Source organism: Dendrobates tinctorius, unplaced genomic scaffold (assembly GCF_039654945.1).
Source record: "Dendrobates tinctorius isolate UK_male_01 unplaced genomic scaffold, ASM3965494v1 ptg000049l, whole genome shotgun sequence".
Taxonomy (NCBI): Eukaryota; Metazoa; Chordata; class Amphibia; order Anura; family Dendrobatidae; genus Dendrobates; species Dendrobates tinctorius.
The window spans coordinates 2,836,234-2,908,322 of NW_027361717.1; positions in this window are offsets into that span (position 1 = coordinate 2,836,234).

Here is a 72,089-nt window from a genome sequence, read left to right on the forward strand (position 1 = left end):
GGTATCTTTTAGCACTGCTTCTGTACTCAGGACACGCGCACTGGCTCTATGAGCAAGTGCAGTGCGGTGTCTCTGACATAGACTATACTGCTATGTGTGAATGGTGACAGATGTATGATTCTGGTGACTGACTTATTATGAAACCCCTTCCCTCTGATATTAGGCATTTGGTTAGGGAATTAGTTCAGTAGTCTGCACCAGTCTGTGGCAAGCCTTAGGCCACTGTGCACACCGCACCTCTGCGCTAGCGTCTGACATAGCGCCTGCTTTGTAGCTGTGTCATCCAGCGGCAGTGTCCTGCACCACGCTGCAGTTGCAGCCCTTCTTGGCGTTCGCAGTAGCAACGCCGCACACACGGTAGGTCTAGATGGACGCAGCCCCTCTGTCTTAGTTCCTGCTCCTGTGACCTTATACCGTGTGTGCATTTACCTGAGGCCTGTAACTCTAACAGGCTCAGCCTTTTGTATGTTTTTGTTGCGGCGCCTCTGTGTGTGAACAGAGCCCGCTCTGCGCACTTCGGATGAAGTTGAACCCATGCGCATTATATCGCCATATTGCTCGTCTGCCATTACTCAACAGCGGTTGTAACACCTACTGCACGGTGGACCCCGAGCGGCGAACGCACTTTATTATTATTTTTATTTAGTGCGTTCTGCCGTTCCTAACATGTTTTTAAGCTCATGCACTTACTGCATGGGCATTACAAGTCTAAGATACCCACTGCTTAATAATGGCAAAAAAAAGTTTTATGAGGCCCTCCACTATGAAATAAGTATTATTATTTCTAATTTTTGGCATCCCTTGCACTTAGTGCATACACTTTACCAGTGTAGGAGACACACACCTTAGTAATGGGAAAAAATGCTTTTCTGAGGCTACACCTTCTAGTTGAGGGAATATTTTTGAAACCAAAATAGCCAGTGGGTTTTATTAGTATATGATCCAGTGCCTAGTTGTGGGTTGTCAAGTGGTCATCACATAGGGAGCTCACACTGCATACAAGATTTCACAGCTGGGACAGAAGAGTTTGTACAGTAAGTAAAGAAAATCCTGGTCTCTTCCATATAATGCTCAGTAAATGCGAAATGCTCCACTATATTCCCCAGCAAGGTTACAAAAATAACAGTCCTTGATGCTGCCACATTAAACTAATCCCTTTTTTCATTGCTAATTCAAATAGATTCTATTCTGTTATAATAATATCGCGCACTGTGACAGTAGGGATAGCCTATGACAGTCATCTAGTAATGGAATATTACTTAATAAATCCTAAGCCTTGCAGCTGCTTTTTCCATGGACTCATTGACCGATTCATGTTTTTACAGTGATTTGTATTTATAAATCCAGAGCTGTCATTGTTACTTGCATTCCTCCAGAGTATGTTGTTGCCATGTAAAACAAAAAATCTTTTTAGGGTCAGTTCAAATCCCTTCTGTATTTTACAAAAATACAGCTTTTATCTGCAATTCGCGTAGGGTGAGGTGTGGCACTAGGTATAGCGTATGACAGGCAGCTAGTCAGGGATTATTGCGTTATAAATCCTAATTCTGTACTCAGAAATCCATTAAAGCAGGCAAAATTAACTCAATGTCTGCAGAATAGGAGACCGATTCACCTTGTAATAGCGGGACTGGTGGCCACGCCCTCTCACCCTGATGCAGGTTTCGCCACTCGCTTCTTCCTGGGGGTCATGCATCAGGGCAAGAGGATGTTGCCACCAGCCCAGGTGAATCGGTCTTCTATTGTGCGGACAGTGTCCCTTATATACCAAGAGCATAAGCATTGTGATACATACGATCTCCCTTACTGTGGACACAGTCCTATATATCTTAAGGGTATGAGTATTGCAATATTTTGTTTCCCATATTTTGGATACTATCCTTTATATATTATGGGCATTGTGATACATATGTGCTCCTTTATTGCGGACACTGTCCTCTACTTGTCATGGGCCTAAATATTGCAATACTTTGATACCCATACTGTAGACACTATCTTGCTTATACTATGGGCAGAAGTACAATAATATATATGGTCAACTGATAATGTAATCATCATTATTATTTGCTTTAACTCAGAATTATAGGTACCATTCTTTCCTGTTAGCTTACTATAGCATAGACTAATTTTAATGTTAGACATTTGGAATATTTTCATCCGGTTTGTGCCTTAATTGTATCTATAACATCATACTCTTATTAGTCACATTATATTTATTGTTGTGTCTAGCCATAATTGAGTTCTTCCATGACTGAATTGATTCTTTAAAATTATATTATTTTGGTTTTGATATATTTTTGCCTACATTATGGGGAGTTGGCATGTTCCTTTATGTGAGGCATTTTTTACTTTTTGTTTTTAATTGCATATTTAAATAAAATTGTATTTTAGTATGGATCTCTTTGTTTCCCCTCTTTTATTGTAAGTAGGGTGTGAGTAATTTATCTTGAGGTGAAGTGTCATATTTCACTGTGTATTTGGACACTATATATTGTTGCCTCTAAAATTAGAGTAAAGGCCCCGTCACACTAAGCGACTTACCAGCGATCCCGACACCGATATCAAGGTGTCAGGATCGCTAGTAAGTCGCTATGTGATCGCTGGTGAGCTGTCACACAGACAGCTTCACCAGCGATCAGCACAGCGATGCCGAGCGCCCGGCATCGCTGGCCATCCCTGTAAAAAATAGAATCAAAATAAAAAATATAGTTATGCTCACCTTCCGAGATCCCGTTCAGCCATCCTGCCTCTCTCCACGCTCCGGTCCCAGTGATCCTTTGCGAGAATGACCGCGAGATGTCATGGTCTCGAGGGATAACAAAGTCTCGCGGTCATTTGTGCAAAGGATCACTGGGACCGGAGCGTGGAAAGAGGCAGGATGGCTGAACGGGACGTCGGAAGGTGAGAATAACTATATTTTTTATTTTTTTTATTATTTTTTACACCTGATCGCTGGTCTCCCGCCTGTCACACACAGCGATGCGTGCTGGCCAGCGGGAGACCAGTGACCAAAGAAATGTCCAGAGGTTTCTTCCAGCGATCAGCGATACCGGCAGGGGGGCCGGTCGCTGATCGTTGTCACACACAGTGATCTCGCTGGTGAGATCGCTGTTACGTCACAAAAGTTGTGACTCAGCAGCGATCTCGCTACCGAGATCGCTTAGTGTGACGGGGCCTTAAGAGCCACATGATGGCCCTCTGAGAATAATGAGGACCACCTGCTAGTCCTCTAACAATGGTATGGGCCGCCTGATGGCCCTCTACAAATAGTGATGGCAGCCTAATGGCCCTGAAAAAAAAAATTGTGATTTTCAGTGTCCCTCCTTCATAAATTAAACAGGATGTGTCTGATCATGTCTCACACACCACATGGACACATAAGGTATTAAAATGATAAAATTACATTTTCTGTAGAATGTTTTTTTACCATTGAAAGCAATGCAAATGTGCAAAAACACAGCAAAAACACTACGCGTTTTCACTGGAAAAACACTACGTGCTCTCAAACACCTCAATTTACAATCACTCTCTGAATCCCTTCTCCCTCTTAAGCCCCCGTTACACACTGCGATATCGCTAGCAATATCACTGTAAAGTCACCGATTTTGTGACGTTGCAGCGATATTGCTAGCGATATCGCTGTGTGTGATACTTACTTCCGACCGGCTCCCCCGTTGGTTATCGCTGATTGCGCGAGAAGCTCCTGGACCATTCCTCGTCAGCCACTTCCTGCGGCGCTTCCTGTGGCGCCGACGAGCGATGCGTGGACGCGGGCGGGAGGACATCGGGATCGCCTCGTCTGACAGGTAAGTAGCGATCCCCGTCCCCAGCGATGTCGCTGGTGATATCTGCCTGTGTGGCAGCTCACTAGCGACCACCTAGCGTTGCACCAGCGATCCTGACAGCGTCATATCGTGGTCGGGATCGCCGGTGCATCGCTAGGTGTAACGGTACCCTAACAGACATAGCTTCCCTTCATGACACAGATGCTGCTGCCACCTTTTATAACACCACAATAACAGCAATGCTCGATTCGGCTGCCCCCCTCACGCAGAGCAAATCTCGAACAATCAACAGGCAGCCCTGGCTCACCAGCCTGACCAAAGAACTGAGACGGGTTTCCAGGGTCGCTGAGCGGAGATGGAAGAGAAACCATTCTACTGAGCACTTCAACGCATACAAGCAGTCCCTTGCCAGCTTTAAGTCCATGCTCTCTGCCGCAAAACAAACTTACTTCGCATCTCTCATATCCTCCCTGTCTCACAATCCTAAACAGCTCTTCAACCCTTTCAATTCTCTACTCCGTCCCACAGCACCTCCTCCCCCTCCTCTCATTTCTGCCGAAGACTTTGCCTCCTTCTTTAAGAAGATGATCGACATGATCAGACAAAACTTTGGCCTGCAGCCCTCAATGCCCCTCTTAGCCGCTCAGCCCTGTTCTGCAAAAGCCAGCTTCTCCACCATGACAGAAGATCAGCTCTCCACCCTTCTGTCAAGATCATACCTCACCACTTGTGCCCTCGACCCACTCCCGTCTCACCTCATCCCTAACTTGGCCACTGTCCTCATCCCATCTCTAACACACCTTTTCAACCTTTCACTTACAAATGGTGTCTTTCCCTCAACCTTCAAACATGCCTCAATCACACCCATCCTCAAAAAGCCCTCCTGTTATGAATGAGTCACCATAGGAGGCAAAAGCAGAAATACAAGCTAAGTTCAGAAAACCAGAGAAGTTGGCAACTATCAGATTGCAGACCCCTGAACCTAACAACACAACTAGCAGTAGCCGTGGGGGGTTCCTACGATGCCCTAGACCCCTCGATCACAGCCGGAGAAATACATAGGCCTAAAGAAAGAAAGGGGAAATCTAAACTGCCCCAGAGCAGACCCCAAAGCAATAGGCAGCCCCCAACATATAATGACGGTGAAGCAAGATGAAAATACTAACACAGACAGAAAGATAGACTAAGCAAAGAGGGGCCCCAAAACTACCTAGATAGGAAAGGGACAGGAAGGCTGCTGTCTGCAATCTGCCAAAACCCTATCAAAGAAATAAGCCAACCAGCTGATATGAAAAAGGCCCTGAAGCAGCTAGGCTTCAAAAACTGAATCAGCACTCAGGTATTTTCAGAAGACAGAGCTAAATGAATTCAGCACACCCCAGCAGGGAATGGCAGAAATCCAGAAAAGCAAAGCAAAAACAAAGTCAAAGCACAAAAGCAAAAGGCCGAGCAGTAAACTTAGCTTTGGAGGAGCAGGAATTCAGACTGGTCTCCAAGGATCCCACAGAGAAATCACCCGCAGGGCAGAAGGGCCTCAGCAGCATTATATCCAGTCCGTAACTCCACTCAGCCAGTCACAATCATCAGCCTCAGGTGTTTGACAATCAGGCTCACTACCTTCTTTTACCAGAAGAGGGAGTTCCTCGGGCCTCAGTAATGAAGGGGAAAATGAACTCACAACAGTACCTCCCCCTTGAGGAGGGGTCACCGAACCCTCAACCATGCCACCAGGGCGATCAGGGTGAGCCCGATGAAAGGCACGCACCAATCGTTTGGCATGAATATCAGAGGCGGAGACCCAGGAATTATCCTCCTGACCATAACCCTTCCACTTAACCAAACACTGAAGTCTCCGTCTAGCCAGACGGGAATCCAGTACTTTTTCTACCTCATACTCCACGTTACCTTCAACCAACACAGGGTCTGGAGGTGCCACCCCCGGAACAACAGGTTCAACAAACCTCTGCAACAAAGATTTATGGAACACATTATGGATTTTAAATGTGACAGGAAGAGCCAAACGAAAGGAGACCGGATTAATAATCTCCACAATCTTGTAAGGTCCAATAAATCTAGGCTTAAACTTAGGAGAAGCCACCTTCATAGCAATATTTTTTGATGACAACCACACCATATCACCAACCTTAAACTGGGGACCAATGGTCCTATGTCGGTTGGAAAACCGCTGGGCCTTCTCCTGAGAGAGAGATAACTTATCCACCACTTGGTCCCAGATCTGGTGCATTCTCTCCACCACAGTGTCAACACCTGGGCAGGCAGAGGGCTCCACCTGCCCTGAAGAAAATCGAAGATGAAACCCAAAGTTACAAAAAAATGGTGACATCAAAGTGGTAGAACTAGCTCTATTATTTAAAGCAAATTCGGCCAAGGGCAAAAATGAAACCCAATCATCCTGATCAGCAGAAATAAAACATCTCAAATATGACTCCAAGGTCTGGTTTGTTCTCTCTGTCTGCCCATTGGTCTGAGGGTGAAAAGCAGAGGAGAAGGACAACTGAATTCCCAGCCTGGAACAGAAAGTTCTCCAAAATCTAGACACAAACTGCACTCCTCTGTCAGATACAATGTTCTCAGGAATCCCGTGCAAACGAACCACCTGTTGTAAAAACAGGGGCACCAACTCAGAGGAAGACGGCAACTTAGGGAGTGGTACAAGATGAACCATCTTAGAGAACCTATCACAAATCACCCAAATAACAGTCATCCTCTGAGAGACAGGCATATCAGAGATGAAATCCATTGAAATATGGGTCCATGGCCTCTTGGGGACAGGCAAAGGCATCAACAACCCACTAGAGCGAGAACACGATTTAGACCGGGAGCACGTCCCACAGGACTGCACAAAATTCCTGACATCACGAGACAAGGAGGGCCACCAAAAAAACCGACTCACCAGATCTCTAGTACCAAAAATACCTGGATGACCAGCCAAAGCAGAGCAATGAACTTCAGACATCACTCTCTTCTTCCACTGGTCAGGAACATACAACTTTCCACTGGGACAACGCTCAGGTTTGTCCTCCTGGAACTCTTCCAGAGCACATCTCAAATCGGGTGAGATGGCAGAAAGAACTACCCCTTCGCCTGGTAGCAGGCTTGGTCACCACAGGAGTATCAGCAAGGAAGCTCCTAGAGAGGGCGTCTGCCTTGACATTCTTTGTTCCAGGAAGAAAAGAAACCACAAAATCAAAACGTGTAAAAAACAAGGCCCACCTAGCCTGTCTAGGGTTCAAGCGCTTAGCCGACTCTAGGTAAATCAAATTCTTGTGGTCAGTGAGGACCACGACTTGATGCTTAGCTCCCTCCAACCAATGTCTCCACTCCTCAAATGCCCATTTCATGGCCAACAGTTCCCTATTCCCCACATCATAGTTACGTTCAGATGGAGAGAACTTTCGGGAAAAGAAAGCACAGGGATTCATTTTAGATGTTACAGGATCCTTTTGCGACAAAACAGCTCCTGCACCAATCTCAGAAGCATCCACCTCTACCTGGAATGGAAGTGAGACATCAGGTTGCCGCAAAACCGGGGCGGAGGTGAATCTTCGCTTCAACTCCTGAAAGGAAGAAACAGCCTCCGGAGACGAATTTAACACATCAGCACCCTTTTTAGTCAAATCAGTCAATGGCTTGGCAATACTAGAAAATTTTGCTATAAATTTCCGATAAAAATTAGCAAAACCCAAAAACTTCTGGAGGGCCTTCAAAGAAGTGGGCTGAACCCAATCGTGAATGGCCTGTACCTTGGCCAGACTCTCTACTTTGTCCTTCTTTTGGCTACCATTGCAACGATTTATTTATTTCAGTAAACGAGATTTTTCTGATGAAGGTCCTATGCTGGACCGAAAACGTTTAAACCTTTCTGTCTGGATGCACAAAATAAAAGTGTCTGAATATTTCACATATTGAGTGCCAAGATTTTTGTCATTTTTGTATGTTTTATTGTCAGGCTGTAAAAGTGGTGTACTACTCTGATAACATTGCTTCCGGTAGTGACCTGGGATGCAGAGATGCTTCCAGAGAGTTTCCCTATGCCATTTCAGTGCTGTTTCCCTCATTTTTAGCAATTTTTAGACTCCCTCCAAACCTCAGGGTGGGCCGCCGGAAAAATGTTCGAGTTTCCCATTGATCTCCATTATGCTTATTACTCGGGTCGAGCACCACAGCATTATGATTTGCTTGACTCGAGTAACAAGTACCCGAGCATTTTAGTGCTCGCTCATTACTAATGACTACTCACACCACTTAATCTTTGTTTAAGAGGGGTGCCAAACTGAATTCTTGTCCCGGGTGCAGGAAAACCTAGATTTGCCTCTCCTTAAACTGTTGAATTAAACAACACAACATCTGTAGTTTAAGATGTCTTCACGACGAACAATGAAGATCTTTATGCTTTAAGGTATTTTTCATTGGGGATACAATACTTTAGGAAGGTTTCTTTCAAGCTCTGAAAATGGAAATTCTCATTGATTATAGAAAGGTTGTATTATACATAAAAAAATTTTTTTGTAAAATTGCAATGCATCATTCTGCAGTTATATTATGCAAAGTGTGTTCAAGTGGCAATCAGCCCTTAAAGTACTGTCTTCAATAAACAACAAGAGTACATAATAAAAATTACTTTTTATTTAATGGTGTTAATATTTTAGCTTAAAAGAATTCTTCTCGTGAAAGAATAAGTCATGTACAAAGTTTTCCATGAGATGAGCTCTAATCATTTCTGATTCTCTTTAAGTAACCTTCACCTTCTCTTAGTCCTTAAAATGAATTAGCGTAATCAGTGCAATTTGGTGCGTCTGCACTTTACAAAATGGGGCTTAGATACAATAAAGGAAACAAATGCTAGACAGAAACAAATTTCAGACATGAGAGATGCAAAAACATGAGGTCACGTGCAATTACACATCTCTCTTCCCAAGGGCACAAACAACCATTTACTACACCACATTAATGATTAATTTGTACAAACTGTGGTCATCTGGGAGTGAGATAACCACTTACTCTGACAAGTATTTTCAAACATGTTGACGCTGGTCCTTTTCAATTCTAGAATTTTGCCAGTTTGTATTGTGATATTGAGCTGGTTGCCCTTTATCAGCTTCAATATTTTGCCTTCTTTAAATAATTTTACACTGTTTTATACTTGAGATCCTGCATATGAACTTATATTTTATGGATTCACATTGCAGCCACATATGCCTCCGATTTCAAACAGGGTCACATGGGAGGTTTTTTTTTCAGTCAGAATAAAAGAGGGTATGCAAATATGAGGAAGAAGTGGTACAGGCACTCACCGTCCCATTTATGTCCTTTATTTGGAAATCACATAAAAAACAGGAAGGAAGTGTGAAGAGGAGACGCCGACTGTTTTGCGCCAGTGTGCCCTTCTACGGGCCCATTACGGACCGTTATATTTAAAATTTAAAATACCTAATATAACAGACTTAGCAGATACTCACTCAACCTGGATCCAGTGTGGGTTCCCTGCCAGTTCTCGAGTCCCCTTTTCCATGTGCTTCAGCATTGCAGTAGTACACCACAATCAGATTTTTTATCCCCAAGATGAAATAGCTATGTGCTCTTACCTCCTATCTCTACATTGCATGTGGAATACTGTAAAAAATCTGAATCAAAAAACTTTTCCAAATTTATTTTTAAATATTAGAGATGAGCGAGCAGTAAAGTGCTCGGGTGCTCGTTGCTCGAACCGAGAAATTCCTAATGCTCGAATGCTCGTTTCGAGTAATGAGTATAATGGGAGTCAAAGGAAAATGATATCCTAAACATTTTTCCGGCAGACCGTACAAAAGAGGACTAGGGGGCAGTGAAAATGTTGAAAAGGGTGGAAAAAGTACTGAATGGAAGGAGAACAGCATGGAAAAGACCACTGGAAGCATCTCTGACTCTCAGATCGCTGCTGAGAGCAGTGGTGTCACACTTTTACTCCCCTTTAAGAAATGACAAAACATTCCAAATTGAAGAGAAATTGCAATTTACAGGAAAATAAAAATGTTAGGAAACTTTTTTTCCTGTATAATGACTTGTTTTCAAAAGGAAAAAGGATTTAAACAAAAATATAATTTAAGTAAAAAAATGAATTTTTTAATAAAAAAATTGACATTTCAGTGCAATTTATGAAAGAAGCAAAATCTGCCAAAAATCATTAGTGATGGGCAAGTAGCATCATTGCTTGGGTCTCCCCGAGCATGCTCGGGTGATCTCCAAGTATTTTGGCGTGTTCGGAGATTTAGTTTTCATCGTCTCAGCTGCATGATTTGTGGCTGATAGACAAGCTGAATACATGTGGGAATTCCCTAACAAACAGGCATTCTACACATGTAATCAGCCTGTCTAGCAGTCGCAAATCATGCAGCTGAGACGGCAAAAACTAAATCTCCACGCATGCCAAAATACTCGGAGACCACCCGAGCGAGTATACTCACTCATCACTAAAGATTAGGGACTCAGAGGGACTCAAATACAACCTGTATTAGACATACATACACATTTTGTTCAAATTTTCATGTATTGGTACTCCTAGACTCATAAAGGCTATGCACTAAGTACAACAAAAACTTGTTCAAAAATTTGTCAGTATTATATTGTTCAACTATACAGTATTACATGTTCCTGGGTACATTTTGTTGGTATATAACCCCCCAAAAACTTGTTTAAAAATGTATTGGTACTATGTTGCTCATCCATAGAGTTTTAAATATTTTTGGATAGATTTTGGTGGTATATAAGCCCCAAAAAACTTGTTCAAAAGTTTATTGGTATTTTATTGCTCATTCATAAGGTATTACATAATCTTTGACACATTTAACTACTATATAACTCTGCAAAAACTTGTCGAAAAATATATTGATATTATTTTGCTCATCCACATGATATTATGTCTTCTTGGGTTCATTTCGTTGTTCAAAAATTTATCGGTATTATATTGCTCATGCATAGGGTATTACGTCTTCTTGGGTACACTTTGTTGCTTTGTTGTTACAAAAATTTATCAGCACTATGTCTTCTTGAGTACATACGATATTATGTTGCTCATCCATAGAGTTTTATATATTCTTAGGTAGATTTTGGTGGTATACAACACTCAAAACACTTGTTCAAAAATGTATTGGTATTATATTGCTCATCCATAGAGTATAACATCTTCTTGGGTAAATTTTGTTGATATATAACTCTCCAAAAAGTCCTACAAGGGGTATTATGTTGTTTTGGGTACACTTCTTTGCTATGTAAGCCTCAAAAAACTTTTTATAAAATTTATCTGTATTATATTACTAATCCATACATTTTTTGAGGGTTACAGTGGGGAAAAAAAGTATTTAGTCAGCCACCAAGTGTGCAAGTTCTTCCAATTAAAAATATGAGAGAGGCCTGTAACTGACATAATAGGTAGACCACAACTATGAGAGAAAAAATGAGAAAACAAATCCAGAAAATCAACTTGTCTGATTTGGCAAGATTTATTTAGAAAATTTGAATTTTCCCCAAAAATTTGATTCACAATGAATAAATTCTCACAAATTCCAAAACCAGTAAGCTTGCAATTGCTCAGAAAATACATATAGAGGAGAAATAAAACCTGCTGACCATAACAGCTTATACGCTACAAAAGAGTGAGGACTATGCTGAACTTACAAAGCTTACAGTATGCAGAAGAAACAGGACTCTACACTTTACAGCAAAGAGAGAGAGGACACTGCTTACCATAAGAGCTACACTGTACAGAAGAGAGAGGCTCTCGCTGACCATAATAGCTTACACTCTACAGGAGACAGAGAAAACTGCTATTCAAAAGAGAATACACTATATAGTAGAGACAGAGAGGACCCTGCTGACCAAAAGTGCTTTCACTCCACAAGACAGAGACACTTACCCAGAGAAAAAACTGTGAAATCCGTATCTGTGCTGATTACCACTGTACAGGGTATGATAATCCATAAGATGATATAGCTTCAGGGCATTATGGGGAGGTCCACATGGCAACACAAAAGACATTAGCCCATTCTGTGATGCTTCAGCAGTGTGAGAAATGTTGTTGTGCACGGCTTTTTGTTTTGCAAACCACGAAATGGATGTTAAAATGTTTACATTTTCGTGAAAACAGGAATGTAAGGAAATGCCATATGAACTTGATCCTCCATGGATTGATCCGCTCATCTCTAAAAACTATATCTTGTCATGAAAAAATAGCCCTCTGATAGCTCTCTTGAAGGAAAAGTGTTAAACTTATGGGTCTCAGAAGAAAAAGAAGTGGCAAAATTTAAAAAAACAAAAACCTTTATTCTGCTCTGCATCCATTATTCCACTTTATGTTCAGTTCAATATGAAACGTTTGGTGAAACATCTTTATTGTGTAACAGCACAGTGTTTTCCCTGCAATTTAAAATAAAACTGTAGCAGAAAAATGCACCGTGGTCACAATGTTTAAACGTTTCTAAAAGGGGTGATCTAGAAGTATAATCATTTTTTACTGAGGATCTAAGAAATAACAGGCTGATAGTTCCCAACTACCTGCCTGTTCTGCCCAGTGCAGATTTCTGCTGGCACACATTGACCACTCCTGCTGGCGATACTGCAGCTTTCTCTGACATCAAGTCTACAGAGCAGCGACTTCTGTCCCGCTTTGCTCTGTTGATGGGTTGTCATTGCAGACATCTCTGTTGTGAGTTCATTTTCCCCTTCGTCACTGAGGTCTGGTGAACTCCCTATTCTGGTAAAGGAAGGTAATGAGCCTGATTATCAGGCACCTGAGTCTAATGATGATGACTGGCTGAGTGGAGTCACGGACTGGATATAAGGCTGCCGACGCCCTTCTGCCCTGCGGGTGATTTCTCTGTGGACTTCTAGGAAACCAGTCTGATTCCTGCTCCTCTAAAGCTAAGTTTTCTGCTTTGCCTTTTAGCATTTGTGTTTTGTTTTTTTTTGCCTTGCTTTTCTGGATTCTGCCATTCCCTGCTGGGATGAGCTGATTCTTCTTTTGCCTGTTGCTCTGTCATCAGAATATTCCTGAGTACTGACATAGTCTTTTTGAAGCCTAGCGTCTTCAGGGCCTTTTTCACTGCCAGTCTGTTGGCTCTTATTTTCATAGGGTTTTTCACGGATTGCAGACAGCAGCCTTCCTGTCCTTTCCTATCTAGTTAGCTTGGGCCCCATCTTTGCTCAGTCTATCTTTCTGTCTGTGTTGTGTTGTTTCTTCTTGCTTCACCGTCATTATATGTGGGGGGCTGCCTTTTGCTTTGGGGTCTGCTCTGGGGCAGTTTAGATTTCCCTTTCTGTCTTTAGGCTATTTAATTCTCCGGCTGTGATCGAGGGGTCTAGGGCATCGTAGGAACCCCCCACGGCTACTGCTAGTTGTGTTGATAGGTTCAGGGGTCTGCAATCCGATAGCTGCCAACCACTCTGATTTTCTGGACTTACAGTAGCTAGCATTTCTGTTTTTGCCTCCTACGGTGACTCAATCATAACAGAATCACCCACCATACCGCAGATCCTAGGGTACTCAATAGCAGGAAAGAATTGTGTTTTAAAAAAAAAAAAAAGACTGTGTATATTCTTTCCTCTATATCTCTGAGGCCATGGGGGGAATTTTTTTTTCTCTCAATGGAGATAAAGCAATTGTCTGATCGTGTGGAGCAGCTTGCTGCGGAAGTGCGGGGAATTTCTGCCTACCTTGCTCGTTCGCATGCTGTTGAACCAAAGATCCCTACACCTGATGTATTTTTTGGGGATCGATCTAAATTTTTGAGTTTCAAAAATAATTGTAAATTATTTTTTGCCTTGAAGCCTAACTCGTCAGGGAGCTCTGCGCAGCAGGTTAAAATTGTCACCTCTTTGCTGCGTGGCGATCCCCAGGATTGGGCGTTTTCTTTGAAACCAGATGATCCTATTCTGACTAATGTGAACGCATTCTTTCAAGTCTTGGGGTTGTTGTATGACGAACCTAATGCTATTGATCAGGCTGAAAAGACCCTGTTGGCATTGAACCAGGGTCGAGATTCTGCAGAGTTGTACTGTCAAAAGTTCCGAAAGTGGGCGGTCCTTACTACCTGGAATGATAATGCCTTGGCTGCTCTCTTTCAGAAGGGTTTGTCAGAAGCCGTAAAAGATACTATGGTGGGATTTCCTGTTCCCTCTGGTCTGGACGATTCTATGTCATTAGCCATTCAGGTTGATCGGTGTTTACGTGAACGCAGGATTGCACGAGAGGTGTTGCCACCGGTAGAACAGACGTCGGAACCTATGCAATGTGATAGAGTATTGTCTAAGGCGCAATGTCAGGAGTTCAGAAGGCGTAATAAGCTGTGTTTTTTCTGTGGAGATGCCTCGCATATTATTTCTGTTTGTCCTAAATGAGAGAAACGCTTTGCACACACGTTTTCTGTTGGTGGTGTTCAACCTAAGTTTCTTCTGGCAATTACTCTGATCTGCTCCCTGTCCACATTTTCCGCCAAGGCTTTTGTGGATTCGGGAGCAGTGCTAAATCTAATGGACTTGGATTTTGCTAAACGTTGTGGATTTCCTATGACACCTCTGCAGACGCCTATCCCTTTGAGGGGGATTGATGCTACTCCTTTGGCGAAAAATAAACCTCAGTTTTGGACCCAGGTGGTCATGCGGGTCACCCCAGACCATCAAGAAAATTGCAGTTTTTGGTGTTACATGGTCTGCATGATGCCGTTGTTCTGGGGTTTCCCTGGTTGCAAATTCATAATCCAGTCTTGGATTGGAAATCTGTGTCTGTGGTGAGTTGGGGTTGTCGGTGTGCCTGTAGTGAGGCTCCGTTTTTTTCCACCTCTCCTCAGTCGCATGATGTTCCTGACTATTTGGCGGACTTTTATGATGTATTTAGTGAGAATGAGTCTGTGTCATTGCCTCCTCATAGGAGTTATGACTGTGCAATTGAACTGAGCCTGGGGTGTAAATTTCCCAAGGGTCGGCTCTTCAATTTATCTGTACCCGAGCACGAAGCTATGCGGTCCTATATTAAGGAGGCATTGGAGAAGGTTCATATTAGACCATCCTCTTCACCCTTAGGTGCCGTTTTTTTTTTTGTGGCCAAAAAGGATGGTTCTTTAAGGCCTTGTATTGATTATCGTGCCCTCAACAAAATTACTATTAAATATCAGTATCCGTTACCCCTGATTTCGGATCTATTCTCTAGAGTTAGAGGTGCTTGCTGGTTTACCAAGCTTGACCTCAGGGGGGCGTATAATCTTATCCGCATTAAGCAGGGGGATGGATGGAAGACGGCGTTTAATACTCCGGAGGGACATTTTGAGTACCTGGTGATGCCTTTTGGGCTCACTAATGCCCCTTCTGTCTTCCGGTGCTTCATGAACGATATTTTCCGAGACTTTGTCGATAAATTTTTGATTATCTATCTGGATGATATTTTGATCTTCTCCAAGGATTGGGATTCTCATGTGGATCATATTCGGATTGTGTTCCAGATCTTGAGGGAGAATTCCCTGTATGTCAAAGGATCGAAATGCCTTTTTGGAGTACAGAGGATTTCATTTTTGGGATTTATTTTGTCTCCATTAACTATTGAAATGGACCCGGCCAAGGTACAGGCCATTTATGATTGGGTTCAGCCCACTTCTTTGAAGGCCCTCCAGAAGTTTTTGGGTTTTGCTAATTTTTATCAGAAATTTATAGCAAAATTTTCTAGTATTGCCAAGCCATTGACTGATCTGACTAAGAAGGGTGCTGATGTGTTGAATTGGTCTCCGGAGGCTGTTGCTTCCTTTCAGGAGCTGAAGCGAAGATTTACCTCCGCCCCAGTTTTGCGGCAACCTGATGTCTCACTCCCGTTCCAGGTAGAGGTGGATGCTTCTGAGATTGGTGCAGGAGCTGTTTTGTCCCAAAAGGATCCTGTAACATCTAAAATGAATCCCTGTGCTTTCTTTTCCCGAAAGTTCTCTCCATCTGAACGTAACTATGATGTGGGGAATCGGGAACTGTTGGCCATGAAATGGGCATTTGAGGAGTGGAGACATTGGTTGGAGGGAGCTAAACATCAAGTTGTGGTCCTCACTGACCACAAGAATTTGATTTACCTAGAGTCGGCTAAACGCTTGAACCCTAGACAGGCTAGGTGGGCCTTGTTTTTTACATGTTTTGATTTTGTGGTCTCTTTTCTTCCTGGAACTAAGAATGTCAAGGCAGACGCCCTCTCTAGGAGCTTCTTTGCTGATTCTCCTGTGGTGACCAAGCCTGCTACCATCTTAGGCGAAGGGGTAGTTCTTTCTGCCATCTCGCCTGATTTGAGACTTGCTCTGCAAGAGTTCCAGGAGGACAAACCTGAGCGTTGTCCCAGTGGAAAGTTGTATGTTCCTGACCAGTGGAAGAAGAGAGTGATGTCTGAAGTTCATTGCTCTGCATTGGCTGGTCATCCAGGTATTTTTGGTACTAGAGATCTGGTGAGTAGCTCTTTTTGGTGGCCCACCTTGTCTCATGATGTCAGGAATTTTATGCAGTCCTGTGGGACTTGCTCCCGGCCTAAATCTTGTTCTCGCTCAAGTGGGTTGTTGATGCCTTTGCCGGTCCCAGGAGGCCATGGACCCATATTTCAATGGATTTCATCTCTGATATGCCGGTCTCTCAAAGAATGACTGTTATTTGGGTGATTTGTGATAGGTTCTCTAAGATGGTTCATCTTGTACCACTCCCTAAGTTGCCATCTTCCTCTGAGTTGGTGCCCCTGTTTTTGCAACAGGTGGTTCGCTTACACGGGATTCCTGAGAACATTGTATCTGACAGAGGAGTTCAGTTTGTGTCTAGATTTTGGAGGACCTTCTGTCCCAAGCTGGGAATTCAGTTGTCCTTCTCCTCTGCTTTTCACCCTCAGACCAATGGGCAGACAGAGAGAACAAACCAGACCTTGGAGTCGTATTTGAGATGTTTTATTTCCGCTGATCAGGATGATTGGGTTTCATTTTTGCCCTTGGCCGAATTTGCTTTAAATAATAGAGCTAGTTCTGCCACTTTGATGTCACCTTTTTTTTGTAACTTTGGGTTTCATCCTCGATTTTCTTCAGGGCAGGTGGAGCCTTCTGCCTGCCCAGGTGTTGACATTGTGGTGGAGAGAATGCACCAAATCTGGGACCAAGTGGTGGATAAGTTATCTCTCTCCCAGGAAAAGGCCCATCGGCTTTCCAATCGACATAGGACCATTGGTCCCCAATTTAAGATTGGTGATATGGTGTGGTTATCATCAAAAAATATTGCTATGAAGGTGGCTTCTCCTAAGTTTAAGCCTAGATTTATTGGACCATACAAGATTTTGGAGATTATTAATCCGGTCTCTTTTCGTTTGGCTCTCCCTGTCACATTTAAAATCAATAATGTGTTCCATAAGTCCTTGTTGAAGAGGTTTGTTGAACCAGTTGTTCCTGGGGTGGCACCTCCGGACCCTGTATTGGTGGAAGGTAACATGGAATATGAGGTAGAGAAAATACTGGAGACTCCAGTATTTGGTTAAGTGGAAGGGTTATGGTCAGGAGGATAATTCCTGGGTCTCTGCCTCTGATATTCATGCCAAAAGATTGGTGCGTGCCTTTCATCGGGCTCACCCTGATCGCCCTGGTGGCGTGGTTGAGGGTTCGGTGACCACTCCTCAAGGGGGAGGTACTGTTGTGAGTTCATTTTCCCCTTCGTCCCTGAGGTCTGGTGAACTCCCCATTCTGGTAAAGGAAGGTAATGAGCCTGATTATCAGGCACCTGAGTCTAATGATGATGACTGGCTGAGTGGAGTCACGGACTGGATATAAGGCTGCCGACGCCCTTCTGCCCTGCGGGTGATTTCTCTGTGGACTTCTAGGAAACCAGTCTGATTCCTGCTCCTCTAAAGCTAAGTTTTCTGCTTTGCCTTTTAGCATTTGTGTTTTGTTTTTTTTTGCCTTGCTTTTCTGGATTCTGCCATTCCCTGCTGGGGTGACATGATTCTTCTTTTGCCTGTTGCTCTGTCTTCAGAATATTCCTGAGTACTGACAGTCTTTTTGAAGCCTAGCGTCTTCAGGGCATTTTTCACTGCCAGTCTGTTGGCTCTTATTTTCATAGGGTTTTTCACAGATTGCAGACAGCAGCCTTCCTGTCCTTTCCTATCTAGTTAGCTTGGGCCCCATCTTTGCTCAGTCTATCTTTCTGTCTGTGTTGTGTTCTTTCTTTTTGCTTCACTGTCATTATATGTGGGGGGCTGCCTTTTGCTTTGGGGTCTGCTCTGGGGCAGTTTAGATTTCCCTTTCTGTCTTTAGGCTATTTAATTCTTTGGCTGTGATCGAGGGGTCTAGGGCATCGTAGGAACCCCCCACGGCTACTGCTAGTTGTGTTGATAGGTTCAGGGGTCTGCAATCCGATAGCTGCCAACCTCTCTGGTTTTCTGGACTTAGCTAGCATTTCTGTTTTTGCCTCCTACGGTGACTCAATCATAACACATCACGCTTAGCTACAGGGAACCGGCTGTCAATCTGCATGATGTCTGCAGTCATGTCCCACCAGCAGAGAAAAGAGGAAGAAGAAGAGCTGCTCTTCTATCGTTGAGAAGCTGAATCACTGGCAGGAGCAGTCAGTAACTGCTGTGTGTCGGCGCTGGATGGAACAGGCAGTTAGTTGCTAACTAGTTAAAAACTACCTGCTTGATAGTTTTTTGGCTCGTAGTAAAAAATAATTTAGTCCTGGATAAATCTTTTAAATTTCCCGCCACTCCTTTGGTCCCTGGAAATCAGCAAGTCATATACACCATACATGTAACCACAGCTGCCAATCCCTAGTCTGATTGGTCACATGCTGTACATCCAAGCATTACATTCACAGTGTTTAGCCGTAGTGATCTTATGAATTATATGCGTACAATTATGACTGCAGAATTTGCCCCGAGCATGGATCAGATAAGGATGCAACTGAAAGTTAATTTTTATTTTTATCAATTCTTGATCTTGGCCAAATTTATAAAATTCCAACCTCTTTAGGCTCTTCGCAAAACATTGTATATAAAAAAAAATCAATACAAATGCTTCCTTGCAAAAGACAATCTATTGGCTTAATTTGATTTCCTGTTCAGAATTTGGCGAGACTCTGAAGATAAAAGGCACTAATACAACCTAACTAATCAAAGCGCACGCTATAAGAGGAGAAACACCTGATTTTATCACCATAAATTCAGACTATAGTGGTGGAGCTGAAAAACATGATGTTCATTGCATATATTATTTTCAGCTTGCTCATTACCCTTTAGGTTTTCTAATATCATCCTTGTGCTCAATGAAGTGTGCTTTTAATTATCTTGTAATCTAACCAACACAGAGGTTTTCTCAGGTTCATTTTAAAATGGACTTAATTGCCCGCCTGGCCAGCGAATCACTGTTTAATATTGACTTGGGAAGTACATTACTTTTTGACTCATCGATTTTTACTAAGCAAACCGGCAAACTTTTTTTTTCTTTACTCTTCTGAAAGGTTAAAAAGTGGCGGCAAACATTTATTTACCTATTAAAGTTTGCGCTTTTTGTACTGTTAAACGTGGTTTGTCCTTGATGTACCCTTTTAGCTCGGAACTTGATGAACACATGCATCAAATTGGATCATCAAACTCCTTCTATTGAAAACCTGTTTTTTTGTCCTCTGTCGCCTGACTACACATTTTCAGCTCGTCATCATCAAGTCTCATCAAAACTCAGAGGAACTGAATAAAAATTCAGATTTGTTAATTGACGGTTTTGAAGGATGATTAATAGCATGTAAAATTATGGGGGGATGGGGGTTATTATCACCGTTGGCCTGATAGGTAACAAGCATTCTTTTTTTTTACATTACTTTGCAATGATAAAGTTACCCTTTCAATTGCAGTTTATTTTGCCAAAGGGAAATTAACATATAAATACACTTTACTAGGCAGCTACATTGTTATTCCTAACAATCGTGCTCTCAGCGGAGTTATGCTATTATTTTTCTATGTTCAGGGCTATAAAATATATGGAGGCCAATAATTTTGCATAATTTTATAGGAGTCACTTGTGGACCAACAGAACACCTTTAAAAGTTACATGAAGTTCATTGACATTTCCAACACAACATGCAGAATGAAATAATGAGCTAGGTGACTGTGTGCAAATTGTGAATTTAACTTAATGTCTACTTATCATTTCAGAAAACTACTGATATGTCATAGTTATATGTTGGAATTTTTGATGTGTGGGGGTTCTGTGTGCTGAGATTGTGATGAATGCTGAAAAGGAGCAGTTATAAGTCTATGAATCATTTCAAAAGCAAAGTCAGGGACAAAGGGGCAAGCTAAGTTGAATGATCCTGCCCTTCTGTTTCAGAAAAGTCCAAATCATGAGAGCCAGACCCACCTATTCAAAACTTCTGACATGTCACTATGACCCATTCTCTTCAACAGGAGGTGATCTGTAGTGGCCTGTGTTTTAAGTGTATTAAAGAAAGCTTATCAACATAAAAGTAGTGGACATCCCAATTAAAGAGAATTTGTCAACACCTTGATATCTGTTATCCAATGTCTTATTTTAAAAAAAAAATCTATGGGCCGGACACAGATTTCCCTGAGAATCTGCCTCCAGAGCTTATTTTTTTTATCGAATGGAGGCATTACCAGGGTGAGACATTTAATGACTGTCAGTTTGCTCTTGATCTCAGAGCTGTTTAGAGTGGAACAGATCGGATCTTTTGAAATTAAAATTTGCCCAGTTCGGCAAATTTTAAAAAAAATGTAATTTATGTCACATAAATTTGTTGTGAATCATGAATAGCATCCAAACACATTCAATATCTTTATTGCAAACATAGCCTTAACAATGTCATTGTGACTTCACCATAGAAATTCATCATAATGAAAATCCCATTTAATGACAGTGTACTGACAGTCTTTTCATTTTTTTAGTTAAAAAATGCTTTATAAATTATTCTCTTTAGTCATTTTTGATCAGACAGCTCATTCTGTGCAGAACACTAACTCAAACTGATGGTGTCACTGTCAGAGGCAACATCATCCTATTGTGCCATATATTCTATAATGACATCCACTTCTTCCCCACGAATACGCTGGCCAGAGAAAAAGGATGGTCTGCATTTGGTAATATTAGTGCCCAGTCAGCTGGTGTCAGTGATGGTGGTGGGGCTTCTACTGCTGCTGCTAGTGGTTCCTACATTGTTAGCTGTGGTTATTTTTTTTTCTTTTATACTACCATGTCCATTGTCATAGCAACTTTTTGTGCAGTCTGGAGCGTATGATTTTTTTTCTCTGAAGACCCTCAACTCACATCAGAACTACAAGAGTCCAGGTACTTATAGCTGCATCACATCTAATGTGGTGTGCTTAATTATTTGTACTAAATGTCCCACTAGGGGTCTGTATGTAGGGGTGACCGGGCAAAAGTTTAGAACAAGGATAAATTCTCATCGCCACACAATAAGAAAAAATAATAGATTTACCTGTGGCAAAACATTTTTGTATCCCAGATCACAGCACCATGGACATGAAATTACTTAGCGAGACATAAGGATCTGGGAGTATAAACTTATGACACACTCAGGAATGAATGTGTTGCATGCATTTATATCTTTCTATATCAACTAATACAGGAAAGGTATATATCTTTGTACCGTGTTAGCCAGTAGATAGAAAAATATTTAGAATTGAGAGTCCTCAGTGGTTGATACCTTATAATGACTAACTGAAAAGATGTTAACAAATTGTGAACTTTCGAGACTACTCAGGTCTCTTCATCAGGCATAGAATGACACAAAATCTAAAGAATCAAATATATATATACACAACACAGCACAGAAATAATGCAATAGATAAGACAAGTGATGTGAAGAAGAATTATCATTATGGGAGACGGATCAAATAATGATGTATATAAACACCAATTCTAAGGCCAACCCTAACAGCCCTTATCCCAATACACGCCTAACCCTAATCCCCCAACTCCAACACCACCCTAACCCCTACACCATGACCCTAACCCCAACACAACCCTAGCCCCAACCCTAACCCTAGCCCCAACCCTAACCCTAGCCCTAACCCCAACCATAGCTCAACTCTAACCTTTGCCCCAACCCTAACCTTAGCCCCAACCCTAACCCAGGCTTTAACTCTAACCCTAGCTAAAACCCCAACCATAACCCTAACCCTAGCCCTAACCCTAGCTCTAACCCTAACCATAACCCTAACCCTAGCCCTAACCCTAATGGAAAGATGGAAAAAAATACACTTTTTTATTTCATAATTTTTACCTAAGGGGGTGATAAAGGGGGGTTTGATTTACTATCTTTTTTATTTTCATTACTGTGATAGGTTCTATCACAGTGAACAAAATGAACCAATAGGAGAAATCTCCTATTGTTGCCGGGTGCCCGCTGGTAGATCTCGGCGGGTGCACTACGCATGCGCCCACCATTTCCTTGCCAGAAGAAGATGCCAATGGCTGGGGGACAGGACCGGGGGATGCAGGAGGGTCTAGGGACACTGGATGTACTGGGGGGTCTCAGGGGACCCCATTTCTCTCTCTTCTGTTGTGCCAGATTATATCATAGGAGAGAGAATTTAAATGGGAAATCAGACTTTCTTGCGTTCGCTGTTATTCCATGAATAACAGTGATTGCAACACTAGGGTCAGTCAAAACCGACCCAAATCATGTTCTCTGGGGTTTCGGCTACCCCTGGTATCCAGGACCCCGGAGAATTTCCGACACTTGGGAAGGTGATAGCCTTATTTCTCAGCACCGTTAAATAGCGCTGAGGAAAAAGTACCTTAACTGCCACTGTGAAAAGGCATGTCAGCAGTCGTTAAGGGGTTAAAAGGGTTTTCCACTACTCTGACATCAATATCAGATCAGTGAGGTCTGAAAACCAGCCGCAACCTCTACCAATCTCCTATGGATGTTTGTACACATATTAAAGGGAATCTTTCAGCAATTTTTTTGCTATTTAATCGGAGAGAAATAAAATGTACGGAAAGAGACCCTGATTCCAGCAATGTGTCATTAATTAGGCTGTGTTTTAGTTTCAATACAATCAGCGTTTTATCAGCATCAGATTTTCACTGCATGAGTAAGTCTCATTTCCTGGGGAGTCAGGCTAACCTATTTAACCCTGCCTCCACCACTGACGGGCAGCTTTTTGCTTATGCAAGTGTACACAGGAAGCACCCAAATAGTGCTGTGGGCAGGGTTATACAATGCTCAGCATTCCGAGCACTGCTACATCTACAACAGATAAAACAGGGATTCTATCCATACAACAAGTGTCCCAGTAAAAGATACATTGCTAGAATCAGGGTATCTGCCCATACATCATGCTGGTTTCATATTACAAAGCAAACAAAATGTAATAGATTCTCTTTAATAGGGGCAGATCTGCAGTACCTGGGAGTGAACATTTATTCAGTGTGACAAAGCGGTGTTATACCACTTCTTGCATTTTATACATGTACTGTACATAAAATTGCCGACAGAGCTGGTAAGAGCTGAGTAGTGAGGGTACAGGGTTTTAGATAATCACTGGTTTGATATTGATGATTTAAACCAGAGGTCTCAAACACATGGCCCGCGGGCCACATGCAGCCCCTGAGGCAGGCATCTGTGGCCCGCGGAGCACCACATGTTTCACTCCTTGAGGCAGGTGGGAGGCGGGCATTTAGGAGTGCACGATGGCTGTTCTGTGTGCACAGGACCTGGGATGAGGTCACAAGAGGGGGAGGAGTCAGGGGTCACATGATCAGGAGCCTCAGTGTGTGCAGGACACTGCTGTCTGTGCTGTTGTCATGGTGCTAGATGAAGGTAAGTTTATGTGTGGGGTCAGGAAGGGTTAACAGGGTGGATGTAGCAGAGCCATGTGTGTATGAAGCGTGGCCATGTGTGTACAAAGTGTACAATATGGAGCGCAGCCATGTGTGTGTGCAAGGTGTGCGGAGCGAAGCCGTATGTGTATGAAGTGAACGGAGCAGAGCCGCGTGTGTACAAGGTGTACGGAGAGGAGCTGTGTGTGTACGAGGTGTACGGAGAGGAGCTGTGTGTGTATGATGTGTACAGAGCAGAGCAATGTGTGTACAAGGTGTATAGAGCAGAACGTGGGTGTACAAGGTGTATGGAGCGGAGCCGTGGGTGCACGCGGTGTACGGAGTGGAGCCGTGTGTGTACAAAGCGGAGCTGCTTGTGTACATAGCGGAGCCATGTGTATACGAAGTGTATGGAGCGGAGCCGCGTGTGTACAAAGCGGAGCCGTGTGTGTACGAAGTGTACGGAGCGGAGCCGTATGTGTACAAAGCGGAGCTGTGTATACGAAGTGTACGGAGCGGAGCCATGTGTGTACGAGGTGCACAGAGTGTAGCCATGTGTGTACAAAGCAGAGCCATGTGTGTACAAAGCTAAGCCATGTGTGTACAAAGCGGAGCCCTGTGTATACGAAGTGTACGGAGCATGTTGTGAACTCATTTTCTGGTCTGCCTCTGGTTTCTGGTGATGGAACTGTTTGTGCTGACAGAGGAATTGTGAGTTCTCTTTCAGGGCTCCCTCTGGTAGTGGCAGGAGGTAATGAAGCTGATCTAATAAACAGAGACCTGCCACCTGATAATGAGGATGACGAATGGACATCTGGAGTCTCAGACTGGATTTAAGACAGCCGACTCCCTATTCCCATGCTGGTGATTTTTTCCTGCCTCCTGAGGTCTTGGTTTCCTGCTCAGTTCCTGTCTTCTCAAGCTAAGTTTTCTCTGCTAATGTTCACATTTGATTTGGTTTTGTCTATTCAGTTTTTGTGTGGTCAGCCAGCCCCGTCTGGGGCTGTGCTGAATTTCTACTCTTATATTACTGTATGTGCAAGTTTGCTTTTTGTCCCTTATTAGATTGGCCTCTTTTTGCTCTGTTCTCAGAATATGCCAAAGTGCTGATATAGTGGGTGAAGTCTAGTGACTTCAGGGGGCTTTTTTGCTATCAGAAGTGTTGGACTTTTTTCTGCAAGGTTTTTTTGGCATGATTGCAGACAGTATATTTCCTTTCCTGTCCTTTCTAGTTAGTGTGGGCCCCATCGTTTGCTCAGCCTATTTTCCTACCTGTGTTTGTGCTTTCACCTTGTTTCACTGTCAATACATGTGTGAGGGCTGTCTATTCCTTTGGGGTCTGCTCTGGGGCAGTTTAGATTTCCCCTTTTCTTGCTTTATGCTTATTTAGTCCTCCGGCTGTGACGAGGCGTCTAGAATCATCGTAGGTACGCTCCACGGCTGCTGTTAGTTGTGTGGTTAGGATCAGGGGTCTGCAATCCACGTAGTTACCAACCTCTCTGGTTTTCTGTGACTTAGCTTGGTTTTGTTTTCCTCCTCAGTGACACAATCATAACAGGAGCGGAGCCGTGTGTGTACGAAGTGTACGGAGTGAAGCCTTGTGTGTACGAATCGTACGGAGCAAAGCCGTGTGTGTACGAAGTGTACGGAGTGGAGCCGTGTGTGTATAAAGTGTACGGAGCGGAGCCGTGTGTGTACGTGGTGTACGGAGCGGAGCTGTGTGTGTATGAAGTGTATGGAGCGGAGCTGCGTGTGTACGAGGTGTAAGGAACGGAGCTGCGTGTTTACAAGGTGTGCGGAGTGGAGCCGTGTGTGTATGAAGTGTACGGAGAGGAGCCGTATGTGTACTGAGCGCAGCCGCATATGTATGGAGCGGGGTGTTTGGAGAGGAGCCATATGTGTATGGAGCGGGGTGTATGGAGAGGAGCCATGTGTGTATGGAGTGGAGCCGCATGTGTGCGAGGTGTATTAAGTTTGAAAGGAATGCGGCCAGCCAGCTCAAATTTTTTTTATGTGCGGCCCATTTGCTCTGCCGAGTTTGAGACCCATGATTTAAAGTGAAAACTGTCGACAGGATTTTGCTAAGTAAACTACAGGTATTGTCAGGTTTCCACTGTTATACTGATTAAAATGATACCTAGGGTGAAGAAATCCATCTTGTGTAATGTTCTTGTGTAAACAGTAGTGTTGAGCGATACCGTCCGATACTTAAAAGTATCGTATCGGATGGTATCGGCCGATCTAAAAAAAATATCGGGTATCGCCGATTCCGATACCGGAAGTCCCATTCAAGTCTATGGGACTTCCAGTATCGGAATAAGAAAAACCCTATTTTTGCCTTGTACAGCCTCTCTGGGGTCTGTACGGGCCTTTCGGGGGGCTGTGCCGGCCTGCCGGGGGGTCTGTGCAGGCTCCGGTGGTCTGTGCAGGCCTGCCGGTGGTCTGTGCAGGCTCCGGTGGTCTGTGCAGGCCTGCCGGGGGGGCTGTGCCGGCCTGCCGGTGGTCTGTGCAGGCTCCGGTGGTCTGTGCAGGCCTGCCGGGGAGCTGTGCCGGCCTGCCGGTGGTCTGTGCAGGCTCCGGGGGTCTGTGCCGGCCTGCCGGGGGGGCTGTGCCGGCCTGCCGGTGGTCTGTGCAGGCTCCGGGGGTCTGTGCCGGCCTGCCGGGGAGCTGTGCCGGCCTGCCGGGGAGCTGTGCAGGCTCCGGTGGTCTGTGCCGGCCTGCCGGGGGGGCTGTGCCGGCCTGCCGGTGGGCTGTTCAGGCTCCGGGGGTCTGTGCAGGCATCGTCCGATGGGACTACAAGTCCCATCGGGCGATGCCTGCTACCATGACAGTGATTGACACATTAGCCAATGATGGGACAGTAGTAGTCCCATCATCCGGCTAATGTGTTGAATGTAAAAAAAAAAAAAAAAAAAAAAAAATTTACATGCTACATACATACAACATGCATACTACATATATACTACATGTAACATACATACTACATATATACTACATGCAACATGCATACTACATACATGCTACATACTACATGCATGCTACATACATGCTACATACAGTACGTAATACATACTACATACATAATACATATATACTACATGCATGCAACATACATACAACATATATACTACATGCATGCAACATGCATACTACATATATACTACATGTAACATACTTACTACATACAGTGGGGCAAAAAAGTATTTAGTCAGTCAGCAATAATGCAAGTTCCACCACTTAAAAAGATGAGAGGCGTCTGTAATTTACATCATAGGTACACCTCAACTATGGGAGACAAACTGGGAAAAAAAAAAACAGAAAATCACATTGTCTGTTTTTTTTCATTTTATTTGCATATTATGGTGGAAAATAAGTATTTGGTCAGAAACAAGCAATCAAGATTTCTGGCTCTCACAGACCTGTAACTTCTTCTTTAAGAGTCTCATTACCTGTAGTAATGGCACCTGTTTAAACTTGTTATCAGTATAAAAAGACACCTGTGCACACCCTCAAACAGTCTGACTCCAAACTCCACTATGGTGAAGACCAAAGAGCTGTCAAAGGACACCAGAAACAAAATTGTAGCCCTGCACCAGGCTGGGAAGACTGAATCTGCAATAGCCAACCAGCTTGGAGTGAAGAAATCAACTGTGGGAGCAATAATTAGAAAATGGAAGACATACAAGACCACTGATAATCTCCCTCGATCTGGTGCTCCACGCAAAATCCCACCCCGTGGGGTCAGAATGATCACAAGAACGGTGAGCAAAAATCCCAAAACCACGCGGGGGGACCTAGTGAATGAACTGCAGAGAGCTGGGACCAATGTAACAAGGCCTACCATAAGTAACACACTACGCCACCATGGACTCAGATCCTGCAGTGCCAGACGTGTCCCACTGCTTAAGCCTGTACATGTCCAGGCCCGTCTGAAGTTTGCTAGAGAGCATTTGGATGATCCAGAGGAGTTTTGGGAGAATGTCCTATGGTCTGATGAAACCAATCTGGAACTGTTTGGTAGAAACACAACTTATCGTGTTTGGAGGAAAAAGAATACTGAGTTGCATCCATCAAACACCATACCTACTGTAAAGCATGGTGGTGGAAACATCATGCTTTGGGGCTGTTTCTCTGCAAAGGGGCCAGGACGACTGATCCGGGTACATGAAAGAATGAATGGGGCCATGTATCGTGAGATTTTGAGTGCAAACCTCCTTCCATCAGCAAGGGCATTGAAGATGAAACGTGGCTGGGTCTTTCAACATGACAATGATCCAAAGCACACTGCCAGGGCAACGAAGGAGTGGCTTCGTAAGAAGCATTTCAAGGTCCTGGAGTGGCCTAGCCAGTCTCCAGATCTCAACCCTATAGAAAACCTTTGGAGGGAGTTGAAAGTCCGTGTTGCCAAGCGAAAAGCTAAAAACATCACTGCTCTAGAGGAGATCTGCATGGAGGAATGGACCAACATACCAACAACAGTGTGTGGCAACCTTGTGAAGACTTACAGAAAACGTTTGACCTCTGTCATTGCCAACAAAGGATATATCACAAAGTATTGAGATGAAATTTTGTTTCTGACCAAATACTTATTTTCCACCATAATATGCAAATAAAATGAAAAAAAACAGACAATGTGATTTTCTGGATTTTTTTTTCTCAGTTTGTCTCCCATAGTTGAGGGGTACCTATGATGTAAATTACAGACACCTCTCATCTTTTTAAGTGGTGGAACTTGCACTATTGCTGACTGACTAAATACTTTTTTGCCCCGCTGTATATACTACATGCTACATACATGCAACATACATACTACATACATGCTACATACATAATACATATATACTACATGCATGCAACATACATACAAGATATATACTACATGCATGCAACATGCATACTACATATATACTATATATACTACATGTAACATACATACTACATATATACTACATGCTACATACATGCAACATACATACTACATACATGCTACATACATACTACATACATAATACATATATACTACATGCATGCAACATACATACAACATATATACTACATGCATGCGACATGCATACTACATATATACTATATATACTACATGTAACATACATACTACATATATACTACATGCTACATACATGCAACATACACACTACATGCTACATACATGCAACATACATACTACATACATGCTACATACATACACACTACATGCTAAATACATGCAACATACATACTACATACTACATACATGCTACATACATACTACATATATACCACATGCATGCAACATGCATACTACATATATACTGCATATATACTACATACATGCAACATACATATATACTACATACAATACATACATATAGACATACAGTACATATAACATAGAGTACATACTCACCGTCACTTGTCACTTTGATCCCCGAAGCCATTGTCCCCATGAGGAATAAATATCAAAATAAAAAAACACCAATATACTTACCCCGATCCGCAGAAGTCCACGAGGGTCCCACGTCCATCTTGCGTGGAGAACAGCAGCATCAGCTGATGCTACCGTTCTCTACCAGCTCCAGGAATACAATGACGGAAGGTAGGTATCCTTCCGCACTGTATTCCTCCACCACTTTAAAAAAAAAAAAGTCCCTAGTCTCACTTTATGCCATTGCTGAGTGGGAAATTCCCACGCAGCAATGGCATAAAGTGAGACTAGGGACTTTTTTTTTCAGTGGTGGAGGAATACAGTGCGGAAGGATACCTACCTTCCGTCATTGTATTCCTGGAGCTGGTAGAGAACGGTAGCATCAGCTGATGCTGCTGTTCTCCACGCAAGATGGACGTGGGACCCTCGTGGACTTCTGCGGATCGGGGTAAGTATATTGGTGTTTTTTTATTTTGATATTTATTCCTCAAGGGGACAATGGCTTCGGGGATCAAAGTGACAAGTGACGGTGAGTATGTACTCTATGTTATATGTACTGTATGTCTATATGTATGTATTGTATGTAGTATATATGTATGTTGCATGCATGTAGTATATATGCAGTATATATGTAGTATGCATGTTGCATGCATGTGGTATATATGTAGTATGTATGTAGCATGTATGTAGTATTTAGCATGTATGTAGTATGTATGTTGCATGTATGTAGCATGTAGTGTGTATGTATGTAGCATGTATGTAGTATGTATGTTGCATGTATGTAGCATGTAGTGTGTATGTTGCATGTATGTAGCATGTAGTATATATGTAGTATGTATGTTACATGTAGTATATATAGTATATATGTATTATGCATGTTGCATGCATGTAGTATATATGTTGTATGTATGTTGCATGCATGTAGTATATATGTATTATGTATGTAGTATGTATGTAGCATGTATGTAGTATGTATGTTGCATGTATGTAGCATGTAGTATATATGTAGTATGTATGTTACATGTAGTATATATAGTATATATGTAGTATGCATGTAGTATATATGTTGTATGTATGTTGCATGCATGTAGTATATATGTATTATGTATATAGTATGTAGCATGTATGTAGTATGTAGCATGTATGTAGCATGTAGTATATATGTAGTATGTATGTTACATGTAGTATATATAGTATATATGTAGTATGCATGTTGCATGCATGTTGCATGCATGTTGTATGTATGTTGCATGCATGTAGTATATATGTATTATGTATGTAGTATGTATGTAGCATGTATGTAGTATGTAGCATGTATGTAGCATGCATGTAGTATGTAGCATGTATGTAGTATGCATGTTGCATGTAGTATGTATGTTACATGTAGTATATATGTAGTATGCATGTTGTATGTATGTAGCATGTATGTAGCATGTAATTTTTTTTTTTTAATTTTTTTTTTACATTCAACACATTAGCCGGATGATGGGACTACTACTGTCCCATCATTGGCTAATGTGTCAATCACTGTCATGGTAGCAGGCATCGCCCGATGGGACTTGTAGTCCCATCGGACGATGCCTGCACAGCCCCCCGGAGCCTGCACAGACCACCGGCAGGCCGGCACAGCCCCCCGGAGCCTGCACAGACCACCGGCAGGCTGGCACAGCCCCCCGGCAGGCCGGCACAGACCACCAGAGCCTGCACAGACCACCGGCAGGCCGGCACAGCCCCCCGGCAGGCCGGCACAGACCCCCGGAGCCTGCACAGACCACCGGCAGGCCGGCACAGCCCCCCGGCAGGCCGGCACAGACCCCCGGAGCCTGCACAGACCACCGGCAGGCCGGCACAGACCCCCGGACAGTCGGCACAGCCCCCCCAAAGGCCCGAACTGACGGCGCATCATGATGCGCACAGACAGCGCATCATGATGACGTCATTTCGGCAGCCAATCAGAGCCACAAAAGTGGCTCATTGCATTTTGGACTTCCGATTCCGGTATCCGATACGAAAAAAGTATCGGTGCTCGGTATCGGAATTCCGATACGGCAAATATCGGCCGATACCCGATACTTGAGGTATCGGAAAGCTCAACACTAGTAAACAGTGATAGAAGTTTTCAGTTAATGATATGTCAGTGCTGTGGGAAAGGACTGTAGGCAGAGTCTTATCTTGGTGCTATAGGCCAGAAAAACCAAGAGGAGACCTGCTCACAGGACGCCCCAAAGCATAAACAGTCTCACTTTCTCTGTGTCTCTATCATGAGCAACATGTTTGTGCTTCAGGGTGGCCTGTGGGCAGGTCTCTTCTTGGTTTCTTGTAGTTTATGTACAAAGGGTAGTAAGACATTACTTTATCCAAAAAACTGACAAAAATTCAGTTTATTACAAAGCCTTGCATCTGAATTCTCAAGACAAAGTGCCATGTTGCCACTCCTACTTCTTTGCCACATAATATGCTGGACAACCAGTACCTTAGCCCTCCATCCCATCTGGAGGGTTTTACTTTTATATTATAAGATTAAAAATATGGTAGATTCTAAAGCTATATGAGTGCTTAATGTAGATTAAATAATTACTAGACTGAAAAATAATTCCTGGAAATCTTCAGCAAAAGTTTTTGTATTATTTTTCTAGCTGAAGAGTGATTTTGTTACTGGTGGCAAATGGCAATCATAGCAAAGACCTCAGCTTGAGAAATAGAACGTAAGTGAAAATAACATGTGTTGAATAGGATGTGAAATGAAAGGTAAAGGCACCAAAGAGCACGTAGAAGTCAGAAAATGGAACATTTCTCAATGCTTCTCTAATTGACCTAATAAACTGAGGATTTCCAGGAGTGAAGTAATGTGTTATTAAATCTCTAAAGTATCGCTGACAGCAATCATGATTGTGATTTCATTTACACATATCATAGGCTTGTACAGTAATGGGTAACTCTGCTTTTGTTATCAAGGGATTACATACGCAGCTACTGTAATTACTGATCATGACATCCACCTTCATCAGACCTTAATTTTACTGTCTTCATAACTAGAGTCAACATTTTTTTCTTAAATAGAGGGTTTTCTTTTTGCCAAAACCTCCGATCGATAATGTAGATACTTAGTCCAAAGCAATTTTTAATTTGTTGAATAAAGTTAGTAACATTAATCCAAGTGGTTTCCCTCTTTTAAATTACTAAGGCTTTTTTACTGCACCCAGTGTTCCCTCAGGCTACAATGGTAATTCAGTATGGGACAAATGTTATTGAAAATATTCTAAAATGAGGCTAGTAATTGGAATTCTATAAACTGGCTCCCTGAAATGTCAAATCAAAATGTGAAAAAATATATTGAGATTAAAGAAAATTAAGTGAAAAAGAAAACAGACACTTAAAGATGGAACTGAGCTTTCTAATAAGTCTTTACCTCACCACATGCAAAATGAGCCCCAACCAAGTATTGAGTGCATTTACTGACCATAAATTTCAGTAGGCCAACATTTCGGATTTTAAAATCATTTTTCAAGCTTTTGTTATAAAGTATTCTAATTTACTGAGATAATGACTTTTGATTTTTCATTGGCTGTAAGCCATAATCATCAACATTAACAGAAATAAACACGTGAAATAGATCACTCTGTATGTAATGACTATATATATTATATGATTTTCACTTTTTGTATTGAAGAACTGAAATAAATTAACTTTTTGATGATATTCTAATTTTAATCAAGAGAATGCCAAGAGTGTGCAAAGCAGTAATCAAAGCAAAACGTGGCTACTTTGAAGAATCTAGAATATAAGACATATTTTCAGTTGTTTCACACTTTTTTGTTAATTATATAATTACACATGTGTTAATTCATAGCTTTGATGCCTTCAGAGTGAATCTACAATTTTCATAGTCATGAAAATAAAGAAAACTCTTTGAATGAGAAGGTGTGTCCAAACTTTTGGTCTGTACTGTATATATATATATATATATATATATATATATATATATAATATTACATATACAGGTGCTTCTCACAAAATTAGAATATCATCAAAAAGTTAATTTATTTCAGTTCTTCAATACAAAAAGTGAAACTCATATATTATACAATGTCATTACACACAGAGTGACTTATTTCACGTGTTTATTTATGTTAATGTTGATGATTATGGCTTACAGCCAATGAAAAATCAGAAGTCATTATCTCAGTAAATTAGAATACTTTATAACAACAGCTTGAAAAATGATTTTAAAATCTGAAATGTTGGCCTACTGAAATTTATGGTCAGTAAATGCTCTCAGTACTTGGTTGAGGCTCATATATATTGGATTAGAATGAGAACTAAAAAAATTAAATTAAAAGAGAAGACATAGAATAGAAGCTATTCCTTTAGCCGTAAATGCAACTAATGAGAATAAATAACAGTTTAAAGATGTAAGACACTGGACTTGTGCAATGAGAAAGACAAGGGGGAGCAGAGAAAAAAGGAAGATAGAACAAAAGAAAAAAGGAGAAGAATAAAGGAGGTGGAAAAAGAGAAGAAAAGGACAAAAAATGGAAAAAGGCAAGAGGCAGGAAAAATTAAAAAGAAGATAAAAGGGGAGAAAAAATAAAAAAAATTATATTGAATAAAAAGGAGGGGAACAATAAGAAGGAAAAAGAAGAAGAGAGAAAAGAGGAGATGGTAATTAGAATTGGTGGCGGTGAATGGGGTTCTGGGTTCAACACTAATCAGTTTCTCCTTGCAAACATTTTTATTTACTCAGCAAGAAGAGCCTTTCACTCTGACATACTGGCCTACTTTTTATGTTAATCATTTTCCCAGTTTCCCATAACCCAGTTCTCAACATTGATTGTGTATAAGGCTGGGGTCAGACTTACGGCAGTTGCGGGTATTGACATGCGAGACTGTGAGAGTTTCTCGCAAGTCTGACCCCGGCCTTGATGTGCTTCTCAAACTGCACACTGTTCTTTCTTACATTCTTTCTACACCCTTTCTTTTTTCTTTTTTTTCCCATTTCTCTTTTCTTATTGTTACCCTCTTATTTATTCTATATAAATATTTATTTTTGTCTCTCTCTTTTTTTTTACTTTTTCTCCCTCTTCCTTTCCTCCCTCCCTTTTTCTCCTTTTTTACCTTCTTCCCATTTTTTCTCCTTCATTCTCTTTTTCCTACCCCCTTTTTTCTTTGCTTTCCTTTTTTTCTTCTTCTCTTCTCTTTTTATGTTCTTTTTTATCTTCCTTTTTTCTTCTTGCCCTCTTTTCTGTTTTTTCTGTTGTCCTTCTAGGCACACATCCAGTGGCTCACGTCTCTAAACTGTTGTTTATGCTCATTATTTGCACTTACTTCATACCAAATAGGTTTTATTCCATGTCTTCTCTTTTCCTTTATTTTTTTTATTCTCATACTAATCCATTTTTTTCTTTTATATAAATGATTTTTTATCTATTTTACTTTTTTCCCCACTCTCCCCTTTTTTCACCTCTTCTAAGTATTCTCATTAAACTTCTCATTAATCACGCTCATACACTTCCATACATTTTTTTCAAATATGATGATGTGGTCGTATGATTTTAGAGGGCCAATAAGTTGCTTATTTATACTCTCATCTTCAGAGCAGTACTTTTATTATTATGGTTTGTCGTGAGGAAGAAGCAGGTGTGCTTCGAAACGCTTTGATAAATAAATGCATTTACATCTCTACAGTCTCCTACTGCATCTTATTCCTTTGGCAGTGCGGATTTACCGACACCTTTCTCCCATTTTCACATAACCTATCAATCACTGGCAGAGACCAATGCCAAGCGAGAGTGGCTGGAGAGCTAAAATTGCAGGTCATGCCCGTGAAATTGTGAGCTCTTTTCCAATCTAATTTACCTATGGATTGCGAGATAACAGAGACAAGGACTTATAACAAAGGTATAGAAGTAATCATGATTATAAGTATTTTACTATGATGACGTTACTTTGGGGTCTAAAAACCTGCCTCTAAGGCCATGTGCTCACATTGACTATTTGGTCAATATTTCACATCAGTATTTCTAAGCCAAAGTCAGGAGTGGAACAATGAGTGGAAAAGTATAATAGAAACATGTGCATCACTTATACATTGTTACCTGCTCCTTGCATTGGCTTACCAATACCAATGCAAAATACTCACCAAAGGCTGAGCGTGTGAACATGGCCTTAGAGATGGAGACTGTAGGGGGTACAATCAGCGAAAAAGCAGAACAGATAACGTATTATTCCTCCTTTGCACACATGAGGCAGCTTATTCTGGAAAGTCACTTGAATGCACAGTTACTCTTTAAATATCTATTTCAACACAAAACAAAATTTAAATAAAATGCTACCTCATAGAAACAAGTCAGATTATAAAACAGCAGGAAGATCGATACAGAAATTCCAAGACATACTGAAATTCATTACGATCTCTTACAACATAAACTAAGCTTTTCAGCATATGACAGTTCCAAAGAAAAAGGAGGAATCCATCTGGTTTAACCAATTGCTTATAGTATCTTCATTAAATTTCTTGTAAGGTGATTTCCTAAATTTATTTAAAATAAGAGCGGATGTAAGAGGTAATGTCCTATCACCCGATCACAACATCATAGAGACCCATTGTGTGCAGGATGTGGATCTCTCCGGAAAGTGTTTAAATTGAGCTTACCGGCTATGATATAAAAGTAGTGTTGCAGCACACTACGGTACTTAGGCAAATGTTTCATTTGCTTGACACTGCACAGTGTGCTCCAAGTACTGCGGCTTCCATTAAAAGTGGCAAATTATGGTCTCTGGTGGACATGACATTTAAGCCGTCAGAAATATAATATCTTTTAAAATTAAGTTGTTGCCAAGGAAACCAAAAAATGATTTTGTCCATTTTCTTGTTACAAGTCTGGTAAATGCTGTAAAACATCTTTATACAGTGTATACGAGTGTGTTTCTGTATGGATCTATGTGGGCATAACACTATCATGTTGTCCTTTTACAGAATGCAAAGTATTTTATTTAAAGGGCTTTAAACCTTTTAACACCATGTTTCTTTGTGCTGATGACCTTCTTATGGCCTCATCTCACATAGCGAGATCGCTAGCGAGATTGCTGAAACGTCACCGATTTTGTGACGCAACGGCGATCATGCTACATGTGACACATATTGGTCACCGCCCCCCGGATATCGCTGATCGTGCTTGAATTTCCTGGGTGGCGCAGAACTCAGGGATGCAGGCTAGAATCACTCAGAATAGCTGCTGTGTGACAATTCACCAGCAATCCTTTCCAGGTCGCATCGCTGTCGGGATCGCTGGTGCGTCGCTATGTGAAACGGGGCCCTTAGTTAATGCTCAGTTTTTATGCTTAGATTTTACAGTGTATTACTTTGACTGGATAAATCCAATTTGCATATGGAGATTGCCGCAAAAGATCTATTTTACAGTGAGAGAAATTTGGGGGGGGGCAAAAAAGTTTTGAAAGTTTCCCTTAATATGATGAACTTCTGTCTACCTGTTGTCATCACTTTAGAGAATCAAGGAGCAAGCAAAATAATGTTTATACATTAGACTCAGTAAAAAGTATCAATGTAAGCTTTCAAGCAAATGTTATGTTCATGCAGAGGATTTAGAGCTCTGTATCTGATCAATAAAGCATTGACTACAATAAAAATATACCATAAAACTAGAGTTTGCTTTAGATTAGACAATTGTTGTTCAAATTTTTCCAAAAACTTTAATTTGCAGTGAATTGATTTGCTGTGAATCACAAGCACTGCTAAGCTTATAATTACAGGACTATAGAATTATACCTGTGAACCTTTTTCATGCAAACATGAAGTATTATAAATATCAAATTGGCCCCTCATATCTGGCCAAGGATAAATGGATGTTAACCATCAGTACACAACAGCTTTTTTAATCACACCGCAGTATCAGACTTTTTAGACTTCTTGATTACTAGAAAATGTCCAAAAATTATCCCTTTTTTGGAACATACATCTGAGCTATTATATTTACATAGATTGTGTACATAAAAAGCTGTGCTTTCTTCACATTATGTGGTGCAAAAATTTTCCCTAACAGGAGGATCATCAAGAGATTTGTTAACTGCTAAATGAAGTGATATAAATCCAATGGAGAAAAAATCGGAAGCTTATGCCAAGTAAAATTAAAATCAATCAACTTTATTGAACACGTTTAAAATACATAAATCAATTTCAGTGGAGATGACGTTACAAAATCAGACTGTTCAACAAGGAAGATACATGTTCCAAAAAATAACACAGTGACAGAGAAATTCTTTTGGATACCCAATCATAAAATAAAAACTCGTGTAGTTACATTCATCCCACTAATAATAACTCTGGAGGGCTGTAGGGAATGTACCTATTCATAAAATGAATACTAGCCTCTTATATACTGTATGCAGCTAAAGAATAATGGTCTTTAAATAATTGTGAGTTGGATGTCACTTAATGGTTATACCAGCAAAGAATTAATTGCCTGAATCAGGCTAGAAGATCATATCAGTGATTCACACACTAATAACAAAGGCTCAGGTACCAATAAGCCTTATTGACTATATAACAAAGGTGCTTTATGACTAGTGCAAAAAGTATTCCAGCTGCAATATATATCTGCTAAATTCCAATGGCAAAATAGCCAGAAAAAATAGAAGGGTTAATTGCCTTAACCAGGCTAATAAGTCACAGCAGTGGCTAACATATTGATAACAATGGCTCACATATTAGTATAAATATACAGCATTAACTGGATAAAAAAGGTGCTTTATACCTAGTGCAAAGTACTTTAATCTACAAAGTGCATATGCTAATTGCATTAGTAAAGTGAACAAAAGGCTCAAAGCATTCATTACAATGCCCTAATAATAAAGTATTCCAGCTGTAAAAAATATCTACTAAATTCCAATTATAAGATAGCCAGAAAAAATGGAAGGGTTAATTGCCTTAACCAGGCTAATAAATCATAACAGTAGCTCACATACTGATAACAATGACATATCAGTGTAAATAAACAGTGTTAACCAGATAAAAAAATGTTTTGTACCTAGTGCAAAGTGCTTTAGCTACAATGGTGCATATGCTAATTGCATTGGGGAAGTGGCCAGAAGGCTAGAAGTATTCATTACAATGCCCTCATAGTGAGCCAGCAGGATAAAGGAAATCCAAATTAAGTTGTATAAGCAGGAACCATGATACCTGATGAACAGCGCTGTGCCCCAATGCGCGTTTCGCGTACTTGCTTCTTCCTGGGGGGTGTAGTTAGTTTATTCATGAAACAGAAATGGTGTTCTAGAAGAGAAGTTATTTCTTCTTCACTTTCAAAACAAGAGTGAAGTAAATATCCCTTTCCAAGGATCCACAAACCTTTTTCTAATCTCAAAATTGCTAAACAATTGCAATGGATGTTATCAAACTGTTCAAAAAGTATCTCTCTATTTAGGGAGCAGGAACAGGCCAGCTGTTAAAAAATTACCACTATTTTTGCAGTAATTTAAGTGTTTGTATACCCTGAGGAGGTCATGCTTCAGAGCAGTAGTTAAGTTTAGCTGTAGAGAGAAAAGGACTCTGCAATCAAGTTTTCTGTCAGTGTGGGGCCAGCACTGGTAATCCCGGCAGCAGCAGGAAAGTATAGCACTATAAAGGTACCGTCACACTTAGCGATGCACCAGCGATCCCGACCAGCGATATGACGCGGTCAGGATCGCTGGTGCATCGCTATGTGGTCGCTAGTTAGCTGCCACACAGGCAGATCTCACCAGCGACATCGCTGGGGACGGGGATCGCTACTTACCTGTCAGACGAGGCGATCCTGATGTCCTCCCGCCCGCGTCCACGCATTGCTCGTCTCCACAGCAGGAAGCCCAGCAGGAAGCTGACGACGAGAAATGGTCCAGGACGTTCTCGCGCGATCAGCGATAACCAGCGGGGGAGCGGTCGGAGGTTAAGTATCAGACACAGCGATATCACTAGCAAAACCAGTGATGCTATAGCGATATTGCTAGCGATATCGCTTAGTGTGACAGGCCATTAAGGCACAATGGACAGGTAGGAAACATGTGGCTGGTGTGGATGTCTAGCAGCAGTAGCAGAAGCCTCATGGTATGAAAACAAGTCAGGGCAGGTAAGAAGATGTCTAGCAGTGTGAGGTCAGCACTGGCAGCAGCAGCAGAGTATAGATGATATGGTGAACAGAGAGAAGATACCAAGCTAGGCATGGGTCATCAGCAAATGCGGCAACAATACAGTATAGAAGACAATGGCTAAACAGACAGGGAAATGGATATGTCTGATCTCTTTTATCAAACCCAAAATATTGCAAACCCTCAACCACTATCGCAGTAAGAGAGAATAAAAAGAAAAAACATTCTAAAAAACAGATTATTTACCATCCTCTGGTCTTCAGGTCTCATACTTTTTTGAAACTATGGATCACAAATTTGCATATGCAGTTGATTCTGTGATTATTTAAAATACCCCAATTTCTCTAGTGAGATCTGCATGTATAAATAACCTGTATATTTAGAAAGGAGATACAGACTCATTTCTATTCAGAGGCATAAAGTACACTTACTGAGCTCAAATAACTTAGACACAGCTAATCTGATGCACTTGTACTCGTATTTGGACATCATAAACGTATCTCCTAATGCGCAGGTAATAGGATAAAAATGAAAATATCCCCACTGAATAATCTGTTAATGACCAAAATAGTGGAAATCCCAGTAGAATCCCAGAATAAGTGATCATCAGATCCATTTCACCACAATTGGAACAATTTTAACTCTTATATGAATAAAAAGTATTTAATTTCCAAGAACTATAATGCAATCTGTAGGAAACATATAAATGAGAGATTTTACAAGGAAAATTAAAGGGGACTTCTTTGACCCCTCAAAGATTGGCCCTACTGCTTAAGTTATAAAAGGCTTAACAACACTGCTCCATTAAAAAAAAGCTATTCATCTTCTTCAGAAGACATTTACTTGTATATAAGTTTGCAATAAGAACCTTATATGAAAAAACACTTACAATTATCACAATTGGTAGAGGCATGCCTTGGATAACAATACATACTGGATTCAAAGTTTTAAACACATGCACAATTTGAAAATAACAAGCAAAGTTCTTGGTAATCAAGTTATACTTTGATGTAATTCATTAAAGCCATGCACAAATTGCCTCTTTAGAGAGGAAAAGGTCTTGAACTCTAGTGCCACCTATTGGACATAGCAATTCTAGCAGTTAGTAAGAGTATTTTACCGAGCCTTGCCACATGACTTAGGATCAGAGATGAGCAAATTTGTTCGGATTTTGTCCCCAAATTTTGACATTTTCGAGCCTTATTCAAACAATATTTGGGCCGAATGTATGTCTTATGATCGGTTTGGAACATATTCAGTAATTTCTACTACCATTGACTCTAATGACTTCCAGCTGTGTTCGACAAATATTGCTAAAACAATATTCGAATCTGATGGTATTCGGAACTGAATACGAACAAATTTGCTTTTTCTCTAATTAGGATAAAAGACAAACAAGCATCTTAATTTGCACACGTGTTTTGGAATTTTGCCCCTCCTCGGTGTAAATCATGAGACTTCATTTTGCTGTAGTCCTCTTCCTCATTGAAGAGACAATTTTCATGTTTAATTTCCCAGAGGAGAATGCCATGACTTATACAGTGGCATGTAAAAGTTTGGGCACTCCTGTTCAAAATTACTGTTATGGTGAACAGGTAAGCAAGTTGAAGATGAAGTGATCTCTTGAAGGCCTAACGTTAAAGGTGACACATTTTCCTTTGTATTTTAGAAAAAAAAATACATACAAAAATTATTATTATAGTAATATTTTACATTTTAAAAACTACAAAGAGGAAAAGGGGCAGATGCAAAAGTGTGGGCACCAATGGAGATTTGTGTGCTAAGATAACTTTGACCTAGGTTTCAGACCTTAGGGTTATGGCTTGTTCACTGTCATAGTTAGGAAAGGCCAGGTGATGCAAATCTCCCAGATCTATAAAAACCCAGCCTACTTTAACCTTGTGCCAAAAAACAGCAGGCATGGGTTCTTCTAAGCAGCTGCCTAGCACGCTGAAAATAAAAATGGTGGAAGGCCACAAAGCATTAGAAAAGTATAAAAAGATAGCAAAGCATTTTCAAGTTGCCCTTTCTTCAGTTGAAAATGTAATTAAGAAATGGCAGTTAACAGGAACAGTGGAGGTCAAGAAAAGGTCTGAAAGACCAAGCAAACTTTCATTGAAAGCTGCTCATAGGATTGCTAAAGAGAAAAATCAGAACCCCCACTTGACTGCAAAAGACCTTCAGAAAGATTTTACAGACTCTGGAGATGTGGTATATTGTTCTACTGTTCAGAGACACCGGCCCAAATATGGCCTTCATAGAAGAGTCAACAGAAGAAACCTCTCCTGAGTCCTCATCATAAAAATCAGCTTCAGAAGTTTGTAAAAGAACATCTAAATAAGTCTGATACATTTTGGAATCAAATCCTGTTGACCAATGAGGTTAAAATAGAACTCTTTGGCCACAATGATCAAAGATGTGTGCGAATTAAAAAAGGCACAGGATTTAAGGAAAAGAACATCTTGCCAAACATGAAGCATGGGGGTGGATCAATAATGCTTTTTGGTTGTGTTGCAGCCAATGGCACGGGGAACATTTCACGGGTAGAGAGAAGAATGGATTCAATTACATTTCAGCAAATTTTTGAGGGAATCATAACACCATCTGTAAAAAAAAAGCTGAAGTTGTAAAGAGGATGACTTCGAAAAAATGGAAAAAGATCCTAACCACGTGTCAAAATCCGCATTAGACTAGCTCAAAATGCATTAGCTGAAGTCTTTAGAATGGTCCTCATAGTCCCCTGATTTCAACATCAATGAAAATCTGTGGCTAGACCTCAAATTAGCAGAGGATGCAAGACGGCCCAGGAATCTCACAGAAGTGGAAGAATTTTCCAAGGAAAAATGGATGAAAATCCCTCAAATAAGAAATGAAAGACTCTTGTCTGGCTACAAAAAAGCATCCACAAGCTGTGATAATTTCAAAAGGGAGTACTACTAGTTACGAACCGTACAGTGTACCCAAACTTTTGCATCTGCCCATTTTACTTTTTGTAATTTTTAAAATATAACAGATGACAATATTTTTTTACTAAAATACAAAGACAATGTGTCATCTTTAGCTTAAGGTATTTTAGAGATCATTTACTCTTCAACTTGCTTAACTGTGCACAATAACAGTAATTTTGACCAGGGGTGTCAAAACTTTTACATGCCACTGTAAGCCACTTTAGCCTTGCATGTCAGGCATGCCACTCTCAACAAGGAGAAACATTATCCCTTAGACCTCATTAAAGCCAAGCACTGCACCTTCACCAACTATCTCTCCCAGCAGAAGCAGTCCCTTCCGTTCCCAAAAAGGAACTGCAGTTATCAATCTTGCTGAAATTAAGAATATGCCAAATAGGGGAAAAAAGCAAGCAGAAATATTATAGCTGTACTTAATTCTACTTCAAATGTTATATTATAAGCAACATGAAATGGAGATGTCACACACAGAGAAGCCACAGAGAAAATGTCAGACTCTAGCAACTGAAACGTATCTTCTGAAACGTATCTTCTTCCCAAACTTTTTAAGGATTGAAGGAAAATGGGACATCCACAAATCTCATTAAAAATCCTTTGCTTTATTGATTTTTCAAAAGTACCTTTTTTTCAGACTAGAAGACTCAATTTTCTTCCCCAAATTTGGGGGGAAAATAGAAGGTGCATCTTAAAGTCTGAATGTAGCTTACCAGGGGGTTGTGGCAGTGGTGGAGTGTGATGCTGCTGGCCCGGTTTCAGCGGTGAGGCAGAGTGTAGTGTATTGCTTTCACGGTATACATTTTCCTGAAGCCGTGGGCCGCCGGTGCCGAGATTGCGCAGACTAAGCTCTTAGCCTGACCGAGATCTCAATCTGTGCAAGTGCCGCTTCTGGTTTGCTAATGGCTTCTGGACGATAGCCACCAGAAGCGGAGTTTGCACAAATTGAAATCCAAGCCAAGATGCCTCCGGCGGCCCAAGGCTTCAGGAAAATGGCTGCCCAGAAAGCAATGCACTCCCCTCTGCCTCAACACCAACAACGGGCCCACAGCATCACACCGCTGGGGCACTCACTTCTCCCACCCAGAGCCCACAGCATTGTCCAATTCTGCCATTGCCAGCTTCCTCAGGAGGGGACCATGCCTCCTGTGATCTCGCTCCACCACCACCACCAGCAGGTAAGATAATTTAAATTTGGACTATAAGAGCGACCCCCATCTTATAAAAAATATTTTTTTTCTTATTTTCCTCCCCAAAATTTGGGGTGTGTCTTATAGTGTAAAAAAAGATTAAAATACAGATGGAATTATCTGAAACTTCACCAACACATTTCTGGCATCTCAGTGTCCTTATGCGTACAAAATTTGTGGAAGTGCTGTTTTATTTCAGTCTTTAATAAAATGTACCAAGTTGGAAGTCTACAACAGGAGTTGCACCCATCGATATGAAAAAGGGGTGTCAAAATACTGACATAGTAAAATTATATTACCGTACTTTTTATGCTTATCTCCATCTCAAGTGACCAAGAAGTAGTAAGTCATTGCTAACAATGGAAGATTTCAAAAGCAGACTCATAAGCATCATAGGTTTATCCAAATTTCTAAAAACTAAATAAAGAAAAAATGCAGCTCTCATCAGCTGAGCTGAAAAATTAAATGTCCTTTATTTCACAACCATGCCACGGACAGATGAAAGCACAAGGAGGATGTGAGAGGAATGTTGGGGGAGGTGAAAGCCGGACAACAGCCGTTTCATGATTACTCGCTTCTACGGGTCCAGGTTTTCACAATTAATTTAGAACATACGAAATGCCCTAGTGTAAGGCAGACACTGTCAGACATTGACAGTCATAACAATGGCATGTTGAGGTTGACGTAGAGTCATGCAGCATTAGATTTGCTGAGGGATTCACAGCAACAACTCATTCACTGTATGGCTTTTGTCCCCATCCCTATAGTAAAAATAAAACACTTCCTAGTTAAAGATCCCGATATAGCTACCACGTCAATATTCCATAGTCGATGATGGGAGTCCTGCAAACCGTCTCCTACCTGCTGGCATCCGCGGCTCCTTATTTGATTAGCCAGCTAATCAACAGAGAACCCATGGATCCGGGTAGAGAGAAAAAATGTTCCACAAAGCTCCCATCCAGTAGACATACAATACCAACCTGGTTGCTGGAACAGGGTCCTGAAAATGTATTTGCTCATCTCTATTCTTAGTGCTATAAAATCCTCATGCCCAGTTTATTTGTGGAGCTACTTACTTTAAATATTAGTGCTTTGTTTTCAGGCCTCTCCTTAATTCTAACACAGTGGAACTGCTGTCCCATTCATGATCACTGTTTTATAAACCTGATAGCTTACATTAAACCGACTGGAGATCAATTAAATGATCTCATATACAAGAAATTATCTCTGTATTGTTACTGTAAAATATCCATTGTAGTTACTCATATAACCTTCTCCCACAACAAACACTACATGTTTCAGTGCTGAGGCTGCTGTAATCACAGAACCTAACTAACTAGCAAGTTTGCTGTACAGAAATGGCTTAAACTTTGCTGTATAAGATATTTAGGATAGATCCACAGGGATCTGTTATGCAGAGTGTAACAGTATGAGCATTGTGAATGAAAACCTATGAAATTTCATCTATACATTGTGAAAAAAATCAATGTAAATTGCTCGGTGCTGTTGATTTTTTTTTAATCAGTAGCATGTTAGCTAAAGTATTGTTTTTTCGCCATGAATTTCACCTTTTGTAGTACAAGGCAAGAGGTGAATTGTGAAATAAATGTGCAACAAAATCAACATGAATGATGTGGGTTTTGTTGGTGCTGAATTTCCACTGTTGCGATATCCATCTCCATCTCTATCTACTCATCCAGAAGACATCGACCTGGAGAAAGTAAAGGGCTGCAATCATTTAATTATTTTTTAACTCTTGCTTGTCTCATACTGGATTGAATGAAGGCAAACGGTCCTTAACTCACTAGCACCTTAAGGGGGTTTTACACATAGCGATATCGCTAGCAATATCGCTAAAACGTCACCGATTTTGTGACATTATAGCGATATTGCTAGCGATATCGCTATGTGTGATACTTACCTCCGACCGGCTCCCCCACTGTCCGTCGCTGATCGCGCGAGATTGGGCGGCTCCATTTCTCGTCGGGCGCTTCCTGCTGAGTCTTCCTGCTGTGACGACGAGCGACGCTGCAGTCGGGCGGGAGGACGCCAGGATCGCTGTGTGTGAAAGGTGAGTATCGTCCGCTGCGTCACTGCTGCATCGCTGTGAGATCTGCCTGTGTGACAGCTCACTAGCGATCATTAGCAATGCACCAGCGATCCTGACCGGGTCGGATCGCCGGTCGGATCGCTGGTGCATCGCTAAATGTAAAAGTGCCTTTAGGTCTTCCAATCAAACCTCTCTGGCAGTGACCATTTTTCTTTTCTACATGCATCAATGTTTAGTACGGAGGCTATGAAGAACGGACTTACATCTTTAGAATAGTCAGTAGAAGATACAGTTCTATTTGGAGTATGGTAAAAAATAAAATACTGTATTCGACCTTGTAGCTATTTAGGACTATATGTTATGATGCTTTTCTCATTAAAACTTTCAGAAAATAGATGATCATGTTATATAATTACCATTCCACCTATTGTTCATCATGAAGAGGAATTTATCTATTGCCGTCCTTAAAATCAGACAACAATAGAAATAGCTTAATGGATGCCACTTAGCCATTCTTCAGTGAATAATATATAAAACACGAAGCATAATGATATTGTTTTCCACAGTCCTCTCTTAAAATAAAATAAGATGGCAAAATCACGGGTGCTCTCATTAGAGAATCAGGAATTCTATTTAGAGACATGCACACTGTAATATAGAGCTGCAAGAGATTTCTTTTTTATTCAGATGTTCTAAATGGTATTTTTTCCCCCAATGGAATTGATATGAGAACAATAGAAAATAATTTAGATTTTCCACAGTGGATTTTCTAGCAGCTAGCATGCTGAAGGACATTACTAGTTGAATTGTTATATGTGTGAACTATGTGTGAACTCTTTCTTCTTGACTTTGTTCAATCCCATTGTATCGGTATTCCTTCTAAAAATGTTTTACAGAGCGGCCAGTGACCTTCACCAGACATGAAATCATTCTCCCACAGACACTGTACTATTGACTATGGTTGGAAAAAGAAACCTTATTCTTTATCTGAAGAGTAGCTTATGTTTCTAATCTGGTAGCTTGACTAAGAAATCACCAAACTCAATGGCAAATTTTTGAGCCCTCCGAACAGTTCTAGATTTCTAGCATGAAAAAAGAAGACAAGCAATTTTATGCAATACAAGCTGCATTTCTTAAAATAGCTATATCTTTTTAAAAAGGGGTGACTTCTTGGGAATACCCAAATTGATTAAAGGGGTTGACCCATTTCAGGCCAAATTCTTTATAATATGCATGTAATATTTTCAAGATCTACACATGGGAAGCAAGGAGGTTTAGATTGAAGACCTGGTGTAAGCTATGAGGGGGTTTGGAGCCTCCTGGTTCTATTAAAAATATGATCAGAAAGTATCAAGTATCCTCAAATGGAATATATCTGCAGGTTTCTGCTACAGTTGTGCTCAAAAGTTTACATAACCGGCAGAATTTTTGTTTTCTTGGCCTTCTTTTCAGAGAATATGAATGATAATACCCAAACTTTTTCTCTGCTCATGGTTAGTGGTTGTTTGAAGCCATTTATTGTCAAACTATTGTGTTTTTTTTAAATCATAATGACAACCCAAAACATCCAATTGACCCTGATAAAAACTTCACATACCCTGGTGTTTTTGGCCTGATAACATGCACAGAAGTTGACACAAATGGGTTTGAATGGCTACTAAAGGTAACATCCTCACCTGTGACCTGTTTGCTTGTAATCAGTGTGTGTAATAAAAGCCAAGTGAGTTTCTGGTATCCAGACAGATTCTTACATCTCTCATCCAGACACTGACGTTTCTGGATTGTAAGTCATGGGGAAAGCAAAAGAATTGTCAACTGATCTATGGGAAAAGGTAGATGAACTGTATAAAACAGGAAAGGGATACAAAAATATATCCAAGGAATTGATAATGCCAGGCAGCAGCATTCAAACTGTGATTAACAAATGGAAAATCAGGGGCTTTGAAAAAATAAAACCAGTCATGTAAACGAACAAAAATTTTGTCCACAACTGCGAGGAAAGTTGTTTGGAATGCAAAGAAAAACCCACAAACATCGAGTTCCCAGAAGAAAGCCATTACTGCACAAATACCACAAAGTATCTCAGTGACAATACGCAAAACAGCACAGAGACGAGCCTCAAAACTTCTGGAACAAGGTAATTTGGAGTGACGAGACTAAAATTGAACTTGTTGGCCACAACCATAAATGTTACATTTGGAGAGAGGTCAACGAGGCCTATGATGTAAGGAACATTATTCCTAATGTAAAGCACGAAGGTGGATGTGTAAGCTACAAAGGCACAGGAAACTTGTTCAAAGTTGAAGGAAAGATGAATGCAGCATGTTATCAGTGAATACTGGAGGCAAATTTGCAATCATCAGCCTGTAAGCTGCGCATTGGACTTACTTGGACATTCCAACATGACAATGATCCAAAACACAAGGTCAAGTCGACCTGTCATTGGCTACAGCAGACAAAGTGAAGGTTCTGGAGTGGCCATCTCAGTCTCCTGACCTCAATATCATTGAGATCTCTGGGGAGATCTAAAGCTCGCAGTTCATGCTAGACAGCCCAGGAATTTACAGGTACTGGAGGCTTTTTGCCAAGAAGAGTGGGCAGCTTTATCATCTGAGATAATAAAGAACCTCATCCACAACTACCACAAAAAACTTCAAACTGTCATTGATGTTAGAGGGGACAATACACGGTATTAAGAAATGGGGTATGTGAACTTTTGATCAGGGTCTTTTAGATGTTTTGGGTTGTCATTATGATTTAAAAAGAGAAAACACAGTAGTTTTACAATAAATGACTTCACCCAACCACTAACCATGAGTGGAGAAAAAGTTTTGGTGTTATCATTCATATTCTCTGAAAAAAGGCCAAGAAAGTAAAAATTCTGCCAGGGTATGAAAACTCTTTAACACAACTGTATGTAATCTGTAATCTGAGGCGAGCTTCATGTTGGGAGTTGAGGTGAGGGCTGATTCCAGCAATGTGTCATTTGCTAGATGGTATGTTGAAGTTTCAATAAAATCAGTGTTTTGTCAACAGAAGATTATCACTACAGAACTAAGCTTCTCGTGCCATTTAGTATAATACAAACACAATCAAGAGCGTGTGTGGAATCCACATACAGAGACGCATTGCTAAATGATCAACACCAACAAACAGAAAATGCTACAAAGTCTTGTAAAACACGAATTTTTATTAATATATTTTATAAAACAAAACAATGGTTAATGATAATTCACTAAAGACAGAGTGCCCAAAATAGACCACTACATACACAAACATATGAATGTAAAAAAATGCAAGAAAAAGATCCTAAAGTCCCTATATTCTCTAATGAGAATAATGTCCCATATAATAACTGACACTATACAAACGTCAAGTGATGCACAAAGTAGGAATGTGTGTAGAGTGATCACAAAGCCCTAACGCGTGTTTCACCCAAGCTTCATCAGGGGGCATGTCTAATAAGGTGCAAGGTATGAGTATTTACAGAAAGAGGAAGTGATCATTGACCAATTGACTAACAGGATACATATATAGGATAAACCAATAGTGGATATCAAACCATATTTATACCATTCAATGGTATAATGTGTCCCAAAAGCATGTAGGAAATGTGACCAGAGGGTTTCTAGTAAGTTGGCTGACACCCTACCACAAGGGGAACTTCCAATTACCAGGACAGCGGACCGAAGCATGGGGCATCACCAGGGGAACTGTTTCCTCAGTGACACAGGCACATGTCTTTCGAGCCAAAGAACAAGGCAGGAAAAGAAACAATGCATGGGCTCATAGTCTCTGGGTAAAGTAGAGTGGACGCACACCCGCCAGGTGGTAAATGGAAAGGATTGCAAGTCACAACCTCAGTGAGAATGCTAGTAAAAGAATATGGAACATAGCATAATTTGTCTGCCATATAGGATAGAATTAATGGCACATGTGGGCAAAAGAAGAAATATTACGTGCTATAGTGCTAAATTTATATGAATAAGATGAACAAATCCTGAACAGACAACAATGAATAAAGTGACGTGCAAAGAAATAGAAAAGTTTCAACGTGCAAGTGATTACCAAAGTGCATATATATTTTATAATATACACTGCTCAAAAAATAAAGGGAACACTTAAAGCGAACCTGTCACCCCCCCCAGGGCGTTTTTAAGTAAAAGAGCCACCTTCAACAGCACTAAGGCTGCATTCTGTGAAGGGGGCTCATCTGTTTCTGACCCTGGGGGGGTGATAGGTTCCCTTTAAATAACAGAATATAACTCCAAGTAAATCAAACTTCTGTGAAATCAAACTATCCACTTAGGAAGCAACACTGACTGACAATCAATTTCACATGCTGTTGTGCAAATGGAATAGAAAACAGTCAGAAATTATTGGCAATTATCAAGAGACATTCAATAAAGGAGTGGTTCTGCAGGTGGGGACCACAGACCACATCTCAGTACCAATGCTTTCTGGTTGGTTTTGGTCACTTTTGAATGTCGGTTGTGCTTTCATACTCGTGGTAGCATGAGATGGATTTTACAACCCATACAAGTGGCTCAGGTAGTGCAGCTCATCCAGGATGGCACATCAATGCAAGCTGTGGCAAGAAGGTTTGCTGTGTCTGTCAGCGTAGTGTCCAGAGGCTGGAGATGCTACCAGGAGACAGGCCAGTACACCAGGAGATGTGGAGGGGGCCGTAGGAGGGCAACAACCCAGCAGCAGGACCGCTACCTCTGCCTTTGTGCAAGGAGGATCACTGCCAGAGCCCTGCAAAATGACCTCCAGCAGGCCACAAATGTGCATGTCTATGCACAAACCGTTAGAAACCGATTCCATTAGAATGGTCTGAGTGCCAGACGTCCACAGATGGGGGTTGCGCTCACAGCCAAACACCGTGCAGGACACTTAGCATTTGCCACAGAACACCAGGATTGGCAAATTCGCCACAGGCGCCCTGTGCTCTTCACAGATGAAAGCAGGTTCACACTGAGCACATGTGACAGATGTGACAGAGTCTGGAGACGCCATGGACAGAGATCTGCTGCCTGCAACATCCTTCAGCATGACCGGTTTGGCACTGGGTCACAAATGGTGTGGAATGGCATTTCTTTGGAGGGCCAACAGCAGAAAAGTGTTTGGCACCTGTCAGGAACACCGCACTGCACTTGCTCACTGAGCCAGTGCGCGTGTCCTGAGTACAAAGACTGTGTACAAAGATACCTGCGGAGCGGGGTCTCAGTGGTGACAATGCTTGCTCCAAGCTCACAGGACCTGAAGCATGTGACTGCTGGGGGCATGGCCTCAGAGCCACAGAGCCAGGAGCTGCAGGGAAACTCCTAGAACGGTAACTACTGGACAATGTAACCAAGGGGCATAGACAGAGACAGAAACCAGATTAAGCCGGGTCAAAGAACTAGATAGCAATACAGTACCAAAGGGTTAGACACAATGGAACATAGCAATAGATCAGAAAACCAGAATGGGCAATAGACGGTACAATAGGGACAAACTGTAACGGAGTAACGATAGCCAAGCCAGGAGGTCAGAACCGGAAAAGACAATAGTGCCAAAACGAGAAATGGAGTACAGAGTGAGGGAACGGACCGAGTCATACACGGGAAGCAAACAAGCAATGCAGAATACACGCACACCAGGGGTCAGACACACCAGAACAGCAGTATAGCTGACAGAGAACCCTGGTAAAGAGTGAGTATAAATACCCCTCCCAGATCCAGAAAGAGGCCACGAACACTTAAGCCTGTGAGTGCAGGGCACAAACCTTGTTCAAACCATGACAGCACCAATGCACCGCCTTTACCTCCATATAATAAAATGATGCTAACCACACTAAATCCTGAACACCATTTAGCCTCCAAAAACACTGCTGCAGGTGCTCAATCCGTGTGAAACAAACATGCAGGAAATCCACAATGACCGAAGAAAATGATGGATGGCACTCACCAATGCGGTTTCATCTTGCTTTATTGAACGCTGTGCGGCTCAGGCACAGGAGACAGCTGTTTTGCGCTTCAACAGGTCCTGCACTGGATTGCAGGAGGCGGACACCTATCAACCTGCAGGCTAAGGTGCCGCCCACCTACATCTGCAATGCAATGTACACCCACCTGTCAGTGTGAACAATCCATTCATAAAAACATCAATTAAAAACGTGTTTAGTGTTTGGTTTCGCCCATTGCTAGTACTGACCTTAATTCGAGTGAGATGCTGTGGTATGACCTTAAAAAGGTGGTTCAGGCTCAGAAACCCTCCAATGTGGCTGAATTACAACAATTCTACAAAGATGAGTGGGCCAAAATTCCTTCAGAGAGTTGTAAAAGACGTATTGCCAATTATCGCAAATGATTGGTTGTAGTTGTTGCTGCTAAGTGGGGCCCAACCAGTTATTTGGTTTAGGGGCAATCACTATTTCACACAGGTTGGATTTCTTTTTCCCTTAATAATAAAGACCTTCCTTTAAAAACTGCATTTTTTGTTAGTTGTGTTATCTTTGCCTAATATTTAAATTTGATTGGTGATCTGAAACATTTAAGTGTGACAAACATGCAAAAGAATAGGAAACCATTAAGGGGACCAATACTTTCACACAACCGTACAGTATATGCACTGCAATTTGAGTCTATATTTGACAAAATAACAAATTAACCTTAAAAATCAGGTGTTCTGAGTGGGATCCAATTTACTTTATGCACCCATAAACGTAAAGTGAACGTCATCCGAGACTCGGAAGAGAATAATGCTGCAATTTTATTTGCATGGATGGACGGACTGAGAAAAATATCATTTATCTGAATAGCCCCTACTAAATAACAGATCAGTGTTCTGTCCGTGTATGACATCATCAAAAATTGGACAGCACAAGTCTAATTTATACCCTCATCTGTATGAGCCCTTAGAGTTATATTCAAACATATACGCTGCATTTCCTAGTGCTGTCCATTTTTTTTTCGGACAGCACATTGAACCATGCACGCATCGCTTTTAAAACCGGTTCCGTGTCTCCGGCCTGGGAGACTCAGAGCATGTCCTTTTCTGATGATTTTAAATGATTAGACTTGGCAATTAAAGTCCATGAGGAGATGCAAGACTCGGATAAATCTAGGAATACATCTTTTGTACTTCAGAGTTCCATCCAAGTTTCATGTTTTTAACTGATACATAGTTAAGAATAAATGACTAAGAAAAAGTTCAGTCTTCCTGTTTCAGTGAAAAAAGAGGTGAAAATAATTAATGTTGAAACTTGAATGCTGCCTGAAGAAAAAAAAAAAAATTGGTGTGCTTCTTTCAGATGGTGACACTCACACAAATGTGTAAATATTATCCTAAGGTGCACCGTGCACTCACATATCCATATGAATGTCTGTGTGCGGCACGATTTTTTTTTTTTGCCGGACAGCACACAAGCTTATTTCTACTCTAATCATGAACATCGAAGCAGAAAAAGACCTGCTTTGAGTTTCATTGATCTCATTCTCAGATTCGTGATTTTCACTGATGTTTTAATGGATCTGTGATACTTTAGGGGTTGAAGTGCTGTCCGATAAAAAATGTACCCAGAGTCTGTGAAAGGGGATAGAGAAATAGAAGTCATGTGAAACCCAATAGGATAGGCAGACTTAGGAAGAACTAGATCATTAGGAAGAACTAGATCACCAAAGAAGCACGACAGCACTTGTAGAGGGAATAGACCCAATATAGACACAATTTCTGGCAGCATTATATTTACAACCATCTAAAGCTATTGGAGACACGATTTCTTTTTCTTGTTTGTACCTGTATGAGATGTGGTTTAGTCTGCTCTTGAAGTATTTCACATTTATGTGCGTGGCAATGTTTCATTACATTACCAGTGGCATACATAAAAAAAGGGACTGTGACAAAATTCAAAATGGTCCCTCCATTAGAGTGTTGCGTTTTTCCTCCAAGGATTAAAGATTATTAGGTTTGATTTCGCTTCACATCAGTCCCACGATTTTTGGCCAATACCCAACCTCACTCCTGGCTAGCAATTCAGTTTCTCCAGAGAGGGGTGTCTTATATAGGTCCTCGTTATCCCCAGTAGTATAAGCGAGGGGCAACTCAGGACTGATCCCCATCTCTCTCAATGTACCCCAAAGAAGCCGCTTGATGTCACTCTACCATACGCACATCTTTGCATTTAGGCAGAAGCCTTTGGGGCACATTCATTTTTCGGGTATAATAATATTTTTTATTTATATAGTGACAACATATTCCATAGCACATTACAAGTAAGTGGTAACATATACAGACAGTAAATTAAATGCAAGGTAAGACAGTTAAACATTAGGAGTGAGGATCCTGCATGTAATCTTACAAGCTAATGAGGGGACACAATAGGCGAAGAGTGACTATTTATTTTACATTGCTTAAATAGCGCTATCATATTCTGCAGCGCTTTACATACTTTAAAGTGATGGGGCTCACAATCTAAATTCCCTGTCGTTATATCTTTGGTGTCCGGGAGGAAATCGGAGAACCCGGAGGAAAAAAATCCAAACACTGGAAGAACATGCAAACTCCTTGCAGATGTTGTCCTTGGCTGGACTTAAACCCAGGACCCCCAGCACCGCAAAGCTGCGGTGCTAACCACTGAGCCATCGTGCTTGTTATTCCAAGTCCAGCAATTATATTAAATAGGGATTTTCATTAAAAACTGCATGATCCGATCATCAGTCAGTATGTTAAAGTGCAATTATCAAGTGCAGACATCGTGTGCATGGAGGCTATGGAGACAGATGAATGGGAGGGAGCAGCTACTGAGTAATGTTTAGGAGGGAACAGGGAAGAGTTAGGTTAGCGAGTTGAGGTGATAGGCTTGTTTAAAGAGATGTGTAGACCTAAGAAACATTTCCTGGAAATCCTCCTTAAATTACATTACTGAAATCAATGTTATTACAGCAAAATTACTGAAACTTCATTTTAGGAAATGTACACTAGTCTTTAAAGCCAGCTGCCAAAATTACAACTTGTGCGAGCATTATGTAAGACTCTAGTTTTCCTTCTTGGAGAGAGCCCATTGATCTTTACAAGAGGTCTCTTTAGAAAAGAGAAAAATAATTACCAGCAGCAATGTACAAACATAATAATAGTATTTAGATCGAGGCATCTTGGAACTCTAAAATACGTGCCCGCATTGTTTAACACAGCAGTCAGCCAATTTGGCACGAGGTTACTGAGATCTAAAGATTTGTCTGCTCCAAATAATTATTCTTCTCAGTTCTTTGAGCAATATCCTTTCCCTCGACATACTCATTAAACAGTTAGCGCTATACTTAAAATCAATGCTTGCTATTAATAATATGTATTGCACTCGCACGTCTATTATTCTAGAATGTAATGCCATGAAATTAAGCTTCTTGTGTTTTATGGTTTACAGTCCTTAAAACTTTGCATTAAAGATATTTATTTCACTGGAAAGAAATTTCTCAAAAAAATAAAATAAAAAGCAATTACAATATGTGCTTGGCCGCATGTGAGCGGTAATAATTGTGACACAAATGTGAGGAGGTTGTAATAAGTAGAGCACTTATATCAAATTATGGTGAGTGAAGGTCTTTTTATTAAGTTTCTTATTGGGTGGTCTTAATAATAGCATAGGAAATCATGAACTTTACAAATGTAATGCTAAATAGACTAATAATTCTGTAGGGCGATTTGTGGACAATCTGTGCAATCAGAGTCATAAATTGCGCAGGGTTTATGTCAAATTGCAAGTTATCCATAGGACAGTGAATGCTCAGACCTCAGTGAACCCGATAACCAGGTCCCCAGAACCCAGAGAATGGGGATCAGTAGAACCCCATCTTGGTTAGAGCAGAGATGTGCATGCTCAACCTCCGCTCAATTCATTTTCTGGGAGAGAGCTGAGCAGGGGCGGACATATTGCTGATGCAGCTACAACAGGGCCTGGAGGTGAAGGGAGGCCCACCAACATTGGTGACTATTTCAGCTGGATGTTCAGATGCACATTCATCTGAAATATATTGCGGTGCAGGGGGCCCTCCGGCTCCTTACATTGTAATACAAGTCGCTGGCCAATCAGAGGCCACCAGCTGACATCAGCGTGTCCATTACTCCATGACCTTGTGAAATCATGCGCCATGGCAGGGACTCCGAATCAGATGTCAGCTGTGGTTCCTGGGCCAGCTGTGAAGGAGGACTGCAAGAGGCGTGGGATCAGAGGAATCTAAAGGCCCCGTCTCACTAAGCGATCTCGGTAGCGAGATCACTGCTGAGTCACAACTTTTGTGACGTAACGGCGACCTCACCAGCGAGATCGCTATGTGTGACAGCGATCAGCAAGTGGCCCCCCTGCCGATACCGCTGATCGCTGCAAGAAACCTCTGGACATTTCTTCGGTCGCTGGTCTCCCGCTGGCCAGCATGCATCGCTGTGTGTGACAGGCGGGAGACCAGCGATCAGGTGTAAAAAATAATAAAAAAATAAAAAATATAGTTATTCTCACCTTCCGATGTCCCGCGCAGTCTTCCGGCCTCTCTCCACGCTCCGGTCCCAGTGATCCTTTGCACGAATGACCGCAAGACTTTGTTATCCCTCGAGACCATGACATCTCGCGGTCATTCATGTACAGGATCACTGGGACCGGAGCGTGGAGAGAGGCAGGATGGCTGAACAGGACGTCGGAAGGTGAGAAAAACTATATTTTTTATTTTGATTCTATTTTTTACAGCGATGGCCAGCGATGCTGGGCGCTCGGCATCGCTGTGCTGATCGCTGGTGAAGCTGTCTGTGTGACAGCTCACCAGCGATCACATAGCGACTTACTAGCGATCCTGACACCTTGATATCGGTGTCGGGATCGCTGGTAAGTCGCTTAGTGTGACGGGGCCTTAAGTAGATTTGTGTTATATATATTATATAAAAAAAACTTCCTTCTCACCCCCCAAAGGGGGTGATCTTTGTTGTTCTTTCTCAGACTACAATGCACAACACTGCTGCAACCAGCCATCAAACTCTTCACCTTGTGCCATGAAAAAATAAAAATAGCTCAACAAGGATAACAGTACCATTATGAATTAGTAGATAATATTTAAAAGTCAATATGCATCATGATACCTATACATGGGATTAGAGAATGGACTGATTGTCAAATATATGTGAAGCAAAGAAGAAAAAAAAATTTGGTACACTGCTACATGGATACAGTAGAGGTTCCTTCATGTTTTGAGATGCTGACATCTATTTATATATTATCGAAGCGATGCATTATTTGAAAATTATCTCTGTTGTTCTGGTGTAGCCTATTAACTGATTTGCTATATATGTTATTAACGGATCTGCATATGCCCCCTTTGATCATCTGCATGGTCCTTTTTGACTCTTGGTTTTTGATATATGGCTTCTCTCTGTGTCATGATGGCTATTTACTATTAATGGCATAAAAATATACACCGTTCTTGCCTATCGTTGTCCTGTACGCATGCATGCTGTGCCCCTGCTCTGCCTGTTGGCTCTCTACGCCTCCAGTGGTGACTGACAACAGATCACATGACATGTGCTCCTGGAGTCACCCTCCATGTGACGCGGACGCTGGCAGGCATAGCGGTTGTCATGGCAACTCATGCTCACTTACGGTCCGCTCAGTGACCATGAACTTGCGCATGTTGTGGGTCCTCTGTGCCCGCCAGCCATCCGCATCTCACTATAGTGGCCGGGGCAGGATTTGAGCACCTGTGCTCCCAACGTCGCCTGCCGCGTGACATGGTCGCCGGCTGGCATAGTGGTTGACACGGTACCCATTGTGTCACTTCTGGTCTTCACACAATTGGCTCGGCCCCCTTTTTAAACTCTGCACTCACACTTTCGGTATGCGCCCTGATGAAGGCGGGTCTGAAACACGCGTCAGGGCAGAAGCACATGCTGCTGTGCCCTCTGATCTGTGGTGTCTCCACTAGGTATGCACAAAATACCTTAATATGTGTATGCTAATTGTGCCGCTGTATACCCTTATGACCTAGCTTCAATACTGGTTTAGTCTACCTGTTACTTGGCATCACACCACTTGGTATTGATTCTGATGTCCTTTTGCCAAATGTAATATATTTACTGGTTGACCTTCAGTTTGCACTGTGTATCCCATACTTTGTACTGCACATATGCACTTTTTCTCTCCTCCCTTTCTTGTGTTTTTTTTTTATATAAATATGATATCAAAGTGTTTATATTTTTATTCCCTTTTAACCTTGTGCCATGAGCAACAGCAAAGCCGCTCAACTCCATGACTGGCTGCAGTGATTAAGAAGGATGTAGTTATGGCATCACTGTTGTTGTCTCATCCGTAACAGGCCCAGAACCGTAGGGTCTGTCTCCTCAGTTACAGGGGGGAGAGCTTAGAGTAATAGGATGTTCCCTGTGCTCAAGAAAAGGGGCGTGGCTAAGCAGACAGAACATGCACACGCAGAAATTCAAACTGTGGAGGCGGGAACGCTGAGCACACATCAGTGGTATGAGGTAATTTCAGCTGTGAGGTGAGGGGGCAGAGCTAAGGGGAGCCAGAGACAAGAGGACACGCTGACAGGAGCTGACCAACAGGGTTCCGCTGACAGGCCGCATGTACCACTGTCCCCGCCTACATCAAGGTCCTTGACAAGACTGTGAACTCAGCCGATGACGCTGACACAACTGCCCCGGCCGACGTTACTGATCGGGGAAGGCAAGGTCTGTGTGAGGGATACTGGTGTTCAACGGTACAACTCAGCAGAACGAACAGGCCACCGTGAACTGTTTCGGGACCGTCTGTCAGGCCCTGATAGTACAAGGATTCTCACCATTGAGGGAAGAATCTACCCCTCCTTCTGCCCTGCATTCATTGGGACTAATGCCCATGCTAGAACCTCGGGCAATCACCACCAGCGACAGGATTGGAAAGAAGACACTGTCAGGACCACAAGAAGACATTCTCAATGCCAGAAAAGCTTCCCCCATTTTCCACAAGACTGTAACAGATCCCTGTTGTGGCTCATTCCAAGTGGCCCCAGTAAAAGTGAGGGGCACATCTGTGACTGGAGCGCAAAGTGATAAGTGCATAGTTTATATTTTCTTTCCCTGTTAGTTAAAACCCCCTTAGAAGTGTTCTTTGTATTAGGGAAGATCTCTCCACCCATTTAAATATCTCCCTGCAAGGAGTATCCTCCTGTGAATTAAACCCTTTGTTAACCCTGTCTGCCTCTTGTCCATTACTGCATCCAGCTACCTGCTCACAGCTGCAAAAACATCAGAGCAGCGGTGCTGGACTGATGGAAGGCGAGTACTATCTGGTTGATTACGTTTCAGTTTACTAGAAGTGGGAAATCCCTTTTTTTAACCCCTTTCTGACATCGGGCGTACATAGCGCCAATGTCGGACTCCGTCCCTTTGATGTTGGCTCTAGCGGTGAGCCCACATCTTTCCCGGGACATGTCAGCTGTTTTGAACAGCTGACATGTGCCCAACACAGCAGCAGGTGGAATCGCCATCCATCCACGGCTATTGACCAGGGAAATGCCACTGAAACACTGACAGCGGCATTAAACATGCGCTTCTGGCAATCGTGATGGAAATCACTTGATCGCGGGTGACCAGTGAGTTGGCTTGACAACCAGAGAGAGGTCTCCTGGAGACCTTTTCAGTTGTCAGTGCCGGATTGCCGTGCTCATAGCAAGTCAGCAATTCTGCTACATGCAGGTAATCTGATCATCGCCTGTATGCAGCAGAGCCGATCGGGTTATTGCAGCTTCTAGTCTCCCATGGAGACTATTGAAGCATGCCAAAAGTAATAAAAATGTTTTTAAAAATATTAAAAAAATCAAAAAATATGAAAGTTCAAATCACCCCCCTTTCGCCCCATTCAAAATAAAGCAAAAAAAAATCAAACATACACATATTTGGTATCGCCGCATTCAGAATCGTCCGATCTATGAATAAAAAAAGGGATTAACCTGATCACTAAATGGCGTAGCGAGAAAAAAATCAAAGATCATATCTGCACCAAAATGGAATCATAAAAACATCAGCTTGGCACTCCACCCAAGATCATGAAAAATGGAGACGCTACGGGTATCGTCGGAAACTGGCGCAATTTTTTTTTTAACAAAGTTTGGATTTTCATTCACCACAATGGTCCCTCTCATGGCTATTAAAATCTGCCCTCACTCACCTGCTTTACCTCTCTGGTTGACAAATTACAGCGGGAGCCCACACATTTTTTTACAACGAATTATCCCCTTAAAATAACACCTACACCTCCCAAATTTTGCACACAAACCCTCATCTAATTATTAGTCAGGGACATATAAAAAAAAGCATAAAATGAAATGGTTTACTGTATGTAAACCATGTGTCATTTCATGTCGGGTTGGGGAATGATTTGACAGAAGCCGGCAATTGAATTAGCGGCTATTCTGCTATGAAGAACTCTATGAAATATACCGTAAATATATATATATATATATGTTTGTCTCAATGACATCTATATATATATATATATATATATATATATATATACATTATATGTGTCTATATCTATTCTTTCGTTTCTGTTAGAAACCCTGTCATAGGGCTCCATTATATGTCCATTTTGCAAGCAGGAGAGAAAATCTCGGCATACGGATGCCATACGGATTACATACGGATGCTGACATGCGCAAAATACACAACCACACCTTGCTTACGGATGACATACGGAGCACTATTTAGGGGTCATTCATCTGTATTACGCATGTAAAATACGGACCGTATTTTGCGTCGGTTAGTGTGACCCCGGCTTAATAGTGTTAACATGGGGTAAATAAAATAAATTGCAATTTCTCAGTGGTTCAAGAGGGTTGATCATTTCTGACTTGCACTTGGATCATAAGGATGGATCATTTGTAACTTGCACTATGACTTATAAAAGCAGTTAGAAAACGATCATTTTTAACTTATTTTCCTAACATGTTAGATTATATAATTACCTGACACCAAGTTAATGCTGGACTTATATTAATATTTATGTGCTCTGTGGAGGAACCTGTACAAAGATATTGTTAGAAACAATCACTGACTGAGATGAGACAATAAGTTTTAATACCAGTGCACCTCCCTATATGGACAAAGAATCCACACTAATGAAAATTACTAGATAGTAAGAAATATACCTTTTCTAATGTTATGCTAATTAAAACTTCCTCAGTGGTGTGCATAAGTAGAGGGGTCAATGTTAATAATTCTCCTGATCTAGGCTAGAATAGGAAGGAAATAGTTAAACGGAACCTGAGAGCTGATACATCCTGCACGATCCACGTATCAGACAAAGGCTGTATGATTTAATACATGCGTGTATAAAAGTGGTGGACTGTATTGTCACTTTCCTGCCCCTGAAGACAGCAATTGCGTTATAATATAGTGTGAATAAGGAGAGGTTATGCATCTTTTACATATATGGAATGTGATATGATAATGTATTATAGAGTGAGATACGTTTTTTTAGTATAGTATGCATAGGTAGCGTGTAGTAATGGTTAGTGTACAGTGTAGGATGAGCATAGGTTAGGATTTAGGACATAAGATAGGTAGTAAGATAGTAACTATGGGGTAGGGCAGACTTTGGTAATCATAAGTATAATGGGTTTTGACGGGAAGTAAATGTAATACATAGCGTATAGTATGAGATAAATTATATCATATATACTGTTGTGAGGGTGATCTGCCGAGTTACGTACTATAGGGATAGACAGACATAGTTAAAGTTGGGACTAGCCCATATGGGGAGGGACAAGCCCCAGTAATAAGGGACTGCTTCCTGTCAGATAGGGAAGTACAGTAATCAATTTCAATTTCTAGTGCAGTTGGTTGCTGGTGTAAGCAAGAATCTATCATTTGGGGCAGGGAGAGACAGACCTTTTGGACATTCCTGCAACATCTGGAGCTCAAGGCTCAACACAGGATGTGAATAGAGATGAGCGAATATTTCAATATTCGGTTCACGATCGCAGAATTTGCAATATTCACTGAATTAATTGTCGATTAAATCGCCTAATATAGCCAAACATACACAGCACAAAATCTGGTGTTTCTCACGCTGTGTGACAGGGTGTGAAACACCAGCGTAGCGCTTATGATTGGCAGTGAAATCATCCCTGCTGGTCAGAGAGCCACGGTTCCCACGCTTTCAGAAGACAGCATGGGCACTCAGCTGTCATTGGAGGTGTAAAGTTTACCTCCAGTCACTGGTGTCAGCTGATGGGACTACAGCTCCCATCAGCTGACACTTGCTGATGCTAACAATAGTTAGAGCAGGAGCAGCGGATGGAAGTATTCATCAGCCGCTGCTGTGCTGTAAATAAATAATTTAAAAAAATACTGCGTGGGGTTCCCCTGTGCTTTTGATAACCAGCCAGGCAAAGCTCACAGCTGGAGGCTGCAACCCTCAGCTGTCAGCAAAGTTGGTTATCAAGAATAGAGGGGTCCCCAAGCCGTATATTTAATTATTCAAATAAATAATTAAATAACAGAGTGGGGTCCACCATTTTTAACAACCAGCCATGATAAAGCAGACAGTTGGGGGCTGGTATTCTCAGGGTGGTGTTAGGGGGCCATGGATTTTGGCCCCCCAGCCTAAAAATAGCAGCCGTCAATTGCCCAGAAAAGATTAGATATGGCAATTTTGTCGCTTGCCCGGCTCTTCCTACTTGCCCTGCAGCGGTGGCAAGTAGGGTTAATATTTGTGGGGTTGGGGTCACCTTTGCATTGTCAGGTGACATCAAGCCCACGGATTAGTAATATAAGACACCTATCCATTGCTAATCCTATAGTTGTATGGTAAATAAACACACAGCAAGAATAAAGTACTTTATTAGAAATAAGACTAAACAAAATCATAGAATGGAAGAGTTGGAAGGGACTTCCTGGGTGATCTGGTCCAACTCAAAGCAGGATTCACTAAATCATTCCAGACAGATGTCTGTCCAGCCTCTGTTTGAAGACTTCCATGGAAGGAGAACTCACAACCTCTTGTGGCAGCCTGTTCCACTCATTGATCACTCTAAGGGTACGTGCACACGCTGCGGAATCCGCTGCGGATTAATCCGCACGGATTTTGCAAAAACCGCAGATAATCCGCAGGTCCAAAGACCTGCGGATTATCTGCGGTTTTGCCTGCGGTTTGGTCCTGCGGATTCACTATCTCCACAATGGTGGAGATAGGAACCCGCAGCGGTTTCCGCAGAAAGAATTGACATGCAATTCTTTCTGCCGATTCAAAACCGCAGCAAATCCGCGCGGTTTTTTCCGCAGCGTCGGCACAGCGTTTTTTATTTTCCCATTCAAATGAATGGTACTGTACACCGCAGCTAAAACTGCTGCGTGTCCGCAGCGGACAAAACCGCTGCGGAAACGCAGCGGAATCCGCAGCGTGTGCACACAGCCTTACTGTCAAAAAGTTTTTTCTAATATCTAATCTGTGTCTCCTCCCATTCAGTTTCATCCCATTGCTTCTAGTCTTTCCTTGTGCAAATGAGAATAAAGATGATCCTTCTACAATGTAACAGCCCTTGAGATATTTGTAGACAGGAATTAAGGTCTCCTAACAGTCTTCTTTTTTGCAAGCTAAACATTCCCAAATCTGGTAACTTTTCCTCATAGGACATGGTTTGCAGACCGGTCACCATTCTGGTCGCTCTTCTCTGAACTTGCTCTGGTTTGTTGATGGCTTTTTCAAAATGTGATGCTCAAAACTGGACACAGTATTCCAGATGAGGTCTGACCAAAGAGAAGTAGAGGGCAATAATGACTTCATGTGACTAGACTGTATGCTTCTGTTAATACATCCTAGAATTGAATTTGCCTTTTTTGCTGCTACATCACACTGTTGACTCATGTTCAGTTTATGATCTATTAGCATACCCAAGACTTTTTCACATGTGCTGTTGCTTAGCCATATTCCTCCCATTCTGTATATGCTTTTTTCATTTTTATTGCCCAGATGTAGTACTTTGCATTTTTCCCTGTTAAAAATCATTCGGTTAGTTGCTGCCCACTGCTCCAGTTTATTTATATCTTTTTGAATCCTCTCTCTCTTCTCTAATATTAGCTATCCCTTCTAGCTTTGTGTCATCATCAAATAAAATCAGTGTACCCTCAATTCCTTCATCTACACAATTGATAAAGATCTTGAACAATACAGGGCCCAGGACAGAACCCTGTGGTACCCCACTTGAGACATTCTTCCAACTGGATGTGCAGTCACTTACGACCAATTCTTGGGTCTGATCACTAAACCAGTTATAAATCCACCTAACTGTTGCCTTGTCCATTCCATACTTATTGAAAAAATGACTAAGGATGATGTGAGAGACTTTTTCCAATGCTTTGCTGAAGTCAAGATATACTATATCTATAGCATTTTCCTAATACACCGAGTCTGTGATTCTGTCATAGAAGGAAATTAAGTTAGTCTGACATGACTTATTAGTTACAAACCAATGGTGACTCTGGTTAATCACGTCATTCTTATCCAGGTACTTACAAACATGTTGTTTAATAATTTGTTCAAAGACCTTTACTGATATAGAAGTCAGACTCACCGGCATATAGATCCCTGGGTCCACCTTCTTCCTGTTTTTGAAGATAGTAACAACATTTGCTCTTCTCCAGTCTTCTGAGACTTCTCCTGTTCTCCAAGAATTTTCATAGAATATGGAGATTGGTTCAAAAATTTCTTCTGCTATCTCCTTCAGTACCCTGGGGTATAATTCATCTGGACCTGGAGACTTGAATTTATTCATGCTAGCTAAGTGTTTCCTCACTATCTTTCTGTTTATAGATATCCTGGATTCTTCTATTCTTTTGATAGGACAGTGAAGATCAGTTGATGCTACATTTCCTTTCTGAGAGAAAACAGATGAAAAATAGGAATTTAAAAGTTCTCAACATCCTTTCTTACCATTTCATCATTTTCACCCTGTAAAAATCCTATAGCATCTTTGGAATTTTCTTTTACTTTTGACATATCCCAAAAATCCATTTTTATTGCTTTTCACATCTCTTGCAAGCCGTAATTCATTGTCAGCTTTAGTTAATCTGATTTGTGCCCTGCAGGTTCTGCAGACATTATATTCTTTAGATATGCCTCCCGCTTTCAATTTGATAAATATTTCTTTCTTCCTTTTTAGCATGCATTTAAGTTCTGTGTTCATCCATCCTGGTTTCCTTAAATGCTTTGTATTCTTCCCTCTTTTTGGAATTGTTAACGATTGTGCTTTGAGAAGCTGATTTTTCAAGATTTCCCATCCTTCTTGGACATTTTTGTCCTTCAGGATATCAAGCCATTGGATTCCTCCAATTATCTTTCTAAGTCCCTTAAAATCTGCCTTTCTGAAATCTAACCTTGAAGTCTGAATCTTCACGGGTCTTCCTCCTCTAGTTATCTAGAATTCTAAAATAGCATGGTCGCTACCTCCTAGAGTTCCAGCCACTCTTACCTCCTCAATCATTTCCTCCTTGTTTATAAGGATGAAATCCAAGGTAGCAGATCCCCTTGTTTTTTCCCCCACCTTTTGGAAGATAACGTTGTCAGCAAGAGAGGATAAGAATTTGCTTGTCCTGTTAGTTTTGCCTAAGAGAGATTTCCAACAAAAGTCTGGATAGTTGAAATCTCCCATGACCACTATGTCATATTTTTTGAAGAACTTGGCCATTTGATGCATAAAGAGTTCATCCATATCTTCAGCTTGTAGGCCTGTAGTAAATGCCTACAATGGTGTCCATTCCATTGTTCTCTCCTTGTATTCTTACCCAGTTTTCACAGAACTAACAGTCTCTGAAGCTTCAATCTCTGTGCAGGAATAGGAATAGAGTACACGTCACTCCTTCTTTGAGGTGCACGGAAAATGATACCACTCCTCAAAACGTATAGTATAAGAAATTCCGGCACTCAAAAGAAGTATATGCAGAAGAAATTTATTTGTACAACAGACTCTCCCAAAATTATATAATGATATGATTTTGGGAGAATCTTTTGTACAAATAAATTTCTTCTGCATACACAGTACTTCTTTTGAGTGTCGGAATTTCTTATACTATTCAATCTCTGTGCAGATATATGCTTTTCTAACATACAATGCGACACCTCCTCTTCGTTTATCAAGTCTGTTTCTTGCAAATAAGTTGTATCCTTCTAGTCTTGTATTTGAATCTGTATTGTCCCATCAAGTTTCAGTGATTCCAATGACATCATGTTTCTTCTCATGTGTTAGTAGTTCCAATTCTCCTTGTTTGTTACACATGCTTTGTGCATTTGTATAGAAACATTTTAGTTTGTGACTAGAGTTGAGCGATACCAGCCGATACTTGAAAATATCGGATCGGAATGGATCGGCCGATTTTAAAAAAAAGTATCGGTATCGCCGATTCCGATACCGGGAACCAATGCAAGTCAATGGGGCCAAATATCGGAATTAAAAAAAATCCTTTCTTTCCTTGTAGGTTAATTCTACATGAAGAAAAACAACTAAGAATAATGTAGAATGTATTGTGGGAGGTGGAGGAGACATTAAAGCCATAGAGGTTTAGCCCAATCAAATGGAATAGCAGGAATTAAACTATTTTTTTAAAGACGTTAGGAGTTACAAAGATATTGACTATGTTAGCCTCATTTATATTTTGCCAGACATGTATGTCTTCTTCTTCTTTCTTCTTCTTTCTTATTCTTCTTCTTTTTTTTACCTTCTTCTTCTTCTTCTTCTTCTTATTCCTTTTTTTACATTCTAGTTATGGGAATGTGGACAGAGCAGGCGACATTGCCGGACACACATCAGGGGATTAACTGACCGGACTGAACACCTGTAACACAGGAACAAGTGTGGATTGTGCAGACGCCACTTCGGAGCTGTAACTGGCAGGGTTGGAGGACAGGGGAAATACGAGAGACATTGGAGCCACAGGCCTAATTGGAGCACGGTTAAAAATCAGTAGTAGTACGACTGTGTAGGCAGCAGGAGACTTTGCCATCCACACAGCAGGGGATCAGCTGACGTTACTGAACCCCACTGAGACACGGGAGCAAGTGTCTCTTTCCGTGTGGACGGCACTTCCGAGCTACAACTGGCTGTGTTGAAGCCCAGGAAATAGGAGGGTGTAGGCAGAGGCCTACTGTATTTGGAATGTGGTGACAGGAGAGACTGCCATCCACACAGCAGGGGATCAGCTGACGTTACTGAACCCCACTGAGACACGGGAGCAAGTGTCTCTTTCCGTGTGGACGGCACTTCCGAGCTACAACTGGCTGTGTTGAAGCCCAGGAAATAGGAGGGTGTAGGCAGAGGCCTACTGTATTTGGAATGTGGTGACAGCAGGAGAGACTGCCATCCACACAGCAGGGGATCAGCTGACGTTACTGAACCCCACTGAGACACGGGAGCAAGTGTCTCTTTCCGTGTGGACGGCACTTCCGAGCTACAACTGGCTGTGTTGAAGCCCAGGAAATAGGAGGGTGTAGGCAGAGGCCTACTGTATTTGGAATGTGGTGACAGCAGGAGAGACTGCCATCCACACAGCAGGGGATCAGCTGACGTTACTGAACCCCACTGAGACACGAGAGCAAGTGTCTCTTTCCGTGTGGACGGCACTTCCGAGCTACAACTGGCTGTGTTGAAGCCCAGGAAATAGGAGGGTGTAGGCAGAGGCCTACTGTATTTGGAATATGGTGACAGCAGGAGAGACTGCCATCCACACAGCAGGGGATCAGCTGACGTTACTGAACCCCACTGAGACACGGGAGCAAGTGTCTCTTTCCGTGTGGACGGCACTTCCGAGCTACAACTGGCTGTGTTGAAGCCCAGGAAATAGGAGGGTATAGGCAGAGGCCTACTGTATTTGGAATGTGGTGACAGCAGGAGAGACTGCCATCCACACAGCAGGGGATCAGCTGACGTTACTGAACCCCACTGAGACACGGGAGCAAGTGTCTCTTTCCGTGTGGACGGCACTTCCGAGCTACAACTGGCTGTGTTGAAGCCCAGAAAATAGGAGGGTGTAGGCAGAGGCCTACTGTATTTGGAATGTGGTGACAGGAGGAGAGACTGCCATCCACACAGCAGGGGATCAGCTGACGTTACTGAACCCCACTGAGACACGAGAGCAAGTGTCTCTTTCCGTGTGGACGGCACTTCCGAGCTACAACTGGCTGTGTTGAAGCCCAGGAAATAGGAGGGTGTAGGCAGAGGCCTACTGTATTTGGAATGTGGTGACAGCAGGAGAGACTGCCATCCACACAGCAGGGGATCAGCTGACGTTACTGAACCCCACTGAGACACGAGAGCAAGTGTCTTTTTCCGTGTGGACGGCACTTCCGAGCTACAACTGGCTGTGTTGAAGCCCAGGAAATAGGAGGGTGTAGGCAGAGGCCTACTGTATTTGGAATGTGGTGACAGCAGGAGAGACTGCCATCCACACAGCAGGGGATCAGCTGACGTTACTGAACCCCACTGAGACACAGGAGCAAGTGTCTCTTTCCGTGTGGACGGCACTTCCGAGCTACAACTGGCTGTGTTGAAGCCCAGAAAATAGGAGGGTGTAGGCAGAGGCCTACTGTATTTGGAATGTGGTGACAGCAGGAGAGACTGCCATCCACACAGCAGGGGAACAGCTGACGTTACTGAACCCCACTGAGACACGGGAGCAAGTGTCTCTTTCCGTGTGGACGGCACTTCCGAGCTACAACTGGCTGTGTTGAAGCCCAGGAAATAGGAGGGTGTAGGCAGAGGCCTACTGTATTTGGAATGTGGTGACAGCAGGAGAGACTGCCATCCACACAGCAGGGGATCAGCTGACGTTACTGAACCACACTGAGACACGGGAGCAAGTGTCTCTTTCCGTGTGGACGGCACTTCCGAGCTACAACTGGCTGTGTTGAAGCCCAGGAAATAGGAGGGTATAGGCAGAGGCCTACTGTCTTTGGAATGCGGAGACAGCAGGAGAGACTGCCATCTCCACAGCAGGGGAACAGCTGTCAGTGCTGAACCCCACTAACACTTGAACGAATGTGTTTGGCTCTGTGGAGACGACACTTCTGAACACCAACTGACGCTGTTGGAGCCCAGGATTAGGCGAGGAGCAGGCTGGGGCCTGTTGCTTTTGGCAGGTGAAGGCAGCAGGAGACTTGCCATCTCCACAGCAGGGGAACAGCTGGCAGTGCTGAACCCCACTAACACTTGAACGAATGTGTTTGGCTCTGTGGAGACGACACTTCTGAACACCAACTGACGCTGTTGGAGCCCAGGATTAGGCGAGGAGCAGGCTGGGGCCTGTTGCTTTTGGCAGGTGAAGGCAGCAGGAGACTTGCCATCTCCACAGCAGGGGAACAGCTGGCAGTGCTGAACCCCACTAACACTTGAACGAATGTGTTTGGCTCTGTGGAGATGACACTTCTGAACACCAACTGACGCTGTTGGAGCCCAGGATTAGGCGAGGAGCAGGCTGGGGCCTACTGTATTTTGGCAGGTGTAGGCAGCAGGAGACTTGCCATCTCCACAGCAGGGGAACAGCTGGCAGTGCTGAACCCCACTAACACTTGAACGAATGTGTTTGGCTCTGTGGAGACGACACTTCTGAACACCAACTGACGCTGTTGGAGCCCAGGATTAGGCGAGGAGCAGGCTGGGGCCTGTTGCTTTTGGCAGGTGAAGGCAGCAGGAGACTTGCCATCTCCACAGCAGGGGAACAGCTGTCAGTGCTGAACCCCACTAACACTTGAACGAATGTGTTTGGCTCTGTGGAGACGACACTTCTGAACACCAACTGACGCTGTTGGAGCCCAGGATCAGGCGTGGAGCAGGCTGGGGCCTACTGGATTTTGGCAGGTGTAGGCAGCAGGAGACTGGCCATCTCCACAGCAGGGGAACAGCTGGCAGTGCTGAACCCCACTAACACTTGAACGAATGTGTTTGGCTCTGTGGAGACGACACTTCTGAACACCAACTGACACTGTTGGAGCCCAGGATTACGCATGCCGCATGCAGAGGCCAATGGGCAGCGGTTTTTATGGAGGTTGTTGACTACTACTGATTCTAACCATGCTCCACTTAGGCCTCTGGCTCCACTGTCTCTACTATTTACCCTGGCCTCCAACCCCGCCAGCTACATCTCTGAAGTGGCGTCAGCACAATCTACACTTGTTCCTGTGTTACTGGTGCTCAGTCCCGTCAGTTGATCCCCTGATGTTTGTCCGGCAAGTTCGCCAGCTCTGTCCTCATTCCCACTACTGGTTATGGGAATGTGGACAGAGCAGGAGACCTTGCCGGACACACATCAGGGGATAAACTGATGGGACTGAGCCACAGGAACACAGGAACAAGTGTAGATTGTGCTGACGCCACTTCAGAGATGTAGATGGCGGGGTTGGAGGCCAGGGGAAATAGTAGATACAGTGGAGCCAGAGACCTAAGTTGGGCACGGTTAAAAATCAGTAGTGGTTTGAATGTTGATGGAGCTGGTGACTTTGCCGTCCACACAGCAGGGGATCAGCTGGCGTTACTGAACCCCACTAACACAGGAGCTAGTGTGTTTCTCTGTGCAGACGACACATCTGAGCGACAACTGGCTGTGTTGAAGCACAGGGATTATAGTTCAGGTGGTAGAAAAATGAACACACCAGCAGACCTGGATACAGTTGCCAACCACTAATTTAGTCTGTAAGAGGAATGGCAAAGTCTTTGGAGATCCAGGCATTGTTCATTTTCAGAAAAGTCAGCCGGTCAACATTATCGGAAGATAGTCGCGTGCGACGGTCTGTTAGTACACCACCTGCGGCACTAAAGACACGTTCCGATAATACACTGGCAGCAGGGCAAGCCAGCACCTCCAATGCATACTGGCTAAGCTCTGGCCATGTATCCAGCTTAGAGACCCAAAACTTGAAGGGGGAAGAGCCATCTGGGAGTACAGTGACAGGGCAAGACATGTAGTCTGACACCATCTGACGGAAGCGTTGCCTCCTGCTGACTCGAGGCGTCGCTGATGGTGTAGACAATTGTGGTGGACACACAAAACTTTGCCATATTTGGGCCATAGTGGTCTTGCCTTGTGCTGCAGCGCTGCCTCTGCTCCCTCTTTGTGCAGAGTTTCCTCCACTGCCTCGACGCACAGAGCTGCTTTGTAAAGCACTAGCAACAATGCTGTCGGGTGGAATGGAAAACATTATGGACTGCACCAGTGACTCTTCGTACTCCCGCAGTTTACGCTCCCGGTTCAACGTTGGTATGAGCCTTTGTACGCTGTCCCGGTAGCGAGGATCTAGGAGGGTGTACACCCAATAATCAGCCGAGACGAGAATGTGGGCGATGCGGCGGTCGTTTCTCAGGCACTGCAGCATGAAATCAACCATGTGCTGCAGACTCCCAACTGCCAAAGAACCGCTGTCCCCTGTTTGAGGCGTGACCTCGGCCTGCTCTGCATCACCCCACCCTCGCTGTACATACTGAGTAGAGGTTTGTGTACCTCCCTCCTCTGGAGAGATGTCTTCCTCCTCCATCGATTCCTCCTCATCCTCCTCACAAAGTGTCCCCTGCCTAGGCCTTTGTGAGGAAACACGTAGCGCAGACTGTCCAGAAGCAGATGGCATTTGGGACTCCTCATCCTCCACCTCTTCCGAAACCTCATCCCTTAGTGCTTGCAGTGTTTGTTGAAGCAGGCAGATAAGGGGGACAGTCATGCTGACTAGTGCATCATCTGCACTCGCCATCCGCGTGGATTCATCGAAGGCACGCAAAACGAGGCAGATGTCCTTCATAGAGGCCCACTCAATGGTGCTGAAGTGTGAACGGCGCACAGTGCGACTTGTTTGCGCCTGATGCAGCTGGTACTCCATGACTGCTGCCTGCTGCTCACACAACCGCTCCAACATATGTAACGTTGAATTCCACCGGGTGGGTAGGTCACATATGATGCGATGTTCCGGAAGGCCAAATCGTCGCTGCAGAGCAGCGAGGCGCGATCTTGCCGTGCTGGAACGCCGCAAGTGAGCGCACTCTATGCGGACCTTGTGCAACAGTGCATCAAGATCCGGATAGTCCCTCAGAAAGCTCTGCACGACCAAGTTAAGCACATGTGCCAGACATGGGATGTGTGTGAGGTTGCCTAGGCCAAGAGCTGCCACCAGATTTCGGCCATTGTCACACACTACCAAGCCCGGCTGGAGATTCGCTGGCCCAAACCACACATCGCTCTCCTGCTTGATAGCATTCCAGAGCTCCTGCGCTGTGTGGCTTCGATTCCCCAAAGAAATTAATTTGAGTACAGCCTGTTGACGTTTGGCCACGGCTGTGCTCATATCGGTCGTAACAGGCTCCTGCTCTGCTGTTTCTGAGGAACTTGAGTAGGAGGAGGAGTCTATGTGTACAGACTGGAGTCCTGCAATCCGTGACGTTGGAAGAACACGTACAGCGCCACTCTCCAGATCTGTACCCGGCTCCACAACATTGACCCAGTGGGCAGTGAGGGAAAGGTATCGTCCCTGTCCATGGTTACTAGTCCACGCATTGGTGGTCAGGTGGACCTTGCTACTAATGGCGTTTAGTAGCGCATGTTTTATTTTGCCCTCAACATGTTTCTGCAGGGCAGGGACGGCTCGCCTGCTGAAAAAAAAGCAGCTGGGCACGTTGTATTGGGGGACTGCCAATGCCATTAAGTCCCGGAAGGTGTC